This window comes from Salmo salar, chromosome ssa04 (genome assembly GCF_905237065.1).
Source record: "Salmo salar chromosome ssa04, Ssal_v3.1, whole genome shotgun sequence".
Taxonomy (NCBI): Eukaryota; Metazoa; Chordata; class Actinopteri; order Salmoniformes; family Salmonidae; genus Salmo; species Salmo salar.
The window spans coordinates 23,937,357-24,009,445 of record NC_059445.1 but is presented as its reverse complement, the minus strand read 5'-3'; the positions used below and the strand labels follow the sequence as shown (position 1 = coordinate 24,009,445).

General features: G+C 45.2%; 4 protein-coding genes and 1 non-coding gene across 5 annotated transcripts; all 5 read left to right on the top strand.

Annotated features, from left to right (window-relative positions):
- The first annotated feature begins 16,642 nt into the window (after positions 1 to 16,642).
- trnaa-cgc (transfer RNA alanine (anticodon CGC)) lies at positions 16,643 to 16,716 on the top strand. The gene has a single exon. It is a non-coding gene; the product is annotated as a tRNA-Ala (tRNA).
- Positions 16,717 to 30,648: 13,932 nt separating this feature from the next.
- On the top strand, positions 30,649 to 40,016 carry LOC123742559 (GATA zinc finger domain-containing protein 14-like). Its single transcript, XM_045717627.1, has 7 exons — positions 30,649 to 30,785; positions 30,934 to 31,236; positions 32,115 to 32,297; positions 38,110 to 39,116; positions 39,246 to 39,310; positions 39,488 to 39,633; positions 39,810 to 40,016. The coding sequence occupies exons 1-4, from the start codon at positions 30,649 to 30,651 to the stop codon at positions 38,990 to 38,992; spliced, it is 1,506 nt and encodes a 501-aa protein (XP_045573583.1). The 3' UTR covers positions 38,993 to 39,116; positions 39,246 to 39,310; positions 39,488 to 39,633; positions 39,810 to 40,016.
- A 65-nt stretch (positions 40,017 to 40,081) lies between these two features.
- On the top strand, positions 40,082 to 44,442 carry LOC123742558 (mucin-5AC-like; the record flags this gene model as incomplete). Its single annotated transcript, XM_045717626.1, has 3 exons — positions 40,082 to 40,695; positions 42,262 to 42,520; positions 43,669 to 44,442. Coding segments are annotated over 3 exons (1,647 nt in total), but the record flags the coding sequence as incomplete, so codon positions are not given.
- Positions 44,443 to 46,866: 2,424 nt separating this feature from the next.
- On the top strand, positions 46,867 to 51,805 carry LOC123742557 (mucin-5AC-like; the record flags this gene model as incomplete). The annotated part of the gene is made up of 4 exons (XM_045717625.1): positions 46,867 to 47,509; positions 48,608 to 49,951; positions 50,123 to 51,111; positions 51,782 to 51,805. Coding segments are annotated over 4 exons (3,000 nt in total), but the record flags the coding sequence as incomplete, so codon positions are not given.
- Positions 51,806 to 52,825: 1,020 nt separating this feature from the next.
- On the top strand, positions 52,826 to 63,776 carry LOC123742556 (mucin-2-like). Its single transcript, XM_045717624.1, has 4 exons — positions 52,826 to 52,889; positions 53,336 to 54,243; positions 62,838 to 63,097; positions 63,599 to 63,776. The coding sequence occupies exons 1-4, from the start codon at positions 52,826 to 52,828 to the stop codon at positions 63,774 to 63,776; spliced, it is 1,410 nt and encodes a 469-aa protein (XP_045573580.1).
- The last annotated feature ends 8,313 nt before the right edge of the window (positions 63,777 to 72,089 follow it).

Genomic DNA, 72,089 nt, shown 5'->3' with positions numbered 1-72,089 from the left:
GTTATGGTGTGCGGTGCATTTCCCTGGCATAGTTTAGGTCCACTCAACCCCTTAGAGGGCCAGGTATATGCCAATAACTACACATCCAATCTGAGTCATCCCCTTCAACCTATGCTGACTATCCTGATGGGAGGGGTCTCTTCCAGGATGAAAATGCCCCCATAGTCAGGTCAAGTGGTCACTGTATGGTTTTATGAATATTAAAGCAAGGTAAACCATTTGCCATTGCCATCTCAGTCACCAGATCTCAACACAATTTACATACTTTGTATCCCTCGTTTATTAAAGTTTCCTTTATTTTACCAGCTGTATCGCCTTCTAGAAACTGGGCTAGATTACCCCATAATAGGTTACGTGACTGAGTAGTTTGAAGACGAAAGCCAAGTGGAAACATGGAATTATTTGATTTCAATGGATGGTTGACATGACAGAAAGGTGTGCACTCTCAAAAAATTCGAAGGAAGTTATTTGTATACAACGCTTCTATGACGTGGTATTATTAGGGCTTTTGGGGGGAAGATTCAATAGTGGTACACAGTAATCAAAGCTTAGTGTAAAAATGTGTAAAAGTTACCAAGATGATAGAAACCTTCACAGGAGGTTGAATTTATGACCAGAATATCACAGAACACCATGTAATAGCTAATTGTTTACCACAGTTTATATAATATGTTGGGTGATATCATTCCCTATATAATATAATGAATTTGTGTGGTTTTATAATATGTAATTACCCAAATTGTACTATACTGTAGGTTTCACAGTTGTAATCTAACACTGAAATTACATTGTACCTGCCTTTGTAACACCCATCCAAAATCTACAACTACAGGTGCCAGTGCTCAGTCCTTAGACCCATCCTAAAATAACCACGCTTGATGAGTCAGGTGAGAGAGTAGACAAGGTGACACATTCTGCTGCCATAATAGAGAAGCATTTAATGACTCAAAAACCCTTAGATCTCTGACTGCACCCTCTCTATTCATCTCTCCGTATACCAACAGGTATCTACCAATGCATCAATCAGCATGGCAGTCTGTCCATAAATATATCCACGAAGGGGGTTACAAAATGTATTTTCCATTTCCAATCTCAATCTCACCAACTCAATATCCCCAAAATGAATTCCCAGTATCTGAGCCATATACAGACATCCATCATAACATCCTGTCAATAACTATCAAATTATCAAATTAATTATCCATCAATCCACGATTTAAAGGCCTAGTTCCTAGTTCTTAATTCGAACAACAACAAAACAGCAGCTCAGTCACATGGTTCTTTGTATTCTTCAAGAGTCAACAAGTATAAAACATTAATTAAAAAAATAAAAAATATTCATTTAAATGATCAGTTAATTCGTTTTAGGGTTATATATTTAAAAAATGTATATATTTTCCTTTATTATTTTCCCCTAACCTTACCACCCCTCCTCTAATTGAAGTAAACTAATGGACAACAGCGTTTAGGCTTCTACTTCCATCTTATACACACTACATACATTTTACACAGTATACAGTAGTTATCTTTTGTTTGTTTTTAATCCCATCCTTCAGCTACCCTCAACCACTCCCATCTATTGCTGAAGACCATACAGTTTTGATTTCTATTTGCCATATATTTTTCAACTGTGCTGTGATAATTCCCACCTGCCACAGCCAACACTGCCAGTACTCAATGACAGAAGGTACTGTGGGTCTCTACTCTGGAACACTCTCAACTCTCTACTCTAGAACACATACATCTACAGTGTATTGCCAAAAATCTCCATACCAATCAACAAAGTCAAGCTCTGACCACCCCAATGAGCCAAACTATTTAAAGAATCCCACAGTACCCAAACACACACGCTCTCTCTCCCTCTCTCTCTCAAACTCACAGACATACTGTGCAGTAATTACAATCCATAGAGCAGCTTTAAGTGATACAGTCTATTGTGCTCACCCCTCCTCAGACTCTCCATTGATTTCCCAGTGTCATCTGTTGCTGTCCCTCCTGTCTGCCCTCTTCTGTTACCTCTTTCGTCTACCCTCCTCTCTCGTCTTGTTCTAGTTGTTAAAGTAAACAACTGTTTTAAAAGTAATTTCACTGGATTTTTCAGCTCAACTGCAAATTCTTTGTAAACCATGTTTTACTTTTTCACTGTCTGTATTTCACCTGTTATAATTTGTGCAAATAAAATACATTATAGTCTATAGAGCAGTGTGAAGTCTACTGTGTGCTCAACCTACCTGTTTTCTCTCCATCTGACTTCTGTGACTTTCTCTGTGTCTTGTCCGTTGCTGTCTTGTCTGCTGCTGTGTCTTGTCTGTTGCTGTCTGTATCTTGTCCGTTGTTGTCTCAGGGTCTTGTTTGTTGCTGTCTGTGTCTTGTATGTTGCTGTGTCTTGTCTGTTGCCGTCTCAGGTTCTTGTTTGTTACTGTCTCCTTTGTCTATTTTTGTGGCCTGTTCCGTTCTTCTGGTGTCTCGCTCCATCATATCCTGTTATTCTGTTGCTGTTTCTGTGTCTTGTCTGGCGTGTCTCTATCCATCGCCTATTCTTCTGTTGCTGTCTCTGTCTTGGCTGGTGTCTTTCTCCATCATCTACTCTTCAGTTGCTGTTTCTGAGTCTTTTCTAGTGTGTCTTTTGTTAAGCAATCCAAAACGGTCAAGGGCATACTGGGGTAGCTTAACTTGTTTTGAGCCTGTGTCTGGTACACCTAATCATCCTCTTCCTTACCAGTTGCCCCAGGCTGCTGTTCTAAGTGCTCCACTGGCCTGCTGTTCTCATCTGTTCTCCTCTTTGGCTCCTCTGCAATGTAACAAGGTAGAGTTGCAACATGTCAATAGTTGGTTTAAAATGACTGTATACTGACATGACCAGGGCAACTCAGCTGTAAAGAATAAGTGTCTGCACAACACAACTCCATTACACAGAAGAAGCTATATAGCCCCTAGTCGACATGAATAAAAAAAAAAACACCTGTAGAATGGAATAAGTTATAAGATTCATTTAAATTAGTCAGTCCTACAAGCTAATGTGAGATTTTTAGATTACATAACATTTGAGGACACATACCTTAAGGGGCTATGTATTTTAAATGTTTTGTTCACCTTAGTGCTGAGCGATTCATCAAAATGTTGGTTTTAAACAATGACTTGACCGACGTCGGTTCAACTTTTTGAATTCCACCTGTTTTTTTTTTCTTCTGTGAACTCAATGTGTAGTTTCTCTAGAGAGAAATCAGATCAAACCAGAACTGTGCGATGTTGTAAGGATTTGTAGTTTCCATTAGACCAATATTCTACATAGTTTAGTGCAGAAAACGTGGTAAACTACAAAGGCCATAATGGGCAGAGATCTGTGTATAATTACGTGATGCTCATGACTCCACCATTAAAATAGGTGTCGTCCGAAAGGCGGGAATGCAGACAGCAAGCTTATGGACAGATTTTGTTGAGTCAAACGTCTCACTTCGCCTCTTCCTCTCTGGTGTGGGGTAGACATGGAGAGGGAGAGAGAGAGAGAAGAGATGGAAGAGAGCACATCGAAAGGGAAGGGCAGCAGTTGCTTCGTGTAGTATCTCTACCTGAAAATAAATTATCTAATCTAAGTGATTGATAGTTGGTATTCAGTAGTCATAAAAGTATGCCTTATTTACTTAAGACCTACTAAAATAGTGATTAATGTCAGACAGCATAGTCAGCAGCTCTATAGACATGAGATGATGACTTGGAATAAAATAATAAAGTCAAATAAAATAAATGTAATATACACAACTGAAATATTTTATTAAAGTAAAGTAATGTGAATAAATCAGTAATGGGCAGTCACTACCATGATGGAACTTTAATTTATTGTTTTATTCTATAAAACTATGTTGTTACAGCATTCAATCCACATAATTCAAATTATATACAAAAAATACATATATTATCCAAACCAAAATTAAAAACTGATTATTTTTTTAAATAATCTAACCGAAACTGAACTGACCTCAAAAAACACTAATCGCTCAGCACTACTTCCACAACAATCTAACCACAAAGCTGACCATCTTTTCCCCTCTCTATCTGCTTGCCACCCACTTCCCTTCTAAGTTTAAGCTGAAGTTTGTTTCTTGGTCATATACAGTGCCTTCGGAAAGTATTCAGACCCCTTGACTTTTTCCACATTTTGTTACGTTACAGCCTTATCCTAAAATGGATAAAAAACAGATCCTCAGCATTCCCATTATGACAAAGTGAAAATAGTTCTTTTTTTTTCTTCACATTTAGTGAAAATAAAATACAGAAATACCTTGTTTACATAAGTATTCAGACCCTTTGCTATGAGACTCAACATTGAGCTCTGGAGCATCCTGTTTCTATTGATCATCCTTGAGATGTTTCTACAACTTGTGGTAAATTCAAATTGATTGAACATGAATTGGAAAGGCACACACCTATATAAGTTCAAATCATTCTTAAGCGGGAGAAGTTTAGAACTACCAAGAATCTTCCTAGAGCTGGCCACCCGGCGAAACTGAGCAATCGGGGGAGAAGGGCCTTGGTCTTGGAGGTGACCAAGAACCCAATGGTCACTCTGACAGAGCTCTAGAGTTCCTCTGTAGAGTTGGGAGAACCTTCCAGAAGGACAACCATCTATGCAGCACACAACCAATCAGGTCTTTATGGTAAAGTGGCCAGATGAAAGCCACAACTCAGCAAAAAGCACATGACAGCCCGCTTGGAATTTGCCAAAAGGCAACTAAAGACTCTCAGATCATGAGAAACAAGATTCTCTGGTCTGATGAAACCAAGATTCAACTCTTTGGCCTGAATGCCAAGCGTCACGTCTGGAGGAAACCTGGCACCATCCCTACAGTGAAGCATGGTGGTGACAGCATCATGCTGTGGTGGTGTTTTTCAGCGGCAGGGACTGGGAGACTAGTAAGGATTGAGGAAAAGATGAACAGAGCAAAGTACAGAAAGATCCTGGATGAAAACCTGATCCAGAGCGCATAGGACCTCAGACTGGGGTTAAGGTTCACCTTCCAACAGGACAATGCTCCTAAGCACACAGCCAAGACAATGCAGGACCGGCTTCTGGAAAAGTCTCTGAATGTCTTTGAGTGGCCCAGCCAGAGACCGGACTTGAACCAGATCTTAAATCTCTGGAGAGACCTGAAAATAGCTGTGCAGAGACTCTCCCCATCCAACCTGACAGAGCATACAAGGATCTGTAGAGAAGAATGGGAGAAACTCCCCAATTACAGGTGTGCCAAACTTGAAGCGTCATACTCAAGAAGACTTAAAGCTGTAATTGCTGCTAAATGTGCTTCAACAAAGTATTGACTCAAGGGACTGAATACTTCTGTAAATTAAGGTTTTTTTCTTTTTTCTTTATTTTTGATTTTGCAAACCTGTTTTTGCTTTGTCATTATGGTGTATTGTGTGTAGATTAGGCTGTAACCTAACAAAATGTGGAAAAAGTCAAGGGGGTCTTAATACTACAAAGGCACAGTACACATGATCTTCAACATGGAGTACACAGTGCAAGGACATACTTACTTGCAGGTTCACCTCTGAACAATGCAACAACAATAGAAAAGGTAAGTAGCTAAGTGATTAAACAGTAACAAAAATAAAAAAAGGAATGAAATCATTTCACCATTTTTTTTCTATGTAAATATTTACATAGTCTATATGGAAATAACAGACATGAGCCAAGCATGTTAACCTGTAGAATGAAATAGGTTGTGTTAGGTTCTAGGTTCTAGTTTACAGGGTAAAAACTGACGGACAACTATAAAAGCTCTAACCAAGTTTATTCACCCAATGACAGTTGAACAGACAAAGACCTATTCACACAAGTACTGGTATTTAACCTTTTTCCTTTTCTGAGTTTCCTCCTTACATATCTGAACAGCCAATATACCTCTGTTGCTAGACTGAACTTTAGTGATATCTGTTCTTCCTTACTTCACCTGACCTCGTCCCTTGTCCCTCGTTCCTCACTCCTCCCCAACTCACGTCTGTCCTGTTAACTTGTACCAGACTGTGGACCTGATGTGTAACAATAACCTATTCTGTCAGAATGTAAATGTTCTACATTCCCCTCTCTCCGTCAGTACCATGAATAAGGATATTTCATATTTTAGAAGTCAGAACCCATCAGTCCCCCCATTAGAAGATTTACCCATACTGTCCAACATGATATAAACTTGGAAACTACTTATAAATTAACACAAAATAAAACATGAACAAAAAAGACCACATGATTAACATTCACAGTTGATTATTATGTTTATAACTCCAAGCCTTATGACCTCTATTCTATAATCACACTATGCACACTTCTTTCCATTTCTCGTCGGACAACAGAATGACATTTCAGCTGGAGCATTTGACTTCCTCCATTGCAGCTGGTGCTTTTGGTTTCTAAGAGAATGATAGCACAAGACTTGAAAATATATATAAAAAACATAACAGTATTAATAATGTGTTAAACTATGCATAATTATATATGCAAAGACAAAACCAAAGTTTGATAACATAACATTGCCCACTCTCTCTTCACCTGACTATGCCTTCAGGATACTTTTCTGCTAGGTTCCACAAAAATGAAGGCCCTAAAAAACCTTGTCATGCTTTCATCCGGTCTTCCCCCTCCGGCCACAAAAGGTGTTCACAAGCCCTTTTATTTTCACGTCGCTCCCCATCTCCTTCCTTATCCATAGGCACCCGATATAACAACTTTATCTCATCTTGAGGTAACTCAGCACTGTATATACATTTCAACATCAATGCCCTGAGAAGATGATATCCCAACAAAGTAACAAGCCTTGCTACTACTAACACTGCCCATGACGAATACTTCACAATCCCTCATTTGCGCCGTAGTCCAATTCCATGCTGTTACTATAGCATCCTTCAGTTACTGTCCCTACAGCGACTGCCGTGAGAAAAACTATTGCAGGGAATCTGTCTCCTGCTCTCCTATTATCTTCATTGTTCACTGATAGATCTAGGACTGAACCTTTCAGATGCTCCCTACATGTCTCCCAACTCAAACCCGGTTCCCTAGCCACCAACATCACCAATAACCTGTGTTCTGCTACAGTCGGTACCTGTGGATAATACTTTCCTGTGCTCAAGTTAGGTACACATCCCTCATCCCAAGGCCGATCTACACCCCACCCGTTTGTGAACACCCTCATTACAGTGTAAACTTTGGGTCCCAATGGTTGATAAGCAGCCACCTTCTGACACTTTACCATCACCTGGTCTCCTGGGAGATATGTCAAGTGTTTGCTGGCTTTTAGAAATTGTTTGTGGTCTACTGGTGTTTAAAACCTTCCCTGACCACTTCACTCCCTTAGTTGTTGTACTAAATGGCATCACTTGTGAATAAAACCACATTTTACGAGATAGCATTTCCCCCACTCTATCCTTTGCTTCTCCATCGTCAGCCTACGTTCAATGTACTAATCTATCCAAGATCACCATACCTTTGTGATTAGTGATCTGTCTAGTATCCATAGCATTAGTACTGACTCTACCCCAATGCATTCTCGTGTCTTCATATTTGGCAACCCATTCTATCTTTAATAATAGTCAATCTATCCTTTTTACATGGTTCAGTAACCATTAAGGCAACAGACACAAAAACTATGGCTGTTAAAACAGCTCCCAGACCCAAACCAACTCCTTGTCCACAGTGGAATCTACACTTCCTCTCTCTCTTTAGCTACTCTTCCTCTATCATGGTGGCTTCCAGCTCACCCATTATGCAGCTGGATCTCGGTTCACGTGAGAAGTGTGAACCCACAGAGGAGAGGCTGTAGTCTTTACCGCTGCAGGTGCAGTAAGGAGTACTGTGTGGCAGGGACTGCAGGTAGCCCCTGGAGTGATGCGGTGCCGGCTGTGATTGGTCGAGATTTCACAATGCACTGGACCCTTCACGTCCCTTGACCCCGTCCCCAACCCTACAGCATGGGTTAGATGTCAATGTCATCACTCAGCAAATGCTTGTCTCTCAGTCAGAGCCTGGAGCATAACACATAGCAACTATGGATTTTAGAACTTCATCCAAAAGAGACAACAGGTAGAGCATGAACAGGTAGCCGTGAATCAGGTGGAGAGGACAGAACAGACAGAAAGTCCAAGTGCAGCAGAAGTATGCTGCGTTTACGTGATACAAGGTAGTAAATGCCGTCAGGTACCATGGTAGACGGGTCTTGCCGCCAGAGTTAAAATATTTCAACTTTTGCCGTCTGCCATAGGGTTGATTTGTACAGGATGTTGATTTGCACAGATCATTTTTCTGAAAACCCATAGTGATGCATACCGTCGTGCTGGCTTGCTTTTGCCGTCACCGTCGTTCTTGGTTTCTTGTCCCGCTATTCTGACTGACTAAACGCATCATTAGCCACAGGTTTTAACAGGGTTGGTGGTAGTTAACTACACTGAAAAAAATATACATGCAACATGTGAAGGGATAGTCCCATGTTTCATGAGCTGAAATAAAATATCCAAGAAATGTTCCATAAAAACAAAAAGCTTATTTATCTTATTGTGTGCTCAAATTTGTTTACATCCCTGTTATTGAGCATTTATCCTTTGCAAGTATAATCCATTCACCTGACAAGTGTGGTATATCAAGAAACAGATTAAACAGCATGATCATTACACAGGTGCACCTTCTGGTGGGGAAAATAAAAGGCCACTCTATAATATGCAGTTTTGGCAAACAACACAATGCCACAGATGTCTCAAGTTTTGAGGGAGCGTTCAATTGGCATGTTGACTGTAGGAATATCCACCGGAGCTGTTCCCTGAGAATGTAATGTTAATTTCTCTACCATAACTCTACCATAAGCCGCATTCAATGTCATTTTAGAGATTTTGGCAATACATCTAACCGGCCTTAAAACTGTAGACCATGTTTATGGCATCATGGGGCTAGCGGTTTGCTAATGTCAACATTATGAACAGAGTGCCCCATGGTGGCAGTGGGGTTATGGTACGGGCAGGCATAAGCTACGGATAATGAACACATTTGCATTTTATCAATGGCAATTTGAATGCAGAGTGATACCGCAACAAAATCTTGAGGCCCATTGTTGTACCATTTATTCGCCGACATCACCTCATGTTTCAGCATGATGATGCACGGCCCCATGTCACAAGGATCTGTACACAATTCTTGGATACTGAAAATGTCTCAGTGTTCTGCCATGCATACTTACCAGACATGCCACCCATTGAGCCTGTTTGGAATGCTCTGCATCGACAAAACAAAGGTAAAACCAGACACTGTGTCATAGGCGTCGTAAGGATTGGACCAAAGCGCAGCGGGTATAGTGCTCATCTTCTTAATCTATTTAAAGATAACACTTAAACAAAATAAACAAAACGACGAACCAGTTCCGTAAGGCAACACAGGCTATACAGGAAACAACCACCCACAAAACACAAGTGAAACAAACCCCAACAAAATATGGCCTCCAATTAGAGGCAACGACAACCAGCTCCCTCTAATTGGAGGTCCTACCAAAACCCCAACATAGAAATAGAAAAATAGATTTAATCATAGAAATAGAAAACATAGAACCTAGACCAAAAACACTGAAACACACTAAACAAACACCCCCTGCAATGCCCTGACCAAACTACAATGACAAATAACCCCTTTTACTGGTCAGGACGTGACACACTGACTGGTTTTCTGATCCACGCCCTTAACTTTTCTTACTCCAAGATATCTGTGAGTAACAGATACATATCTGTATTGCCAGTCCTGTGTGCAATTATCTGTGACTTGTGGTATAACCGGTATGGAAAATAATTTTCATACCTCTTTTGCAATCAGAAAATTAACAAAAACAACAGATAGGCGGATGGCATTGATGTCGTTCCACAGTGGGGTTTGGGTGGATGGATTTGCCGGGGGGGAGGAATGTTTAGGAATGTTGTCACCTATAAAGAGGGCCTAACAACACAAGACGCCACCCAACCAGCTGATCAGCAATTGCCACATTAAGGGTTTAAATACAGTCTGAGATTCACATTGAGCATACCTGCATCCTCCTGTCGTACTGGCATTACTAATTGTGAGATGATAGAGAGAGAAGACGCTGTACTTTTCAACCTGTATACCTGGTTGACCATAACCCTGTGACCCTTTCGGAGTACAATTTCAAGTGGACTTCATTTATTTATTTCAAGAAGTTCAGGTGAGTGGAATCTGGCATGAAAGATACTGAATTTAGTGTTAGAATGCTACTATTGTTCTTCCTTTAAAAGGTTTGAGCTTATGCCACAACTGTTTGTGGTGGATGGTGGCATATTGTGGTAAATTGTGTCATTCTGGCAACAATGGCTGACACTTAAATAACGTGCCATAGAATTCTGCGGCACCCCGCAAGCTGTGCTGCAGTACGCCACAACTTTTAAAGGAATAACCACTGTGCCAATTATTTTCAAATGATTTTGGTTTGATAGCATTACTTTATAAAGTTATCTATCATTATCCAACTAATTTAATTGTCATGACAGTATTTGTGTATTTCATCATTTTAATCAATCGTGTTTTATGTGCAAACTTTATACACACATATATCTGAACTTAAGAAATTCCGGTTCCACATTTAAAATCCATAAAAACAAATGACTGAAAAATAATAAAAATTCTTAATATCAACATATGTCATCAAAATAGGTATTTGACAGAATTTCATTTGAAATTACACACTAGTAATGAAGACTAAAACTTTGAAATGCCTCTCAAAATCAGTGAGTGATATTTCACCAATCCAATAATATCACATGAAATGATCTTGCCACCAAGTAGACCTGTGGCCCCAAACATCATTAATTTATATCTGCCAAAACAATCAAGGTTATCAAGTCAGTTCAAGAAAGGACATCAGACATAATAGGATTTCATTATACAGTGCCTTCCAGAAAGTAGTCATACCCCTTGACTGTTTCCACATTTCGTTGTGTTACACCCATCGACACACAATACCTCATAATGACAAAATGAAAACATGTTTTTATTTATGTATTTACGTAAGTCTTACCATAGAGTTTCAAGACGATTTAAGTCAAAACTGTAACTAGGCCAATCAGGAACATTTAATGTCGTCTTGGTAAGCAACGCCAGCATATATTTCGCCTTGTGTTTTTGGTAATTGTCCTGCTGAAAGGTGCATTTTTTGCTCTCCAGTCATTTAGGTTAGTATTGTGGAGAACTACAATGTTGTTGATCCATCCTCAGTTTTCGCCTATCACAGCCATTAAAACTTTGTAACTGTTTTAAAGTCTCCTTTGGCCTCATGGTGAAATCCTTGAGCAGTTTCCTTCCTCTCCGGCAATTGAGTTAGAAAGGGCGCCTGTATCTTTGTAGTGACTCGGTGTAAACACATTTTTTAAGTATTTGGTAAAAATTTGAATTTGGCCTTAGCCAAATTAGCCCATAGAAATGCATTGAATAACACATTCATAATTGGTTAAAAAATACATTCATTATGTGAGGCATTGAAAAACCTTCCTGGTCACTGTGGTTGCATCTGTGTTTGAAATTCACTGCTTGACTACATATAAGTGTGTATGGGGTACATGTAAACCCTATTATTGCACTCAGAGTAAGTCCATGCAACTTATGTGACTTGATAAGCAAAAGTTTACTCCTGAACTTATTTAGGCTTGCCATAACAAAGAGGTTGAACTCATATTGACTCAAGACATTTCAGCTTTTCAATTTTTATCAATGTGTGAACATTTCTAAAAACGTAATTCCACTTTTACATTATGGGGCAGTGTCTAAGCCAGTGGAACAAAATCTAAATTTGACGAATAGTAAATTCAGGCTGTAACACAATACTTTTGGGAAAAAGTCAAGATGTGTGAACAGTTTCTGAAGGCACTGTATGTCTGATAGCAAATGATATAAGAAAGAAACAACAACTTCCATCACCTTGAATCTTGATACATGTTTTGAATGTTCTTTGAAGGGCGAGGAAGTTATTTAGATTAGAAGTGATAGGGGCAGACTTAGTGATTTGGAGGCCCCAGGCAGAGCTAGGGCTGTGGCAGTCATGACATTTTGTCAGACGGTTATTGTCATGCAAAATGATGCCGGTCTCATGGTAATTGCCCTTTAATTAACATCAACTTGTTTAGCATCTCTAGGCCTCAACGCATACAAGCCACATAGCCTTTTTAACGTGCAGTATTTTAAACCTACATATTTTACATAATGAGTACATTGTGCATATTCATTTATACAGTAATTATTATTCAACTTGTCTTCACCAGGGATCTGAACTCACTACCTCTTGGTTCACAGTACTCTGCTCTTCCTGCTATACCACCATGTCCCTGTTAGCTAATCTGACTATTCTTTCATCATTGATTTTATGTACTTATGTCAGCAATATTAAACTACTTTCTGTATAGCTGTCTACGGTTAGTTGGGTATATTGACCCGTTTTAATGATACTCCGAAATCACCATGATGAATACAAGATTTTCTTGAGAGTACATTTAATAGAGCTGAGATTTACTTCAAAGTGTAATTACCCTATTGCTTATGCCTATCAAGTTGTTTCAGATCTACACAAGTGCCTAGGGAGGAGTTAGGGTTTATTCTGGACAGTGTCTAACGATACTGGCCCAATAAGCACATGCCCTAGAGATATCCCTTATTGGGACAGTAGTTGGGTGATTTGTCATTGGTGCTGGTGGCCTGGGTACTAATACATCTTAATGTCATTATTGCTGTTTTGAATAGCATTTATCAAACATTTACATTTTTATATGAACATTTCGTTACAACAGGAAATATTTATGCACCTTTGTTTATCATAATGAGTATAAATGTAGCATCTTTCCACGCATTTCTGGAACTCTGTGGCTCCAGATGTGTTTCTGGAGAAAGAGATCAATGGTGCGTTTGCAGAGTTTGCATTTGACTAAAATGCTATATAGTGGTTAATTGAAAAAGTAACTAATTAAACAATATTTGAAGACAGTAACTAGGTATATTACTTAGTCATTCAAGTAATATATTACAGTATGTAATTATTACCCCAACACTGGTCCCAAGTGATTCTGTTGCAATGGGTCAATTTTTCCACAGTAAACATGGAGATGGAACTCTGTTGTGTACTGTTTTGGGATAACTTCCATCAATATTGCTTGAATGGCAAATGTGAGACGGTATGGATATGCTACTGTAAATATACACATTTCAGATATTGAGAATACGGCCACCATGGTCTGGGTGTGTTACTTTCAGAAGCAACTTAACTACCCAGGCCATGTTTTGTCAAAAAATGAGGAATGTCAGAAATAGAAATGCAATGATGAGAACTGATGTGATTCCTTAGAGACACATGTTTGATCTACATGGTATATGTGATGTGGATTTCAGAAATACAGAGTTCTCTTTGAGATGCTCAGTTGTCTGGAATTCTACCGATTCCCATCGTTCAATGAGAAACACATTTAAATTTGATCAGATAGGGGTGTTGTACATTTTGCCAAATAATGACATTAAAATATATCGCTAAGAATGGGAGAGAACGTTTCCCCTAGAGGGGATCAAACCCAGGCCACAAGCACCAATGACATACACCCTAACTACTGTTCCAATAAGGAATATCTCTAGAGAATGTGCTCATTGGGCCAGTATAGGCCCTGTCCAGAATAATTCCTTACCCCTCCTCCCTATCCACTTGTGTCGATCTGAAAAACTTGATAGGTGTAAGCAATTGGGTGAATGCACTTTGAATTAAATCTCAGCTCTGTTAAAAGTACACTCAAGAAAATAGTGTATTGAGCATAGTGATTCAGAAGTATTATAACAGTTTAATATGCCCTACCGACATTAGACACCTGTAATGATGGGGCTGTGAGTCAGAAGCAGGTGAAACGTTTTAATAAAACAAAACCAAGAACATGACACTAACATCAGGCAGTACGCCGGCCGATACACAAGAACTATATCAACTGGTGAGTGACATATAAAGGGGAGGAAAGGATGAAGGTAATAGAGTCCAGGTGTGAATCAATGATTCACAGGGGCGCGTAATGATGAGTGCCAGGTGTGCGTAATGATGAATCCCAGGACCGGTGGTTAGTACTCTGGCGACTTCATACGCCGGAGGGGAGGAGCAGACATGACAGTACACCCCCCACCCCCGATGTGCAGCTCCAGCCGCAGGACGACCCCAAGGAGAAGGTTGGTGCCGTTGGCGAAGGTGGGAATCTCAGATGTTGGGGTCCAGAATGTCCTCCACCGGAACACAACACCTATCCTCTGGGCCATACCCCTCCCAGTCCACCAGCTACTGGAGCCAACCTCCACGACGTCGGGAGTCCAGTAGGAATCTGACAGTGTACGCCGGGCTCCCCTCGATGTCCAGGGGGGGTGGAGGTGTATCATAGGGGACAGCATCAGCTAGGGGACCAGGAACCACCGCCTGAGAAGGGGGACATGAAAAGGTGAGATACAGGTTACAATTACCCAGTCACTACCATATATCACCTCCTTGACCCTCCGGAGAACTTTGAACGGCCCCACAAACCGGGGTCTCAGTTTATAGCAGGGCAGGTGGGGTGGGAAGTTCCTGGTAGAGAGGCAGACACCAATCCCAGATGGAACACAGGAGTCTCACTGCGGTGACGGTCTGCCTACTCCTTCTGACGATGGACGGCGTGCTGGAGTCTCATGTGCGCATTGTTCCACACCTCCTCCGTGCACAAGAACCACTCATCTACCGCAGGAGAACCACTCATCTACCGTAAACACTTGGCATGAGGGACAGTCAGCCAGAGTGACGTGTACCAAAAAGAGCCTAACAGGAAGAGCAGTAGATGGAATACGCACTACTGGTCCTGGGGATGTAACCTCACGTGACCGTCCCTCTGCTCTAGTGGATCCCGGATTCCGAAGTAACAGACACTGCTGACGCTTGTGCCCTCCCTGGCCACAGTACAGACAGAGCCACAGCTGTATCCGTCTGCATCGTTCCGCTGCAGGAAGGCGTGTGACCCCTACTTCCATGGGTTCAGGCTCTGATCCCGAAAACTTGCCAAAGGAGGGAGAGCAGCAATGGAGATGGCGATGCTCCCAGAGGAGGTTATCCAGGCGGAAGGCCATCGCAATGAGTGCGTCCGGGGTGAGGTTGTCATCTCAGCAGGCTAGTTTCGTCTGGACCTCCTCGCGTTGACCTCTTCTAAATAACGTGCTGAGCACCGTCTCATTCCAGCCACTGGAAACTGCTACTGTCCGGAAGGTAAGCGCATACTCAGCAGCCATCTGATTCCCCTGCTGGAGCTGAAGCAGATGCTCACCTCCCTCGCTGCGGGATGATCGAAAATACATTTAAACAGAGCCATGAACCCCTCATAAGACTCGAGCTCCTCCTCGCCTCTCTCCCAGATGTCTGTAGCCCATTCCAATACCCGCCCAGTTAGCAGAGAAATAACCATGGCAACCTTAGACCTCTCAGTGGTGGGAGCTCCCATCTGATGTAGAGGGAGCACCAAAGGAAGAAGCCACGGCATTTGGGTGGTGTCCCGTCATATTTCTCTTGGAGGGACAGACGGGCATCGCTGACCTGACGGGCATTGCTGACCGGATTGCTGAATGGGCTGGTGTGCTGACTCGTTGGGTAGACTGGCTCTAGAATATCCTCCACTGTTGACACGTTGTAGACTGCGGAGAACATCTTCCATGCCCGTCCCCAGTTGAGCCAGCTGAGCAAGGTGTTGACGAGGAAGGTCACCTTGTTCATTGACTGTCTGGGAGATGTCCGGTTGTCCTGCTGCTTCCATATTTGGAGTTGGTATTCTGTAATGATGGGGTGGTGAGTCAGAAGCAGGTGAAACGTTTTAATAAAACAACAAAACCAAGAACACCAAGAACACGACACTAACATCAGGCAGTACGCCAATACAATAACAATATCAACTGGTGAGTGAACATGGGAGAGTGACATATAAATGGGTGGAAATGATGAAGGTAATGGAGTCCAGGTGATTCACAGGTGTGTGTAATGATGAGTGCCAGTTGTGCGTAATGATGAATCCCAGGACCGGTGGTTATTAGTCTGGCGACCTCATACGCCGGAGTGGAGGAGCAGTAGCAGACGTGACAACAACTATACAGAAAGCCCTCATTGTTGAAAAAAAGTCAATCAAATCAATGATGAGAGAATAGTCAAATGACCTGAAGACTGAAAGAAATGGTGGCGTAGCAGGTAGATCTGAATACTGTGAACCATGATGTTGTGAGTTCCGAAACCAGGTAAAGACATGTTGAACAATAATTACTTTATAAATGAACATACACAATGTTATAATGTTTGTCAAATATGTAAATAAAAACCCTGTATGTTAAAAGCACTGTGTGTGTGTGTGTGTCCCTAACCTTGCAGACAGACAAAAAGAGCTGTGAATGGATCAGTCGTTCACCAATCAGAGCCTTGATTGGTTTGACTGCAGTAAAAACGCCTGATGTGTACTGAAACATTCTTTTTGGGGGAGCGAACGTTTCTTTTGGACCATCAGGCGACGTCCTGACAACTGATACACGGAAATGTTCTTGAAACGTCCCATGAAACATGTCTTGAAAATTAATATATTATATATTATATATTAATTAATGGTCCCGTCTGGCTCAGTTGGTAGAGCATGGTGTTCGCAACGCTAGGGTTGTGGGTTCCATTCCCACGGGGGACCAGTACGGAGAAAAAATGTATGAAATGTATGCATTCACTACTGTAAGTCGCTCTGGATAAGAGCCTCTGCTAAATTACTAAAATGTAAAATGTAATATTCTGAGAACATGGCAACCATGTTCTGTGTATGTTTGAACAATAACAAAGTTTCCCACCTCTGTTCAGGTGAAAAGCTGAGGGATGGGGCTGGAGAAATGTAACCTTGCTCAAATTTGTAGACAGAGCTATGCACTAAACATCCATGATATTCTAGTTTTAACCATGTTTTGAGGCTATATAGTGTTTGTTTACATTTATTTTGTTTACAAACAGTAAAACAAACTTACATGTTGAATTCTGATGGGGTATGACAGTTGAACTAAACTCATGAGGCATTAATTAGTTAATTTAAGTTAACATATCATTAATTTATAGCAACTGAATGCCCTTTTACATCTCAGTTATATGAAAATAACACATACACACAAATCATAACACAATATGCCAGCATAGTTTCTAAATAATGTCACAAACAATTATTGGCACCTATGATAAAGATTAGCAAAAAGACTGTATGAAATAAATAGTAAAAATACTGAGCTATATTGTATGCCCAAAACATTATATTATTTTAGACTAAAACAATTGCTCAGAGAAAGAGATTTTGTTTAAGAAGTAATTTTTTTTCTTCTACAAAATGAATGAATAACAATTATTGGCCCTGTTTTCAATACTTTGTCACCCTCCCCTTGCGAGAATAACAGCATTGAGTCTTTTTCTAAAATGTTTTATGAGTTTGGAAATCACAATGGGAGGGATCTTTTACCATTCCTCCATGCATAATCTTTCCAGATCCTTGAACTCCTTCGTCTGCTCTTATGGACTACCCTCTTCAATTCAAACCACAGGTTTTAAATGGGGTTCCAATCTGGAGACTGAGATGGCCATTGCAAATGTTGTAATTTTGTGGTCAATTAACCATTTCTTTGGGGATTTTAATGTGTACTTTGGGTAATTGTCTTGGAAGATCCACTTGCAGCCAAGTTTCAACTTCCTGGCAGAGGACACCGTGTTTTTGGCTAAAATGTCCTGGTACTGGGTAAAGTTCATGTTTCCATTGACCTTAATAACCTGTTGGGGCTAGGGGGCAGTATTTTCACGGCCGGATAAAAAACGTACCCGATTTAAACTGGTTACTACTCTTGCCCAGAAACGAGAATATGCATATAATTAGTAGCTTTGGATAGAAAACACTCTAAAGTTTCAAAAACTTTTTGAATGGTGTCTGTGAGTATAACAGAACTCATATGGCAGGCCAGAACCTGAGAATATTCCATGCAGGAAGTGCCCTGTCTGACAATTTGTTGTCCTTCTGTTGCATCTCTATCAACATTACAGCATCTGTGCTGTTATGTGACACTTTCTAAGGCTTCCATTGGCTCTCTAAAGCATTCAGAAAGCGGAATGACGTATCTCCTGTCTCTGGGCAAAGTACAGGAGCAGAGTTTGTAAGTGGCCTGCCTGGGGACAGTAAGACTGAGATGCGCGTTCATGAGACTTCTCCATTTTTTTCTTTCAGTCTTTGAATGAATACAACGTTGTCCGGTTGGAATATTATCGCTATTTTACGAGAAAAATGGCATAAAAAATGATTTTAAACAGCGTTTGACATGCTTCTAAGTATGGTAATGGAATATTTTGAATTTTTTTGTCACGAAATGCGCTCGTGCGTTACCCTTCAGATAGTGACCTGAACGCACAAACAAAATGGAGGTATTTGGATATAACTATGGATTATTTCGAACCAAAACAACATTTGTTGTTGAAGTAGAAGTCCTGGGAGTGCCTTCTGACGAAGAACAGCAAAGGTAATCAAATTGTTCGAATAGTAATTCTGAGTTTAGGTTGCCCCAAACTTGGTGATGTCAAATTAGCTAGCCTGTGATGGCCGAGCTATGTACTCAGAATATTGCAAAATGTGCTTTCGCCGAAAAGCTATTTTAAAATCTGACATAGCGTTTGCGTAAAGGAGTTCTGTATCTATAATTCTTAAAATAATTGTTGTGTATTTTGTCAATGTTTATCATGAGTAATTTAGTAAATTCACCGGAAGTTTTCGGTGGGTATGCTAGTTCTGAACATCACATGCTAATGTAAAAAGCTGTTTTTTGATATAAATATGAACTTGATTGAACAAAACATGCATGTATTGTATAACATAATGTCCTAGGAGTGTCATCTGATGAAGATCATCAAAGGTTAGTGCTGCATTTAGCTGTGGTTTTGGTTTTTGTGACATATGTGCTTGCTTTGAAAATGGCTGTGTGATTATTTTTGGCAGGGTACTCTCCTCACAAAATCTAATGTTTTGCTTTCGCTGTAAAGCCTTTTTGAAATCAGACAACGTGGTTAGATTAACGAGAGTCTTATCTTTCAAATAGTGTAAAATAGTCATATGTTTGAAAAATTGAAGTTATAGCATTTTTGAGGTATTTGTATTTCGCGCCACGCGATTCCATTGGCTGTTGACTAGGGTGGGGCGCAAACGTCCCACTGGCCCAGAGAGGTTAACAAGGACCCCAGGACTAGCGGAAGCAAAATAGCTTCAGAACATCAAAGATCTGCCTCTATATTGTACAGTAGGTATGTGGTTCTTTGCATTTTTCTTTTGACACAAAACCCACCCACCACTGTTCCAAAAACACGTTTTCATGTGATCACGTGATCTGTGGTGGCTAATTTCTGCATTACCAAATGAGGAGAGTTACGAACTTCACACACCAGTCTGAGTTATACTTAAACTACATCTTTAATAATTAAGAGCTTTTGCAAAAGCACTTTGACTTTCAATGATGCGTTATCTCTGATGAACCATTTGAAAAAGTGACTACACAAAAGTACAAAGAGCTTTTATAGCCAAGATGCAACCCTTCAACATAAATGACGAACCACAGATCTTAGGAACAGTTCACAAAGGTTAACCTGTTAGGGCTAGGGGGCAGTATTGACACAGCCGGATAAAAAACGTACCCGATTTAATCTGGTTACTACTCCTGCCCAGTAACTAGAATATGCATATAATTATTGGCTTTGGATAGAAAACACCCTAAAGTTTCTAAAACTGTTTGAATGGTGTCTGTGAGTATAACAGAACTCATATGGCCGGCCAAAACCTGAGAAGATTCCATGCAGGAAGTGGCCTGTCTGACAAGATGTGTTTCATCTAGGCTGTTTTCATTGAAGATTTAGGATCTTTGCTCTAACGTGACACTTCCTACGGCTCCCATAGGCTCTCAGAGCCCGGGAAAAAGCTGAACGATATCGAGGCAGGCTCTGGCTGAAACACTTTATCGCGTTTGGCAAGTGGCCGCTCAGAGTACTGTGGGCTTAGGCGCGTGCCCGAGTCGACCGAATGCTTTATTTTTTTTCGTCTGTTTACCTAAATGCAGATTCCCGGTCGGAATATTATCGCTTTTTTACGAGAAAAATTGCATAAAAATGGATTTTAAACAGCGGTTGACATGCTTCGAAGTACGGTAATGGAATATTTAGAATTTTTTTGTCACGAATTGCGCCATGCTCGTAACCCTTATTTACCCTTTCGGATAGTGTCTTGAACGCACAAACAAAACGCAGCTGTTTGGATATAACGATGGATTATTTAGGACCAAACCAACATTTGTTATTGAAGTAGAAGTCCTGGGAGTGCATTCTGACGAAGACAGCAAAGGTAATAACATTTTTCTTATAGTAAATCTGATGAGTGCTAAACTTGCTGGGTGTCTAAATAGCTAGCCCTGTGATGCCGGGCTATCTACTGAGAATATTGCAAAATGTGCTTTCACCGAAAAGCTATTTTAAAATCGGACATATCGAGTGCATAGAGGAGTTCTGTATCTATAATTCTTAAAATAATTGTTATGCTTTTTGTGAACGTTTATCGTGAGTAATTTAGTAAATTTAGTAACGTTTTTTATCCGGCCGTGAAAATACTGCCCCCTAGCCCCAACAGGTTAATTATCTATGTTACCCAACTAATTCTGATTTATCCGCCACAGATCTTAAGTGAAGATAATGTGATAACATATGACAACATGTAAATTAACATAAAACTACCCACTGGAGAAAAAAATTGTTGAATCAACGTTGTTTCCACGCCATTTCAACTCCCCAAATCTATGTGATGACGTTGAATCAACATGCAAAACTGATTGGATTTGCAAAAAGTTATAAAATTAAGGGTATTTCTTCTTTTAACTTTTAACCTAAATCCAATGATATGTTGATATTTTTGTTGATGTTATATTGATGTTACGTTAGTTGACAACTCAACCAAATGTAAATCAAAACTAGACGTTGAACTGATGTCTGTGACCAGTGTGTACACGTGAAAACGTGACTACATGAATGTGAAATCACGTGGTTTTTCTGTAAGGGTAAATATTTTGCAATGGCCTTCTGAGTCTCCGGACTTGAACCACATTGAAAACCTTTGGTTTCAACTGAAGAGGGCAGTCCATCATTTGTTTATATTTTTTTTATTTAACCTTTATTTAACTAGGCAAGTCAAAGCGCAGACGAAGGACATCAATGATCTGGAAATATTCTGTATGGAGGAATGGTCTAAGATTCCTCCCAATGTGTTCTCCAATGTTAAAAACCATTTTTGATAAAGTCTCAGTGCCATTATCCTCCCAAGGGGAGGGTGCCGGAGAATTGAAAAATGTTGTGCCAATCATTTCTAACCCTTATCTATTTGAGAGAAAAATTATTACTTCTTTAACCAAAAAAATTCTCTAAGCAATTATATTTGTATTATTATTATATAATCTTTAAAAAAAATGTAGTCTTTATCAAGGGTGCAAATGATTGCAGTCATGACTGTATGTGAGATATGGAAGGAAAATGTGACTCAGATTATCGAAAACCATTCGGGTAAGAGTGTAAACAAATCTACATGCCAAAATGTACATATATTGTATGAGGCAGAATATCAAAATATAGTTCCAACAGTTATGTGTACAGTAGAAAACCTGATATCATCCTTCTCTCTTAGGTGGTGGAAATATAGCCAAAATCAAGATGAGCACTACACTGCTATGTCTAACAGGTAAGAAATGAGAGCAGAACATGCTCGAAAACTTTGGGGTTTAGCTCCATAGTTTCAAGAGTGGTGCATTAAACTTCTGTATGATTACTTAGTTCCTGAGGTTCATATGAGAATATGTCTTAAACAATGTGTAAAACAATTATATGGAGATTGTGAAATTGTTAAAATCCCAGTGCAGTCCACAATGTGATTTTCCTGTGTTTTATATACACTGCTCAAAAAAATAAAGGGAACACTTAAACAACACAATGTAACTCCAAGTCAATCACACTTCTGTGAAATCAAACTGTCCACTTAGGAAGCAACACCGATTGACAATACATTTCACATGCTGTTGTGCAAATGGAATAGACAACAGGTGGAAATTATAGGCAATTAGCAAGACACCCCCAATAAAGGAGTGGTTCTGCAGGTGGGGACCACAGACCACTTCTCAGTTCCTATGCTTCCTGGCTGATGTTTTGGTCACTTTTGAATGCTGGCGGTGCTTTCACTCTAGTGGTAGCATGAGACGGAGTCTACAACCCACACAAGTGGCTCAGGTAGTGCAGCTCATGGTAGTGCAGCTCAGCTGTGGCAAGAAGGTTTGCTGTGTTTGTCACCATAGTGTCCAGAGCATGGAGGCGCTACCAGGAGACAGGCCAGTACATCAGGAGACATGGAGGAGGCTGTAGGAGGGCAACAACCCAGCAGCAGGACCGCTACCTCCGCCTTTGTGCAAGGAGGAGCAGGAGAAGCACTGCCAGAGCCCTGCAAAATGACCTCCAGCAGGCCACAAATGAGGGTGGTATGAGGGCCCGACGTCCACAGGTGGGGGTTGTGCTTACAGCCCAACACCGTGCAGGACGTTTGGCATTTGCCAGAGAACACCAAGATTGGCAAATTCGCCGCTGGCGCCCTGTGCTCTTCACAGATGAAAGCAGGTTCACACTGAGCACATGTGACAGACGTGACAGAGTCTGGAGACGCCGTGGAGAACGTTCTGCTGCCTGCAACATCCTCCAGCATGACCGGTTTGGCGGTGGGTCAGTCATGGTGTGGGGTGGCATTTCTTTGGGGGGCCGCACAGCCCTCCATGTGCTCGCCAGAGGTAGCCTGACTGCCATTAGGTACCGAGATGAGATCCTCAGACCCCTTGTGAGACCATATGCTGGTGCGGTTGTGTGTCAGCAGTTCCTGCAAGAGGAAGGCATTGATGCTATGGACTGGCCCGCCCGTTCCCCAGACCTGAATCCAATTGAGCACATCTGGGACATCATGTCTCGCTCCATCCACCAACGCCACATTGCACCACAGACTGTCCAGGAGTTGGCGGATGCTTTAGTCCAGGTCTGGGAGGAGATCCCTTAGGAGACCATCTGCCACCTCATCAGGAGCATGCCCAGGCGTTGTAGGGAGATCATACAGGCACGTGGAGGCCACACACACTACTGAGCCTCATTTTGACTTGTTTTAAGGACATTACATCAAAGTTGGATCAGCCTGTAGTGTGGTTTTCCACTTTAATTTTGAGTGTGACTCCAAATCCAGACCTCCATGGGTTGATAAATTGGATTTCCATTGATTATTTTTGTGTGATTTTGTTGTCAGCACATTCAACTATGTAAAGAAAAAAGTATTTTTAATAAGATTATTTCTTTCATTCAGATCTAGGATGTGTTGTTTAAGTGTTCCCTTTATCTTTTTGAGCAGTATATATTTCCACACTATGAGGTTGGAACAATACTGTGAAACTGTGAAAATTATGACAACGCCTTTTTGGTGTAAGAGCGGTTTGAAAAGCCACTTGAAATTTGAGAATGTTCCGGTGGGATGTAGTTTTGGCCATCCATGGTGATGTCACCATGTGGTTAATTAGATAATGGAACAATACGAATATATCCAAACCTCTCCAATAACAGCTAATTTTCCGTTTTCCCACCCCACTCAAACCACTTAATGACAGTCCGGGCAAAAAATGTTGCTTGAGAAATTGCTCTTTGCTAAAAAGCTCTTTTTCTTTTTGACCATTTTAATTTAATACAATCACAGTAAGATACTTAATGGTTACCCAGACATGATTTTGGTAGTGAGATAAAAACAGCTGCATTGAATCTTAAAAAAATGGGCGTAGGAGTTAGTTGACAATGAATGGGTTGATTTTGGGTTGATGAGTCCAAGACCTGGCTACTGCGGCTTCAGCACCGAGATAAAAAACTGAGCTAAAATGTGTCCGCTCCACATAGTCAAACCTAGGATTGAAAATTCTGGTAATATAAACCAAATTCCAAGGTTTAACAGATATCCCGGTTGGAAGATTCCCGGAATTAGGAGGAAATAACCAAGAAATGTGGAATTCTCTGACCAAGATTTCTGGAAAACTTGGACATTTTTGGGAAGTTACCATAATTTTCCAAACCTAGTCATGCCAAAGATGATCTGATAATCAGTGGCACAAAAAAGCTATATATTGTGTGCCACAAATGATTGCATTGCCAAAGACTCAAACTGCAGAGAGTGCACATGAACTGGGATGAATAGCAAGTAACATGGTTAACGCTAAATGGCAATGGCTCCTGGCTCAAGCCCCATCATTGTTGCACATGCATCCACTGAAACGTAAACCACTGTAGCCAGCTGACTAATCATCAGTGTACATGTGTAACGGCTGTCTTCGTCGTCAGATGAAACAGAGAAGTCATCGTCAGAAAAGGTGGACCAATACGCAGCGGAGGATGTGTTCATCATTAGTGTTTTAATAGAACAACGTGAACACTATACAAAAACAAGAAAACTGACAGCCAACAGTCCTGTCAGGTGCAAACACTAACAGAAACAATTACCCACAAAACCCAAAGGAAAAACATGCTCCTTATGTGTGACTCCCAATCAACAACAATGAACTACAGCTGTGCCTGATTGGGAGCCACACATGGCCCAAAACAAAGAAATACAAAAAACCTAGAAAAATAACATAGAACGCCCACCCAATGTAACACCCTGGCCTAACCAAAATAAAGAACAAAAACCCCTCTCTATGGCCAGGGCGTTACAACATGATAGTAGTGAAATAGAATGCATCGCCTATCATGGAATTATACCATGTATACTTTGAAAGGACCAATTTCTAAGGTAAGATGTAAAACAAACTTTATCAAGGATGTGTTAAAGTGTAATGTTTGTTCTCCAAGTTAGCCTAGCTGGTTCAGCTTCTTTGACTGCCTGCCCACTCAAGTTTATGAAATGTCATGTGTCCGTTTTTGGGAGCAGATTCAAAATAAGCTAAGGCAGTGTGTGACACTGTGGTTCTATGCCAGACTTTATTCTGGATCACATGGGCAAAAAGGAAAAGGAGCCTAAAGGTAGGGAGACATACAAATTGTACAGCTCTTTATTTTAGTATTGGTTGCATTGAAGACAAGGCCACTTTTATTTATCTCTGGATGTCAGTATTTGCATAGCCCAGTCATTTCGGTCATTTTTGTGGTTTTAAAACAATTCTGCTAATGTCTCAAAGAATGTAAAACTACATAGAGTTACATGAAATATGGTTGTAAAAGTATTGATTGGAAGTTAGTTTATTTTCACTGACTCTGGTTTTTTAACTCTTTCAGTCAAAAGAACACATCTTTCTACTAATTTCATTCATTTTATTTAGTAATGCCCAGAGCACGCAGGAAAACCATGAACTAAAAAGTAAAATGAATCAATATTCAACAAGGCTCTTGTTCACCATGGAGGAAGACAAGCTTGTGTAATAAATGACATTTGGTCCATTGTTACCCTTAGAAATGACCACAAAAGGTATAGATTGCTTCAGAATGCTGGCAAAACCGTATCATATTTTTTTTATTAACATTATGATGCTACAGTTTTAGGTTTAAAACATATTCATGCAGTCTTAACTGGCAGGATAATTCATCCTTTGCTACAGCACTACTAATATACAATGTTGACTTCAAGAATGTCACTTCTGTACTAGAAAGATGTAGCTAGCTAGTTGCACATTGCTAGCTGGTTGGGTGGGCAGCCAGGCAGGTTGGAACTGGATAGCTAGCTAGCATTAGGCATTGACAAACATGGCAAAAAGTATTGCAGGCTAGATATCTAGCTGGTTTGCTAGATTCCTTATATGGGTTGTCAAATGAATACCTGTACTTGGAAATAGTTAGCTAGCTAACTTCTGGCTTTAGGTTGCTTGAATGTTGGCATGTTAAAAATTCTCAACAGCTCGCGCTTGAGTCACTCACTCACTTTGGTGTGAAGTCCGTCCCAACCGTAAAACACATGTTTAGGTTATTCAAACCTGATCGGTTATCGATGACATCTAGCTGGCTCAGGTTTTTTAATTGCACACAAAGTGGTGATGTCATTTTCTCAACAGTATTTGTGATTTATGATGAAAAGTGCCTCTGCTTCTGCCTTGCCTCAAGCGAGCTATATCTAGCTAGCTATACATGACATGCAAGACAGTTGACAAAAGTCCTCTTCTTAGTTAATCTCAAATAAAATAGAGATGCTAATTATGTTTGCCTCGTCGTTATCGGCTACTACTAGCCAATAATTAGCAGAACATTTCAACAACGCATGGGTGGCTGTCTAACTAGCTAACGTGTGCACGAAATCTTTCCAGTCCTATAATCCAGAAATACATTGCAGTGGAGAAGAAGCAAGCAGAAACAGTGATAATGTTCCCACCCACACTAGATACGGACCAACCAAACTTGCCTGTGGCATGGGGCACACAAACTTGCCTGTGGCATGGGGCATGCAATTATTGCATTGAATCATCATTTCACCACCTTGGCTACATTCCTTTAAACAAGTGGTAAAAGTTATTTATTTTGAAATTTGACTTTCTGGTTCAGCACATCACACATCAGGCATCAAATCGGTTATATATAGAGAACATGGTTATATTACAATATTATATTTATGCCATTTAACACAGAACTAAAATAAGTGGATTGATAGAGATTCCCTTTTCTATACCCTTTGCGGGCAGAGCCAAAGTTATTGCCTGGGACACAAGACCCGAACGCATACAAATGTTACAACTTGGGAGAATCTCAATTGCATTTCCTTTATTCTTTGCATCCTCTCTTCTCACCTCCATCTCCAAAGACATTGGATGAGAAGGTCCCAGGGGAGGGACCTCTGCTGACCTTCTCATCAAATAGGTTTTTGATAAGGAGGCGAGGAGAGATTTTCCCCTCGTCTTTCTTCATAGTGGGCTTATTGGGTCTGTCAATTGTGACTGAGAATTATAAAAATGTTCTTCAAACAGTGTACATTTTTGACTGATAGGCATAAAAATAATTGCTAGGAATAAACATTTTGTGATTTGGTACAGAGCATATGCCAATTTGTGGATTAGAAGCCAATAAGTCTGCTTATAGGAGCAGCTGTGGTTGTTCTGCCTAACACAATATCGTTCGCAAACAGCAGCAACTCCCCAAATGATTCGCTCTCGAGTTTGAGTTAATTTATTTGAGTTTGAGTTAATAGCCCTGTCCGCCTCAGCCGACCACTGCAAACGCACCGGGCCCCCCTTCAGCAGTGAGGTAATGGGAGCCGCTACCTGACCAAAACCCCGGATAAACCTACAGTAGTAGTTGGCAAACCCTAAGAACTGCTGCACCTCCTTTACCGTGGTGGGAGTTGGCCAATTACGCACGGCTCCATCTCCACCCCTGAGGTGGAAATGCGGTACCCTAGGAAGGAGACGGACTGCTGGAAGAACAGGCACTTCTCAGCCTTGACGTACAGGTCATGCTCCAACAGGCGACCAAGCACCCTGCGCCCCAGGGACACATGCTCGGCGCGTGCGGCGGAGTATATCAGAATGTCATCAATATACACCACTACACCCTGCCCGTGCAGGTCCCTGAAAATCTCGTATACAATGGCCTAGAAGACTGATGGCGCATTCATCAACCCGTACGGCATGAAGAGGTACTCATAGTGCCTTGAGGTGGTACTGAAAGCCGTCTTCCACTCGTCTCCCTCCCGGATACGCACCAGGTTGTAAGCGCTCCTGAGATCTAGTTTGGTGAAGAAGAGCGCCCCGTGCATTGACTCAATCGCTGTGGCTATGAGCTGTAGCGGGTAACTATACCTCACAGTGATCTGGTTCAGACCCCAATAGTCAATACATGGGCGCAGATCTTCTTTCTTCTTCTTCACAAAAAAGAAGCTCAAGGAGGCAGGTGAAGTGGATGACCGAATGTACCCCTGACGCAGGGATTCGGAGACACATATGTTTCCATATCCTCCCTCTCCGCCTGTGAGAGGGGATACACGTGAGTCCTGGGAAGTGCAGCGTCTACCAGGAGATTTATCGCGCAATCGCCCCATCAATGGGATGGTAATTGAGTCGCTTTCTTTTTGGAGAAAGCGAGAGCCAAATCGGCATATTCAGGGGGAATGCGCATGGTGGAGACCTGGTCTGGACTCTCCACTGTAGTAGCACCAACGGAAACCCCTAAACACCTCCCCGAGCACTCTCGCGAGCACCCCGTGAGAGCCATCTGTGGCCAAGAAACAGTGGGGTCATGACAAACTAACCAGGGTAGGCCTAGCACCACGGGAAATGCAGGAGAGTCAATAAGGAAGAGACTAATTCTCTCCTTGTGACCCCCCTGCGTCACCATGCCCAGAGGAGCGGTGGCCTCCCTGATCAACCCTCACCCTAATGGTCGACCATCTAAGGCGTGAACGGGGAAAGGCACAGCCACGGGAACAATGGGGATCCCTAAACTATGGGTAAACGATCTATCTATAAAATTCCAAGCTGCGCCTGAATCGACGAGCGCCTTATGCTGGGAATGTGGGGTAAACTCAGAAAAAGTGACATACACAAACATATGTGCGACAGAGGGCTCTGGGTGAGAATGGTGCTGGCTCACCTGGGGTGACGCCAGAGTGCCCTGCCTGCTGCCTCGATACCCAGAGGAACCAACCCGGCACCGACCGGCAGTGTGACCTCTGCGGCCACAGATGGTGCACGAGCTGGAACTCCCTCCGGTCTCCCTGCGCACCACCCGTCCCAGCTCCATGGGTTCGGAGAGGGGGTGCGGGGGGATGGAACCAACAGACCCCGATCTGAACATCCGCGGGCAGCCAGCAGGTTATCCAGCCGGATGGTCGAACGTGAGGGTGGTGTCTCTGCAGGCCAACTCCTGACGGATGTCCTCACGCAGACTGCAGCGATAATGGTCGATCAGGGCCCTGTCGTTCCATCCCGCGCCGGCAGCCAGGGTCCGAAACTCCAGGGCGAACTCCTGGGTGCTCCTCGTCCCCTGCGTAAGATGGAATAGGCGTTCACCCGCCGCTCTACCCTCGGGCGGGTGGTCGAACACTTCCTGGAAGCGGCGGGTGAACTCCTCAAACTAGTCCAACGCCATATCTCCCTCTCTCCACACAGCGTTAGCCCACTCCAGGGCTTTCCCGGTAGGCACGAGACGAGAGTGGACACCCTCTCATGGCCCGAAGGAGCCGGGTGGACGGTTGCCAGGTACAAGTCCAGCTGCAAGAGGAACCCCTGGCAGTTCGCAGCCGTCCCATTGTATTCCCGGGGAAGGGAGAGACGAATCCCACTGGGACCAGGAGAACGAGGGGCGCGTAGTGGAGACCCCGGCTGTGCTGGTAGAGGTGCTGGGAGAACTCCCTGTCTCTCCCAGCGGTCCATTATCTGGACAACGCGGTCCATGGCGGTGCCAAGATGGTGGAGCATTGCTGCGTGCTCCCGGACGCGCTCCTCCGCCCCTATACCTGGGGTACCTGCTCCTGCTGACTCCATAAGTTTGGTACGATATTCTGTAAGGGGTGCATACTGGCGGCAGAGAGGTCAGACACAGGAGAGCAAAAACTGTGTTTCCAACTGCGCAGTTTAATAATAAAAACCCACTGGAAAACAGAACAATCAATAAATGGGCACATAACCCGACGCACACCAGACATAACGTGCACAAGCACTTACAATACCGGACAAGGACATGGGGGGAACAAAGGGTTAAATACACAACATGTAATTGATGGAATTGAAACCAGGTGTGTGGGAAGACAAGACAAAAACTATGGAAAATGAAAGGTGGATTGGCGATGACTAGAAGACCGGTGACGTCGAACAAGGAGAGGGACCGACTTCGGAGGAAGTCGTGACAATGCCAGATGTAAGAAATACAGCAGGCAGAAATTATAAAAATAACTTGACATACCAGCTGTATTTCTACCTGCTTGAATGGCAATAGCTCAGATACGTATTAAAACCCACTTGGGTTAATTTTCGGAAATGTAACTCGCATAATAAAATAAATCCCTGTACAAATCAGTCTGTTTAAGCTAGAGATGTATTTTTGGATGGTCTGCGTCTCAATCGACCACATTCCGCCCATATCTGCCTTCCGCATCTGCGGTGAAAAGTGGCAGAGCTAAAGACAATGATACATAAAAATAAAAGAATACTCTGTAGTGTTCGAATGGTTTGGCCTACAAACTATTGACCCCTCGATGTAAAGGTGAGTCTCTCACGAACACGTACGTCAGTTGTTTTGAAGGCAGCCCGGTACAAGTTTAAACAAATTATGAAAATATGTAAGGAAGTAGTTTAGTGCCAAAAAAAGGGGTTAAATATGTGTAAAAACGTAATATTTTGCTTACTGATCATTGGTATGTCTCTCAGATATAGGAATGCCACTTCAAATTTCCCCTTAAATGTGCTTGGCATGATGAAATGTGAAACAACAATAATAATTTCCATTCCATCAACAGTACTTACGGCAACAGCAATCGTGGCAACTGAGTCAGCACAATCAACAACAACCACAGCTGTTCCCACAACAACCACGCAGCAGACACAACAAAATGAGTTGTGGGTACAAAACCCACAGCTGCAACCACAACAACCACAGCTGCACAAACAACAACATCATCTGCAAGAACATCAACAACAGCACAGGCAACAACACCCGACACCATGCCAAAAACAAACAACAACAGTCGTCCACACAAAAACAACAGCTGCTCCCACAACAACCACAGCTGCTTCTGCTACGACAACTAAAACTGTGGCTACAAAAACATCCAAAGTCCTAACAACAACAACAACAGCTGTTCCTACAACAACCAATGCCATCCCCACAACCACAGATGTTCCTGTAACAACCACATCTACAACGACAACCACAGCCGCAGCTCTGACAACCACAGCCAGCCCCACAACAACCACAGCTTCCCCCAAATCAACTACAGATGCTGTAACGACAACAACAGTTGTCCCCACATCATCCACAGCTGTTCATACAACTACCATAGCTACCCCCAAAACAACCACAGCTTTTTACACAACAACCTCAGCTTCACCAATGATAACTACAGCTGTACCAACAATAACTACAGCCTCTGCTACAACAACAACACCTGTTGCTCCAACAACTACTGTTGCCCCAACCAGTGTTTTCACTGACCCTCCTACAGCAAATGAAGGTGTACTTATTCTGCATTTCCGGCTGAATAGTACATTTTTGGAAGCCTACAATAATCCACAGTCCAATGAGTACCTTAATTTGGCATCAAATCTCATAACTGAGGTAAATGTTGATAATTGACATCAGCACGAATATTTAATGTACATTTAAAACAAAACTTGATTGTGAGTTATATTTATAATTTTTCTTGTCCTTTTAATGCTTATTGTGTGCACTGATATTTTTCTACAGTTAAATCGAGGATACAAAAGTATATATCCTGTAATCTTCCTCAGATGCATCATCATCAGTTTCTGGTATGTTCAGTTTTCTTTTTGGTCCACATTTCTACAACTGACTTATTTTGCAGGTAGACAAAGTTTATTAGTCACATGTAAACCATTCTTTAACAATAGTAATGGTACTAATACTACTACTAACAACAATAATAACTTTTATTGCATTTCACATCAATTCTGTTCTTTGATATTTAGGTCTGGTTCTGTGGGTGTGACAACCAACTTGATCTTCACAAGCCAGTCTGTGGTCCCTAACGTTACAAATGTAGAGGACTCCCTCAAGACGTCCATCAACACGCTCACAGTCTTCTTAGATGTTATCACTGGCAGTATCAAAGCTGGTAAGGACTTATCTAAACACAACACATAATACAATTCAAACACTTTATGGGGCGTAGAGTAGTTGTCTGAGTTGTCCAGGACTTTGGTATTGGGTTGCCAAACAAATTTAGTACAGCACGTTTTTCAGATATTGTAAAGCATTTTAATGGTCGTAATCAAATATTCTTTTACACAGAACTCCAGAATAACACGACTGCTACTACGACTACCAACACAACGACAGCTGCTCCAACAACAACCACAGCCTCCCCCACAACAACTACCCCTGCTGCTACGACAACAACGGCTGCTGCAACAACAAACACAGCCATGCCAACAACAACCACAGCTGCTCTCGAAACAACAGCAGATGTTCCAACAACAACCACAGCCACACCAATGACATCTACAGCTGTGGCTCCGAAAAGTACAACTACAACAATCACAGCTGCAATCAAAACAACCACGTCGGCATCAACGACAACCACAGCCGTAGCTCCGACAACCACAGCCACAAAACCAACAACCACCGCTGTCCCCACAACAACCACAGTTGTCCCCACAACAACCACAGTTGTCCCCACAACAACCACAGATAAAACCACAACAACCACATATTTTCTAACAACAACTACAGCTGCTCCAACAACCACAACAGCTTCCTCTTCAACAACCACAGCTGCTCCAACAACAACCACAGCTTTCCCCACAACAACAACAGTTGCTGCTACTACAACAACAGCTGCTCCCACAACAACCACAGATGCACCCACAACAACCACAGATTCACCCACAACAACCACAGATGCACCCACAACAACCACATATTTACTCACAACAACTACAGCTGCTCCAACAACCACAACAGCTTCCTCTTCAACAACCACAGCTGCTCCAACAACAACCACAGCTTTCCCCACAACAACTACAGTTGCTGCTACGACAACAACGGCTGCTGCTACAACAAATACAGCCATGCCAACAACAACCACAGATGCTCCAGAAACAACAACAGATGTTCCCACAACAACCACAGCTACTCCCACAACAACCACAGCTGCTCCCACAACAACCACAGATGTTCCCACAACAACCACAGCTTCTCCCACAACTACAGCTTCTTCGACAACAACCACAGAATCTCCCACAACAACCACAGATGCACCCACAACAACCACAGCTGCTCCAACAACAACCACAGCTGGTCCAACAACAACCACAATTGCACCCACAACAATCACAGCTGCTCCCACAACAACTACGGTTGCTCCCACAACAACCACAGCTTCTCCCACAACAACCACAGCTGCTCCAACAACAACCACAGATCCACCCACAACAACCACAGCTACTCCCACAACAACCGACGATGCTCCCACATCCACCACAGTGGCTCCAACAACAACCACATCTGAAGCAACAACAACAACAGTGGCTCCAACAACAAACACAGTGGCTCCAACAACAACCACAGATGCACCCACAACAACCACAGCTGCTCCCACAACAACCACAGATGTTCCCGCAACAACCACAGCTTCTCCCACAACAACCACAGCTGCTCCGACAGCAACCACAGAATCTCCCACAACAACCACAGATGCACCCACAACAACCACAGCTGCTCCCACAATAACCACAGATGTGCCAACAACAACCACAGCTGCTCAAACAACAACCACAGCTGCTCCAACAACAACCACAATTGCACCCACAACAACCAAAGCTGCTCCCACAACAACCACGGTTGCTCCCACAACAACCACATCTGCTCCAACAACAACCACAGCTGCTCCCACAACAACCACAGCTGCTCCCACAACAACCACAGATGCACCCTTAACAACCACAGCTGCTACCACAACAACCACAGATGTTCCAACAACAACCACAGCTGCTCCAACAACAACCACAGCTGCTCCAACAACAACCACAGCTGCTCCAACAACAACCACAGCTGCTCCCACAACAACCACAGATGTTCCCACAACAACCACAGCTTCTCCCACAACAACTACAGCTTCTTCGACAACAACCACAGAATCTCCCACAACAACCACAGATGCACCCACAACAACCACAGCTGCTCCAACAACAACCACAGCTGGTCCAACAACAACCACAATTGCACCCACAACAACCACAGCTGCTCCCACAACAACTACAGTCTGCTTCCACAACAACCACAGCTTCTCCCACAACAACCACAGCTGCTCCAACAACAACCACAGATCCACCCACAACAACCACAGCTACTCCCACAACAACCGACGATGCTCCCACATCCACCACAGTGGCTCCAACAACAACCACATCTGAAGCAACAACAACAACATTGGCTCCAACAACAAACACAGTGGCTCCAACAACAACCACAGATGCACCCACAACAACAACAGCTGCTCCCACAACAACCACAGATGCACCCACAACAACCACAGATGCACCCACAACAACCACAGATGCACCCACAACAACCACAGACTTTCTAACAACCACAACATCTTCCTCTTCAACAACCACAGCTGCTCCAAAAACAACCACAGCTTTCCCCACAACAACCACAGTTCCTGCTACTACATCAACAGCTGCTCCCACAACAACCAATGATGCACCCACAACAACCACAGATGAACCCACAACAACCACAGATGCATCCACAACAACCACATATTTTCTAACAACAACTTCAGCTGCTCCAACAACCACAACAGCTTCCTCATTAACAACTACAGCTGCTCCAACAACCACAACAGCTTCCTCTTCAACAACCACAGCTGCTCCAACAACAACCACAGCTTTCCCCAGAACAACCACAGTTGCTGCTACTACAACCACAGCTGCTCCCACAACAACCACAGATGCTCCCACAACAACCACAGATAAAACCACATCAACCACAGATAAAACCACATCAACCACAGATGCACCCACAACAACCACATATTTTCTAACAACAACTACAGCTGCTCCAACAACCACAACAGCTTCCTCTTCAACAACCACAGCTGCTCCAACAACAACCACAGCTTTCCCCACAACAACAACAGTTGCTGCTACTACAACAACAGCTGCTCCCACAACAACCACAGATGCACCCACAACAACCACATATTTTCTAACAACAACTACAGCTGCTCCAACAACCACAACAGCTTCCTCTTCAACAACCACAGCTGCTCCAACAACAACCACAGCTTTCCCCACAACAACAACAGTTGCTGCTACTACAACAACAGCTGCTCCGACAACAACCACAGATGCACCCACAACAACCACATATTTTCTAACAACAACTACAGCTGCTCCAACAACCACAACAGCTTCCTCTTCAACAACAACAGCTGCTCCAACAACAACCACAGCTTTCCCCACAACAACCACAGTTGCTGCTACTACAACAACAGCTGCTCCCACAACAACCACAGACGCACCCACAACAACCACAGATGAACCCACAACAACCACAAATGAACCCAAAAAACCCACATATTTTCTCACAACAACTACAGCTGCTCCAACAACCACAACAGCTTCCTCTTCAACAACCACATCTGCTCCAACAACAACCACAGCTTTCCCCACAACAACCAGAATTGCTGCTACTACTACAACAGCTGCTCCCACAACAACCACAGATGCACCCACAACAACCAAATATTTTCTAACAGCAAATACAGCTGCTCCAACAACCACAACAGCTTCCTCTTCAACAACTACAGCTGCTCCAACAACCACAACAGCTTTCCCCACAACAACCACAGTTGCTGCTACTACAACAGCTGCTCCCACAACAACCACAGATGCTCCCACAACAACCACAGATGAACCCACAACAACCACAGATGCACCCACAACAACCAAATATTTTCTAACAGCAAATACAGCTGCTCCAACAACCACAACAGCTTCCTCTTCAACAACCACATATGCTCCAACAACAACCACAGCTTTCCCCACAACAACCACAGTTGCTGCTACTACAACAACAGCTGCTCCCACAACAACCACAGATGAACCCACAACAACCACAGATGCACCCAAAACAACCACATATTTTCTAACAACAACTACAGCTGCTCCAACAACCACAACAGCTTCCTCTTCAACAACTACAGCTGCTCCAACAACCACAACAGCTTCCTCTTCAACAACCACATCTGCTCCAACAACAACCACAGCTTTCCCCACAACAACCACAGTTGCTGCTACTACAACAACAGCTGCTCCCACAACAACCAAAGATGAACCCACAACAACCACAGATGCACCCACAACAACCACATATTTTCTAACAACAACTAGAGCTGCTCCAACAACCACAACAGCTTCCTCTTCAACAACTACAGCTGCTCCAACAACCACAACAGCTTCCTCTTCAACAACCACAGCTGCTCCAACAACAACCACAGCTTTCCCCACAAAAACCACAGTTGCTGCTACTACAACAACAGCTGCTCCCACAACAACCACAGATGCACCCTTAACAACCACAGCTGCTACCACAACAACCACAGATGTTCCAACAACAACCACAGCTGCTCCAACAACAACCACAGCTGCTCCAACAACAACCACAGCTGCTCCAACAACAACCACAGCTGCTCCCACAACAACCACAGATGTTCCCACAACAACCACAGCTTCTCCCACAACAACTACAGCTTCTTCGACAACAACCACAGAATCTCCCACAACAACCACCGATGCACCCACAACAACCACAGCTGCTCCAACAACAACCACAGCTGGTCCAACAACAACCACAATTGCACCCACAACAACCACAGCTGCTCCCACAACAACTACGGTTGCTCCCACAACAACCACAGCTTCTCCCACAACAACCACAGCTGCTCCAACAACAACCACAGATCCACCCACAACAACCACAGCTACTCCCACAACAACCGACGATGCTCCCACATCCACCACAGTGGCTCCAACAACAACCACATCTGAAGCAACAACAACAACATTGGCTCCAACAACAAACACAGTGGCTCCAACAACAACCTCAGATGCACCCACAACAACCACAGCTGCTCCCACAACAACCACAGATGTTCCCGCAACAACCACAGCTTCTCCCACAACAACCACAGCTGCTCCGACAGCAACCACAGAATCTCCCACAACAACCACAGATGCACCCACAACAACTGAAGATGCTCCCTCAACCACCACAGCTGCTCCCACAATAACCACAGATGTGCCAACAACAACCACAGCTGCTCAAACAACAACCACAGCTGCTCCAACAACAACCACAATTGCACCCACAACAACCACAGCTGCTCCCACAACAATCACGGTTGCTCCCACAACAACCATAGCTTCTCCCACAACAACCACATCTGCTCCAACAACAACCACAGCTGCTCCCACAACAACCACAGCTGCTCCCACAACAACCACAGATGCACCCTTAACAACCACAGCTGCTACCACAACAACCACAGATGTTCCAACAACAACCACAGCTGCTCCAACAACAACCACAGCTGCTCCAACAACAACCACAGCTGCTCCAACAACAACCACAATTGCACACACAACAACCACTGTTGTTCCCACAACAACCACAGCTTCTCCCACAACAACCACAGCTGCTCCAACAACAACCACAGCTGCACCCACAACAACCACAGATGCACCCACAACAACCACAGATGCACCCACAACAACCACAGATGCTCCCACAACAACTGAAGATGCTCCCTCAACCACCACAGTGGCTCCAACAACAACCCATTCTGCAGCCACAACAACAGCATTGGCTCCAACAACAACCAATGCTTCTCCCACAACAACCACAGCTGATACCACAACAATCACATCTGCTCTCACAACATCCCCAGCTGCTCCCACAACAACCCCAGCTGCTCTCACAACAACCACAGCTGCTCTCACAACAACCACAGCTGCTCTCACAACAACCACATCTGCTCCCACAACAACCACAGCTAATCCCACAACAGCCACAGCTGTTCCCACAACAACCACAGATGCACCCACAACAACCACAGATGAACCCAGAACAACCACAGATGCACCCACAACAACCACATATTTTCTCACAACAACTACAGCTGCTCCAACAACCACAACAGTTTCCTCTTCAACAACCACATCTGCTCCAACAACAACCACAGCTTTCCCCACAACAACCACAGTTGCTGCTACTACAACAACAGCTGCTCCCACAACAACCAAAGATGAACCCACAACAACCACAGATGCACCCACAACAACCACATATTTTCTAACAACAACTGCAGCTGCTCCAACAACCACAACAGCTTCCTCTTCAACAACTACAGCTGCTCCAACAACCACAACAGCTTCCTCTTCAACAACCACAGCTGCTCCAACAACAACCACAGCTTTCCCCACAAAAACCACAGTTGCTGCTACTACAACAACAGCTGCTCCCACAACAACCACAGATGCACCCACAACAACCACAGATGCACCCACAACAACCACATATTTTCTCACAACAACTACAGCTGCTCCAACAACCACAACAGCTTCCTCTTCAACAACCACATCTGCTCCAACAACAACCACAGCTTTCCCCACAACAACCACAGTTGCTGCTACTACAACAACAGCTGCGGATACAACAACCAGAGATGCACCCACAACAATCCAAAAAATGTTGACAACTACAGCAGCTCCCAGAACCACAACAGCTTCCCCTACAACAACCACAGCTGTACTCACAACAACCACAGCTGCTACTACAACAACAGCTGCAGCTACAACAACCAAAGCCATCCCCACAACCACAGATGTTCCTGTAACAACCACATCTACAACGACAACCACAGCCGCAGCTCCAACAACCACAGCCAGCCCCACAACAACCACAGCTTCCCCCAAATCAACCACAGATGCTGTAACGACAACAGCAGTTGTCCCCACATCATCCACAGCTGTTCATACAACTACTACAACAACCACAGCTGCCGCCACAACAACCACAGCTTTTTACACAACAACCTCAGCTTCACCAATGATAACTACAGCTGTACCAACAATAACCACAGCCTCTGCTACAACAACAACACCTGTTGCTCCAACAACTACTGTTGCCCCAACCAGTGTTTCCACTGACCCTCCTACAGCAAATGAAGGTGTACTTATTCTGCATTTCCGGCTGAATAGTACATTTTTGGAAGCCTACAATAATCAACAGTCCAATGAGTACCTTAATTTGGCATCAAATCTCACAACTGAGGTAAATGTTGATAATTGACATCAGCACGAATATTTAATGTACATTTAAAACAAAACTTGATTGTGAGTTATATTTACATTTTTTCTTGTCCTTTTAATGCTTATTGTGTGCACTGATATTTTTCTACAGTTGAATCGAGGATACAAAAGTATATATCCTGTAATCTTCCTCAGATGCATCATCATCAGTTTCTGGTATGTTCAGTTTTCTTTTTGGTCCACATTTCTACAACTGACTTATTTTGCAGGTAGACAAAGTTTATTAGTCACATGTAAACCATTCTTTAACAATAGTAATGATACTAATACTACTACTAACAACAATAATAACTTTTATTGCATTTCACATCAATTCTGTTCTTTGATATTTAGGTCTGGTTCTGTGGGTGTGACAACCAACTTGATCTTCACAAGCCAGTCTGTGGTCCCTAACGTTACAAATGTAGAGGACTCCCTCAAGACGTCCATCAACACGCTCACAGTCTTCTTAGATGTTATCACTGGCAGTATCAAAGCTGGTAAGGACTTATCTAAACACAACACATAATACAATTCAAACACTTTATGGGGTGTAGTGTAGTTGTCTGAGTTGTCCAGGACTTTGGTATTGGGTTGCCAAACAAATTTAGTACAGCACGTTTTTCAGATATTGTAAAGCATTTTAATGGTCGTAATCAAATATTTTTTTACACAGAACTCCAGAATAACATGACTGCTACTACGACTACCAACACAACGACAGCTGCTCCAACAACAACCACAGCCTCCCCCACAACAACTACCCCTGCTGCTACGACAACAACGGCTGCTGCTACAACAAATACAGCCATGCCAACAACAACCACAGATGCTCCCGAAACAACAACAGATGTTCCCACAACAACCACAGCTTCTCCCACAACAACCACAGCTGCTCCCACAACAACCACAGATGTTCCCACAACAACCACAGCTTCTCCCACAACAACTACAGCTTCTTCGACAACAACCACAGAATCTCACACAACAACCACAGATGCACCCACAACAACCATAGCTGCTCCAACAACAACCACAGCTGCTCCAACAACAACCACAATTGCACCCACAACAACCACAGCTGCTCCCACAACAAACACAGCTGCTCCGACAACAACCACAGAATCTCCCACAACAACCACAGATGCACCCACAACAACCACAGCTGCTCCAACAACAACCACAGCTGCTCCAACAACAACCACAATTGCACCCACAACAACCACAGCTACTCCCACAACAAACGCAGCTGCTCCGACAACAACCACAGAATCTCCCACAACAACCACAGCTGCTCCCACAATAACCACAGATGTGCCAACAACAACCACAGCTGCTCAAACAACAACCACAGCTGCTCCAACAACAACCACAATTGCACCCACAACAACCACAGCTGCTCCCACAACAACCACGGCTGCTCCCACAACAACCACAGCTTTTCCCACAACAACCACAGCTGCTCCAACAACAACCACAGATCCACCCACAACAACCACAGCTGCTCCCACAACAACCGACGATGCTCCCACATCCACCACAGTGGCTCCAACAACAACCACATCTGCAGCAACAACAACAACATTGGCTCCAACAACAAACACAGTGGCTCCAACAACAACCACAGATGCACCCACAACAACCACAGCTGCTCTCACAACAACCACAGATGTTCCCACAACAACCACAGCTTCTCCCACAACAACCACGGTTGTTCCCACAACAACCACAGCTTCTCCCACAACAACCACAGCTGCTCCAACAACAACCACAGCTGCACCCACAACAACCACAGATGCAACCACAACAACCACAGATGCACCCACAACAACCACAGCTGCTCCCACAACAACCGAAGATGCTCCCTCAACCACCACAGTGGCTCCAACAACAACCCATTCTGCAGCCACAACAACAGCATTGGCTCCAACAACAACCAATGCTTCTCCCACAACAACCACAGCTGTTACCACAACAATCACATCTGCTCTCACAACATCCCCAGCTGCTCCCACAACAACCCCAGCTGCTCTCACAACAACCACAGCTGCTCTCACAACAACCACATCTGCTCCCACAACAACCACAGCTGCTCTGACAACAACCTCAGACGTTCCATCAACAACCACAGTGGCTCCAACAACAACCACATCTGCAACCACAACAACCACAGTGGCTCCAACAACAACCACTGCTTCTCCCACAACAACCACAGCTTCTCCCACAACCACAGCTGCTCCGACAACAACCACAGAATCTCCAACAACAACCACAGATGCACCCACAACAACCACAGCTACTCCCACAACAACCACAGATGTTCCAACAACAACCACAGCTGCTCCAACAACAACCACAGATGTTCCAACAACAACCACAGCTGCTCCGACAACAACCTCAGAAGTTCCATCAACAACCACAGTGGCTGCAACAACAACCACATCTGCAACCACAACAACTACAGTGGCTCCAACAACAACCACTGCTTCTCCCACAACAAACACAGCTTCTCCCACAACAACCACAGCTTCTCCCACAACAACCACAGTTTCTCCCACAACAACCACAGACGTTCCGACAACAACCACAGCTGCTCCGACAACAACCTCAGACGTTCCATCAACAACCACAGTGGCTCAAACAACAACCACATCTGCAACCACAACAACTACAGTGGCTCCAATAACAACAACTGCTTCTCCCTCAACAAACACAGCTTCTCCCACAACAACCACAGCTTCTCCCACAACAATCACAGCTGCTCCCACAACAACCAAAGATTCACCCACAACAACCACAGCTGCTCCCACAACAACCACAGATGTTCCAACAACAACCACAGCTGCTCCAACAACAACCACAGCTGCTCCAACAACAACCACAATTGCACCCACAACAAACGCAGCTGCTCCGACAACAACCACAGAATCTCCCACAACAACCACAGCTGCTCCCACAATAACCACAGATGTGCCAACAACAACCACAGCTGCTCAAACAACAACCACAGCTGCTCCAACAACAACCACAATTGCACCCACAACAACCACAGCTGCTCCCACAACAACCACGGCTGCTCCCACAACAACCACAGCTTTTCCCACAACAACCACAGCTGCTCCAACAACAACCACAGATCCACCCACAACAACCACAGCTGCTCCCACAACAACCGACGATGCTCCCACATCCACCACAGTGGCTCCAACAACAACCACATCTGCAGCAACAACAACAACATTGGCTCCAACAACAAACACAGTGGCTCCAACAACAACCACAGATGCACCCACAACAACCACAGCTGCTCTCACAACAACCACAGATGTTCCCACAACAACCACAGCTTCTCCCACAACAACCACGGTTGTTCCCACAACAACCACAGCTTCTCCCACAACAACCACAGCTGCTCCAACAACAACCACAGCTGCACCCACAACAACCACAGATGCAACCACAACAACCACAGATGCACCCACAACAACCACAGCTGCTCCCACAACAACCGAAGATGCTCCTCAACCACCACAGTGGCTCCAACAACAACCCATTCTGCAGCCACAACAACAGCATTGGCTCCAACAACAACCAATGCTTCTCCCACAACAACCACAGCTGTTACCACAACAATCACATCTGCTCTCACAACATCCCCAGCTGCTCCCACAACAACCCCAGCTGCTCTCACAACAACCACAGCTGCTCTCACAACAACCACATCTGCTCCCACAACAACCACAGCTGCTCTGACAACAACCTCAGACGTTCCATCAACAACCACAGTGGCTCCAACAACAACCACATCTGCAACCACAACAACCACAGTGGCTCCAACAACAACCACTGCTTCTCCCACAACAACCACAGCTTCTCCCACAACCACAGCTGCTCCGACAACAACCACAGAATCTCCAACAACAACCACAGATGCACCCACAACAACCACAGCTACTCCCACAACAACCACAGATGTTCCAACAACAACCACAGCTGCTCCAACAACAACCACAGATGTTCCAACAACAACCACAGCTGCTCCGACAACAACCTCAGAAGTTCCATCACCAACCACAGTGGCTGCAACAACAACCACATCTGCAACCACAACAACTACAGTGGCTCCAACAACAACCACTGCTTCTCCCACAACAAACACAGCTTCTCCCACAACAACCACAGCTTCTCCCACAACAACCACAGTTTCTCCCACAACAACCACAGACGTTCCGACAACAACCACAGCTGCTCCGACAACAACCTCAGACGTTCCATCAACAACCACAGTGGCTCAAACAACAACCACATCTGCAACCACAACAACTACAGTGGCTCCAATAACAACAACTGCTTCTCCCTCAACAAACACAGCTTCTCCCACAACAACCACAGCTTCTCCCACAACAATCACAGCTGCTCCCACAACAACCAAAGATTCACCCACAACAACCACAGCTGCTCCCACAACAACCACAGATGTTCCAACAACAACCACAGCTGCTCCAACAACAACCACAGCTGCTCCAACAACAACCACAATTGCACCCACAACAACCACAGATGCTCCCACAACAACCACGGTTGCTCCCACAACAACCACAGGTTCTCCCACAACAACCACAGCTGGTCCAACAACAACCACAGATCCACCCACAACAACCACAGCTGCTCCCACAACAACCGACGATGCTCCCACATCCACCACAGTGGCTCCAACAACAACCACATCTGCAGCAACAACAACAACATTGGCTCCAACAACAACCACAGTGGCTCCAACAACAACCACAGATGCACCCACAACAACCACAGCTGCTCCCACAACAACCACAGATGTTCCATCAACAACCACAGCTTCTCCCACAACAACCACAGCTGCTCCGACAACAACCACAGAATCTCCCACAACAACCACAGATGCACCCACAACAACCACAGCTGCTCCCACAACAACCACAGCTGCTCCAACAACAACCACAGAATCTCCCACAACAACCACAGATGCACCCACAACAACCACAGATGTTCCAACAACAACCACAGCTGCTCCAACAACAACCACAATTGCACCCACAACAACCACAGCTGCTACCACAACAACCACTGTTGTTCCCACAACAACCACAGCTTCTCCCACAACAACCACAGCTGCTCCAACAACAACCACAGCTGCTCCCACAACAACCACAGATGGTCCAACAACACCCACAGAATCTCCCACAACAACCACAGCTGCTCCGACAACAACCACAGAATCTCCCACAACAACCACAGATGCACCCACAACAACCACAGCTGCACCCACAACAACCACAGATGCACCCACAACAACCACAGATGCACCCACAACAACCACAGCTGCACCCACAACAACCACAGCTAATCCCACAACAGCCACAGCTGTTCCCACAACAACCACAGCTGCTCTGACAACAACCTCAGACGTTCCATCAACAACAACAGTGGCTCCAACAACAACCACATCTGCAACCACAACAACCACAGTGGCTGCAACAACAACCAATGCTTCTCCCACAACAATCACAGCCCTTCCCACAACCACAGCTGCTCTGACAACAACCACAGAATCTCCCACAACAACCACAGATGCACCCACAACAACCACAGCTACTCCCACAACAACCACAGATGTTCCAACAACAACCACAGATGTTCCAACAACAACCACAGCTGCTCCGACAACAACCTCAGAAGTTCCATCAACAACCACAGTGGCTGCAACAACAACCACATCTGCAACCACAACAATTACAGTGGCTCCAACAACAACCACTGCTTCTCCCACAACAAACACAGCTTCTCCCACAACCACAGCTGCTCCGACAACAACCACAGTTTCTCCCACAACAACCACAGCTGCTCCGACAACAACCACAGCTGCTCCCACAACAACCACTGTTGTTCCCACAACAACCACAGCTTCTCCCACAACAACCACAGCTGCTCCCACAACAACCACAGCTGCTCCCACAATAACCACAGATGTTCCAACAACACCCACAGAATCTCCCACAACAACCACAGATGCACCCACAACAACCACAGCTGCTCCAACAACAACCACAGACGTTCCGACAACAACCACAGCTGCTCCGACAACAACCTCAGACGTTCCATCAACAACCACAGTGGCTCCAACAACAACCACATCTGCAACCACAACAACTACAGTGGCTCCAATAACAACCACTGCTTCTCCCACAACAAACACAGCTTCTCCCACAACAACCACAGCTTCTCCCACAACAATCACAGCTGCTCCCACAACAACCAAAGATTCACCCACAACAACCACAGCTGCTCCCACAACAACCACAGATGTTCCAACAACAACCACAGCTGCTCCAACAACAACCACAGCTGCTCCAACAACAACCACAATTGCACCCACAACCACCACAGATGCTCCCACAACAACCACGGTTGCTCCCACAACAACCACAGGTTCTCCCACAACAACCACAGCTGGTCCAACAACAACCACAGATCCACCCACAACAACCACAGCTGCTCCCACAACAACCGACGATGCTCCCACATCCACCACAGTGGCTCCAACAACAACCACATCTGCAGCAACAACAACAACATTGGCTCCAACAACAACCACAGTGGCTCCAACAACAACCACAGATGCACCCACAACAACCACAGCTGCTCCCACAACAACCACAGATGTTCCATCAACAACCACAGCTTCTCCCACAACAACCACAGCTGCTCCGACAACAACCACAGAATCTCCCACAACAACCACAGATGCACCCACAACAACCACAGCTGCTCCCACAACAACCACAGCTGCTCCAACAACAACCACAGAATCTCCCACAACAACCACAGATGCACCCACAACAACCACAGATGTTCCAACAACAACCACAGCTGCTCCAACAACAACCACAATTGCACCCACAACAACCACAGCTGCTACCACAACAACCACTGTTGTTCCCACAACAACCACAGCTTCTCCCACAACAACCACAGCTGCTCCAACAACAACCACAGCTGCTCCCACAACAACCACAGATGGTCCAACAACACCCACAGAATCTCCCACAACAACCACAGCTGCTCCGACAACAACCACAGAATCTCCCACAACAACCACAGATGCACCCACAACAACCACAGCTGCACCCACAACAACCACAGATGCACCCACAACAACCACAGATGCACCCACAACAACCACAGCTGCACCCACAACAACCACAGCTAATCCCACAACAGCCACAGCTGTTCCCACAACAACCACAGCTGCTCTGACAACAACCTCAGACGTTCCATCAACAACAACAGTGGCTCCAACAACAACCACATCTGCAACCACAACAACCACAGTGGCTGCAACAACAACCAATGCTTCTCCCACAACAACCACAGCCCTTCCCACAACCACAGCTGCTCTGACAACAACCACAGAATCTCCCACAACAACCACAGATGCACCCACAACAACCACAGCTACTCCCACAACAACCACAGATGTTCCAACAACAACCACAGATGTTCCAACAACAACCACAGCTGCTCCGACAACAACCTCAGAAGTTCCATCAACAACCACAGTGGCTGCAACAACAACCACATCTGCAACCACAACAATTACAGTGGCTCCAACAACAACCACTGCTTCTCCCACAACAAACACAGCTTCTCCCACAACCACAGCTGCTCCGACAACAACCACAGTTTCTCCCACAACAACCACAGCTGCTCCGACAACAACCACAGCTGCTCCCACAACAACCACTGTTGTTCCCACAACAACCACAGCTTCTCCCACAACAACCACAGCTGCTCCCACAACAACCACAGCTGCTCCGACAACAACCTCAGACGTTCCATCAACAACCACAGTGGCTCCAACAACAACCACATCTGCAACCACAACAACTACAGTGGCTCCAATAACAACCACTGCTTCTCCCACAACAAACACAGCTTCTCCCACAACAACCACAGCTTCTCCCACAACAATCACAGCTGCTCCCACAACAACCAAAGATTCACCCACAACAACCACAGCTGCTCCCACAACAACCACAGATGTTCCAACAACAACCACAGCTGCTCCAACAACAACCACAGCTGCTCCAACAACAACCACAATTGCACCCACAACAACCACAGCTGCTCCCACAACAACCACGGTTGCTCCCACAACAACCACAGCTTCTCCCACAACAACCACAGCTGGTCCAACAACAACCACAGATCCACCCACAACAACCACAGCTGCTCCCACAACAACCGACGATGCTCCCACATCCACCACAGTGGCTCCAACAACAACCACATCTGCAGCAACAACAACAAAATTGGCTCCAACAACAACCACAGTGGCTCCAACAACAACCACAGATGCACCCACAACAACCACAGCTGCTCCCACAACAACCACAGATGTTCCATCAACAACCACAGCTTCTCCCACAACAACCACAGCTGCTCCGACAACAACCACAGAATCTCCCACAACAACCACAGATGCACCCACAACAACCACAGCTGCTCCCACAACAACCACAGCTGCTCCAACAACAACCACAGAATCTCCCACAACAACCACAGATGCACCCACAACAACCACAGATGTTCCAACAACAACCACAGCTGCTCCAACAACAACCACAATTGCAAACACAACAACCACAGCTGCTACCACAACAACCACTGTTGTTCCCACAACAACCACAGCTTCTCCCACAACAACCACAGCTGCTCCAACAACAACCACAGCTGCTCCCACAACAACCACAGATGGTCCAACAACACCCACAGAATCTCCCACAACAACCACAGCTGCTCCGACAACAACCACAGAATCTCAAACAACAACAACAGATGCACCCACAACAACCACAGCTGCACCCACAACAACCACAGATGCACCCACAACAACCACAGATGCACCCACAACAACCACAGCTGCACCCACAACAACCGAAGATGCTCCCTCAACCACCAAAGTGGCTCCAACAACAACCACATCTGCAGCCACAACAACAGCATTGGCTCCAACAACAACCAATGCTTCTCCCACAACAACCACAGCTGATACCACGACAATCACATCTGCTCTCACAACATCAACAGCTGCTCCCACAACAACCCCAGCTACTCTCACAACAACCACAGCTGCTCTCACAACAACCACAGCTGCTCTCACAACAACCACATCTGCTCCCACAACAACCACAGCTAATCCCACAACAGCCACAGCTGTTCCCACAACAACCACAGCTGCTCCGACAACAACCTCAGACGTTCCATCAACAACCACAGTGGCTCCAACAACAACCGCATCTGCAACCACAACAACCACAGTGGCTCCAACAACAACCACTGCTTCTCCCACAACAACCACAGCTTCTCTCACAACCACAGCTGCTCCGACAACAACCACAGAATCTCCCACAACAACCACAGATGCACCCACAACAACCACAGCTACTCCCACAACAACCACAGATGTTCCAACAACAACCACAGCTGCTCCAACAACAACCACAGATGTTCCAACAACAACCACAGCTGCTCCGACAACAACCTCAGAAGTTCCATCAACAATCACAGTGGCTGCAACAACAACCACATCTGCAACCACAACAACTACAGTGGCTCCAACAACAACCACTGCTTCTCCCACAACAACCACAGCTTCTCCCACAACAACCACAGCTTCTCCCACAACAACCACAGTTTCTCCCACAACAACCACAGCTGCTCCGACAACAACCACAGCTGCTCCGACAACAACCACAGAATCTCCCACAACAACCACAGATGCACCCACAACAACCACAGCTGCTCCAACAACAACCACAGATGTTCCAACAACAACCACAGCTGCTCCAACAACAACCACAGACGTTCCGACAACAACCACAGCTGCTCCGACAACAACCTCAGACGTTCCATCAACAACCACAGTGGCTCCAACAACAACCACATCTGCAACCACAACAACTACAGTGGCTCCAATAACAACCACTGCTTCTCCCACAAAAAACACAGTTTCTCCCACAACAACCACATCTTCTCCCACAACAACCACAGCTGCTCCCACAACAACCACAGATGCAGCCACAACAACCACAGATGCACCCACAACAACCACAGCTGCTCCAACAACAACCATAGACGTTCCGACATCAACCACAGCTGCTCCGACAACAACCTCAGACGTTCCATCAACAACCACAGTGGCTCCAACAACAACCACATCTGCAACCACAACAACTACAGTGGCTCCAATAACAACCACTGCTTCTCCCACAACAAACACAGTTTCTCCCACAACAACCACAGCTGCTCCCACAACAACCACAGCTGCTCCCACAACAACCACAGATGCAGCCACAACAACCACAGCTGCTCCCACAACAACCACAGATGTTCCAACAACAACCACAGCTGCTCCAACAACAACCACAGCTGCTCCAACAACAACCACAGAATCTCCCACAACAACCACAGATGCACCCACAACAACCACAGCTGCTCCAACAACAACCACAGATGTTCCAACAACAACCACAGCTGCTCCAACAACAACCACAGATGTTCCGACAACAACCACAGCTGCTCCGACAACAACCTCAGACGTTCCATCAACAACCACAGTTGCTCCAACAACAACCACATCTGCAACCACAACAACTACAGTGGCTCCAATAACAACCACTGCATCTCCCACAACAAACAAAGCTTCTCCAACAACAACCACAGCTGCTCCGACAACAACCACAGAATCTCCCACAACAACCACAGATGCACCCACAACAACTACAGCTGCTCCCACAACAACCACAGATGTTCCAACAACAACCACAGCTGCTCCAGCAACAACCACAGCTGTTCCAACAACAACCACAATTGCACCCACAACAACCACAGCTGCTCCCACAACAACCACGGTTGCTCCCACAACAACCACGATTGCTCCCACAACAACCACAGCTTCTCCCACAACAACCACAGCTGGTCCAACAACAACCACAGCTGCTCCCACAACAACCACAGCTTCTCCCACATCTACCACAGTGGCTCCAACAACCACATCTGTAGCAACAACAACAACATTGGCTCCAACAACAACCACAGTGGCTCCAACAACAACCACAGATGCACCCACAACAACCACAGCTGCTCCCACAACAACCACAGATGTTCCAACAACAACCACAGCTTCTCCCACAACAACCACAGCTGCTCCGACAACAACCACAGAATCTCCCACAACAACCACAGATGCACCCACAACAACCACAGCTGATCCCACAACAACCACAGCTGCTCCAACAACAACCACAGATGCACCCACAACAACCACAGCTGCTCCCACAACAACCGAAGATGCTTCCACATCCACCACAGTGGCTCCAACAACAACCACATCTGCAGCCACAACATCAACAGTGTCTCCAACAACAACCACAGATCCACCCACAACAACCACAGATCCACCCACAACAACCACAGATGCACCCACAACAACCACAGATGTTCCAACAACAACTACAGCTTCTCCCAAAACAACCACAGCTGCTCCAACAACAACCACAGAATCTCCCACAACAACCACAGATGCACCCACAACAACCACAGATGTTCCAACAACAACCACAGCTGCTCCAACAACAACCACATTTGCACCCACAACAACCACAGATGCACCCACAACAACCACAGCTGCTCCAACAACAACCATAGACGTTCCGACATCAACCACAGCTGCTCCGACAACAACCTCAGACGTTCCATCAACAACCACAGTGGCTCCAACAACAACCACATCTGCAACCACAACAACTACAGTGGCTCCAATAACAACCACTGCTTCTCCCACAACAAACACAGTTTCTCCCACAACAACCACAGCTGCTCCCACAACAACCACAGCTGCTCCCACAACAACCACAGATGCAGCCACAACAACCACAGCTGCTCCCACAACAACCACAGATGTTCCAACAACAACCACAGCTGCTCCAACAACAACCACAGCTGCTCCAACAACAACCACAGAATCTCCCACAACAACCACAGATGCACCCACAACAACCACAGCTGCTCCAACAACAACCACAGATGTTCCAACAACAACCACAGCTGCTCCAACAACAACCACAGATGTTCCGACAACAACCACAGCTGCTCCGACAACAACCTCAGACGTTCCATCAACAACCACAGTTGCTCCAACAACAACCACATCTGCAACCACAACAACTACAGTGGCTCCAATAACAACCACTGCATCTCCCACAACAAACAAAGCTTCTCCAACAACAACCACAGCTGCTCCGACAACAACCACAGAATCTCCCACAACAACCACAGATGCACCCACAACAACTACAGCTGCTCCCACAACAACCACAGATGTTCCAACAACAACCACAGCTGCTCCAGCAACAACCACAGCTGTTCCAACAACAACCACAATTGCACCCACAACAACCACAGCTGCTCCCACAACAACCACGGTTGCTCCCACAACAACCACGATTGCTCCCACAACAACCACAGCTTCTCCCACAACAACCACAGCTGGTCCAACAACAACCACAGCTGCTCCCACAACAACCACAGCTTCTCCCACATCTACCACAGTGGCTCCAACAACCACATCTGTAGCAACAACAACAACATTGGCTCCAACAACAACCACAGTGGCTCCAACAACAACCACAGATGCACCCACAACAACCACAGCTGCTCCCACAACAACCACAGATGTTCCAACAACAACCACAGCTTCTCCCACAACAACCACAGCTGCTCCGACAACAACCACAGAATCTCCCACAACAACCACAGATGCACCCACAACAACCACAGCTGATCCCACAACAACCACAGCTGCTCCAACAACAACCACAGATGCACCCACAACAACCACAGCTGCTCCCACAACAACCGAAGATGCTTCCACATCCACCACAGTGGCTCCAACAACAACCACATCTGCAGCCACAACATCAACAGTGTCTCCAACAACAACCACAGATCCACCCACAACAACCACAGATGCACCCACAACAACCACAGATGTTCCAACAACAACTACAGCTTCTCCCAAAACAACCACAGCTGCTCCAACAACAACCACAGAATCTCCCACAACAACCACAGATGCACCCACAACAACCACAGATGTTCCAACAACAACCACAGCTGCTCCAACAACAACCACATTTGCACCCACAACAACCACAGCTGCTACCACAACAACCACTGTTGTTCCCACAACAACCACAGCTTCTCCCACAACAACCACAGCTGGTCCAACAACAACCACAGCTGCTCCCACAACAACCACAGCTTCTCCCACATCTACCACAGTGGCTCCAACAACCACATCTGTAGCAACAACAACAACATTGGCTCCAACAACAACCACAGTGGCTCCAACAACAACCACAGATGCACCCACAACAACCACAGCTGCTCCCACAACAACCACAGATGTTCCAACAACAACCACAGCTTCTCCCACAACAACCACAGCTGCTCCGACAACAACCACAGAATCTCCCACAACAACCACAGATGCACCCACAACAACCACAGCTGATCCCACAACAACCACAGCTGCTCCAACAACAACCACAGATGCACCCACAACAACCACAGCTGCTCCCACAACAACCGAAGATGCTTCCACATCCACCACAGTGGCTCCAACAACAACTACATCTGCAGCCACAACATCAACAGTGTCTCCAACAACAACCACAGATCCACCCACAACAACCACAGATGCACCCACAACAACCACAGATGTTCCAACAACAACTACAGCTTCTCCCAAAACAACCACAGCTGCTCCAACAACAACCACAGAATCTCCCACAACAACCACAGATGCACCCACAACAACCACAGATGTTCCAACAACAACCACAGCTGCTCCAACAACAACCACATTTGCACCCACAACAACCACAGCTGCTACCAAAACAACCACTGTTGTTCCCACAACAACCACAGCTTCTCCCACAACAACCACAGCTGCTCCAACAACAACCACAGCTGCTCCCACAACAACCACAGATGGTCCAACAACACCCACAGAATCTCCCACAACAACCACAGCTGCTCCGACAACAACCACAGAATCTCCCACAACAACCACAGATGCACCCACAACAACCACAGCTGCACCCACAACAACCACAGATGCACCCACAACAACCACAGATGCACCCACAACAACCACAGCTGCACCCACAACAACCGAAGATGCTCCCTCAACCACCAAAGTGGCTCCAACAACAACCACATCTGCAGCCACAACAACAGCATTGGCTCCAACAACAACCAATGCTTCTCCCACAACAACCACAGCTGATACCACGACAATCACATCTGCTCTCACAACATCAACAGCTGCTCCCACAACAACCCCAGCTGCTCTCACAACAACCACAGCTGCTCTCACAACAACCACAGCTGCTCTCACAACAACCACATCTTTTCCCACAACAACCACAGCTAATCCCACAACAGCCACAGCTGTTCCCACAACAACCACAGCTGCTAAGACAACAACCTCAGACGTTCCATCAACAACCACAGTGGCTCCAACAACAACCACATCTGCAACCACAACAACCACAGTGGCTCCAACAACAACCACTGCTTCTCCCAAAACAACCACAGCTTCTCTCACAACCACAGCTGCTCCGACAACAACCACAGAATCTCACACAACAACCACAGATGCACCCACAACAACCACAGCTACTCCCACAACAACCACAGATGTTCCAACAACAACCACAGCTGCGCCAACAACAACCACAGATGTTCCAACAACAACCACAGCTGCTCCGACAACAACCTCAGAAGTTCCATCAACAATCACAGTGGCTGCAACAACAACCACATCTGCAACCACAACAACTACAGTGGCTCCAACAACAACCACTGCTTCTCCCACAACAACCACAGCTTCTCCCACAACAACCACAGCTTCTCCCACAACAACCACAGTTTCTCCCACAACAACCACAGCTGCTCCGACAACAACCACAGCTGCTCCGACAACAACCACAGAATCTCCCACAACAACCACAGATGCACCCTCAACAACCACAGCTGCTCCAACAACAACCACAGATGTTCCAACAACAACCACAGCTGCTCCAACAACAACCACAGACGTTCCGACAACAACCACAGCTGCTCCGACAACAACCTCAGACGTTCCATCAACAACCACAGTGGCTCCAACAACAACCACATCTGCAACCACAACAACTACAGTGGCTCCAATAACAACCACTGCTTCTCCCACAAAAAACACAGTTTCTCCCACAACAACCACAGCTTCTCCCACAACAACCACAGCTGCTCCCACAACAACCACAGATGCAGCCACAACAACCACAGATGCACCCACAACAACCACAGCTGCTCCAACAACAACCACAGATGTTCCAACAACAACCACAGCTGCTCCAACAACAACCACAGATGTTCCGACATCAACCACAGCTGCTCCGACAACAACCTCAGACGTTCCATCAACAACCACAGTGGCTCCAACAACAACCACAGATGCACCCACAACAACCACAGCTGCTCCCACAACAACCACAGATGTTCCAACAACAACCACAGCTGCTCCAGCAACAACCACAGCTGTTCCAACAACAACCACAATTGCACCCACAACAACCACAGCTGCTCCCACAACAACCACGGTTGCTCCCACAACAACCACGATTGCTCCCACAACAACCACAGCTTCTCCCACAACAACCACAGCTGGTCCAACAACAACCACAGCTGCTCCCACAACGACCACAGCTTCTCCCACATCTACCACAGTGGCTCCAACAACAACCACATCTGTAGCAACAACAACAACATTGGCTCCAACAACAACCACAGTGGCTCCAACAACAACCACAGATGCACCCACAACAACCACATCTGCAACCACAACAACTACAGTGGCTCCAACAACAACCACTGCTTCTCCCACAACAACCACAGCTTCTCCCACAACCACAGCTGCTCCAACAACAACCACAGAATCTCCCACAACAACCACAGATGCACCCACAACAACCACAGCTGCTCCCACAACAACCACGGTTGCTCCCACAACAACCACAGCTTCTCCCACATCAACCAAGGTTGCTCCCACAACAACCACAGCTTCTCCCACAACAACCACAGCTGCTCCAACAACAACCACAGATGCACCCACAACAACCACAGCTGCTCCCACAACAACCGAAGATGCTCCCACATCCACCACAGTGGTTCCAACAACAACCACATCTGCAGCCACAACAACAACAGTGTCTCCAACAACAACCACAGATCCACCCACAACAACCACAGATGCACCCGCAACAACCACAGATGTTCCAACAACAACTACAGCTTCTCCCACAACAACCACAGCTGCTCCGACAACAACCACAGAATCCCCCACAACAACCCCAGATGCACCCACAACAACCCCAGCTGCTCCAACAACAACCACAGCTGCTCCCACAACAACCACAGCTTCTCCCACATCTACCACAGTGGTTCCAACAACAACCACATCTGTAGCAACAACAACAACATTGGCTCCAACAACAACCACAGTGGCTCCAACAACAACCACAGATGCACCCACAACAACCACATCTGCAACCACAACAACTACAGTGGCTCCAACAACAACCACTGCTTCTCCCACAACAACCACAGCTTCTCCCACAACCACAGCTGCTCCAACAACAACCACAGAATCTCCCACAACAACCACAGATGCACCCACAACAACCACAGCTGCTCCCACAACAACCACGGTTGCTCCCACAACAACCACAGCTTCTCCCACATCAACCACGGTTGCTCCCACAACAACCACAGCTTCTCCCACAACAACCACAGCTGCTCCAACAACAACCACAGATGCACCCACAACAACCACAGTTGCTCCCACAAGAACCGAAGATGCTCCCACATCCACCACAGTGGCTCCAACAACAACCACATCTGCAGCCACAACAACAACAGTGTCTCCAACAACAACCACAGATCCACCCACAACAACCACAGATGCACCCACAACAACCACAGATGTTCCAACAACAACTACAGCTTCTCCCACAACAACCACAGCTGCTCCGACAACAACCACAGAATCTCCCACAACAACCCCAGATGCACCCACAACAACCCCAGCTGCTCCAACAACAACCTCAGACGTTCCATCAACAACCACAATGGCTCCAACAACAACCACATCTGCAACCACAACAACTACAGTGGCTCCAACAACAACCACTGCTTCTCCCACAACAAACACAGCTTCTCCCACAACAACCACAGCTGCTCCGACAACAACCACAGAATCTCCCACAACAACCACAGATGCACCCTCAACAACCACAGCTGCACCCACAACAACCACAGATGTTACAACAACAAACACAGCTTCTCCCACAACAACCACAGTTGGTCCAACAACAACCACAGATCCACCCACAACAACCACAGCTGGTCCCACAACAAGCAACGATGCTCCCACATCCACCACAGTGGCTCCAACAACAACCACATCTGTAGCAACAACAACAACATTGGCTCCAACAACAACCACAGTGGCTCCAACAACAACCACAGATGCACCCACAACAACCACAGCTGCTCCCACAAAAACCACAGATGTTCCAACAACAACCACAGCTTCTCCCACAACAACCACAGCTGCTCCGACAACAACCACAGAATCTCCCACAACAACAACAGATGCACCCACAACAACCACAGCTGCTCCCACAACAACCACAGCTGCTCCAACAACAACCACAGATGCACCCACAACAACCACAGCTGCTCCCACAACAACCGAAGATGCTCCCACATCCACCACAGTGGCTCCAACAACAACCACAGATGTGCCCACAACAACCACAGATGCACCCACAACAACCACAGATGTTCCAACAACAACCACAACTTCTCCCACAACAACCACAGCTGCTCCGACAACAAAAACAGAACCTCCCACAACAACCCCAGATGCACCCACAACAACCCCAGCTGCTCCGACAACAACCTCAGACGTTCCATCAACAACCACAGTGGCTCCAACAACAACCACATCTGCAACCACAACAACTACAGTGGCTCCAACAACAACCACTGCTTCTCCCACAACAACCACAGCTTCTCCCACAACAACCACAGATGTTCCAACAACAACCACAGCTGCTCCAACAACAACCACAGATGAACCCACAACAACCACAGCTACTCCCACAACAACCACAGATGTTCCAACAACAACCACAGCTGCTCCAACAACAACCACAGATGTTCCAACAACAACCACAGCTACTCTGACAACAACCTCAGAAGTTCCATCAACAACCACAGTGGCTACAACAACAACCACATCTGCAACCACAACAACTACAGTGGCTCCAACAACAACCACTGCTTCTCCCACAACAAACACAGCTTCTCCCACAACAACCACAGCTTCTCCCACTACATCCACTGCTTCTCCCACAACAACCACAGCTGCTCCGACAACAACCACAGCTGCTCCGACAACAACCACAGAATCTCCCACAACAACCACAGCTGCTCCAACAACAACCACAGATGTTCCAACAACAACCACAGCTGGTCCAACAACAACCACAGATGTTCCGACAACAACCACAGCTGCTCCGACAACAACCTCAGACGTTCCATCAACAACCACAGTGGCGCCAACAACAACCACATCTGCAACCACAACAACTACAGTGGCTCCAATAACAACCACTGCTTCTCCCACAACAAACAAAGCTTCTCCCACAACAACCACAGCTGCTCCGACAACAACCACAGAATCTCCCACAACAACCACAGATGCACCCACAACAACCACAGCTGCTCCCACAACAACCACAGATGTTCCAACAACAACCACAGCTGCTCCAACAACAACCACAGCTGTTCCAACAACAACCACAATCGCACACACAACAACCACAGCTGCTCCCACAACAAACACGGTTGCTCCCACAACAACCACAGCTTCTCCCACATCAACCACGGTTGCTCCCACAACAACCACAGCTTCTCCCACAACAACCACAGCTGGTCCAACAACAACCACAGATCCACCCACAACAACCACAGCTGCTCCCACAACAACCGACGATGCTCCCACATCCACCACAGTGGCTCCAACAACAACCACATCTGCAGCAACGACAACAACATTGGCTCCAACAACAACAACAGCTGCTCCAACAACAACCACAGATGCACCCACAACAACCACAGCTGCTCCCACAACAACCACAGCTGCTCCCGCAACAACCACAGCTGCTCCAACAACAACCACATCTGCAGCCACAACAACAACAGTGGCTCCAACAACAACCACAGATGCACCCACAACAACCACAGATGTTCCAACAACAACGACAGCTTCTCCCACAACAACCCCAGCTGCTCCGACAACAACCACAGAATCTCCCACAACAACCACAGATGCACCCTCAACAACCACAGCTGCTCCCACAACAACCACAGCTTCTCCCACAACAACCACAGTTGGTCCAACAACAACCACAGATCCACCCACAACAACCACAGATGCACCCACAACAACCACAGCTGCTCCCACAACAACCACAGATGTTCCAACAACAACCACAGCTGCTCCAACAACAACAACAGCTGCTCCAACAACAACCACAGCTGCTCCAACAACAACCACAATTGCACCCACAACAACCACAGCTGCTCCCACAACAACCACGGTTGCTCCCACAACAACCACAGCTTCTCCCACAACAACCACAGCTGGTCCAACAACAACCACAGATCCACCCACAACAACCACAGCTGCGCCCACAACAACCGACGATGCTCCCACATCCACCACAGTGGCTCCAACAACAACCACATCTGCAGCAACAACAACAACATTGGCTCCAACAATAACCACAGATGCACCCACAACAACCACAGCTGCTCCCACAACAACCACAGATGTTCCAACAACAACCACAGCTTCTCCCACAACAACCACAGCTGCTCTGACAACAACCACAGAATCTCCGACAACAACCACAGATGCACCCACAACAACCACAGCTGCTCCCACAACAACCACAGCTGCTCCAACAACAACCACAGATGCACCCACAACAACCACAGCTGCTCCCACAAAAACCACAGCTGCTCCCACAACAACCGAAGATGCTCCCACATCCACCACAGTGGCTCCAACAACAACCCCAGATGCACCCACAACAACCCCAGATGCACCCACAACAACCCCAGCTGCTCCAACAACAACCACAGATGTACCGACATCAACCACAGCTGCTCCGACAACAACCTCAGACGTGCCATCAACAACCACAATGGCTCCAACAACAACCACATCTGCAACCACAACAACTACAGTGGCTCCAACAACAACCACTGCTTCTCCCACAACAAACACAGCTTCCCCCACAACAACCACAGCTGCTTCTACAACAACCACAGAATCTCCCACAACAACCACAGATGCACCCACAACAACCACAGCTGCTCCCACAACAACCACAGATGTTCCAACAACAACCACAGCTGCTCCAACAACAACCACAATTGCACCCACAACAACCACAGCTGCTCCCACAACAACCACGGTTGCTCCCACAACAACCACAGCTTCTCCCACAACAACCACAGCTGGTCCAGCAACAACCGCAGATCCACCCACAACAACCACAGCTGCTCCCACAACAACCGACGATGCTCCCCCATCCACCACAGTGGCTCCAACAACAACCACATCTGCAGCAACAACAACAACATTGGCTCCAACAACAACCACAGTGGCTCCAACAACAACGACAGATGCACCCACAACAACCACAGCTGCTCCCACAACAACCACAGATGTTCCAACAACAACCACAGCTTCTCCCACAACAACCACAGCTGCTCCGACAACAACCACAGAATCCCCCACAACAACCACAGATTCACCCACAACAACCACAGCTGCTCCGACAACAACCACAGCTGCTCCAACAACAACCACAGATGCACCCACAACACCCACAGCTGCTCCCACAACAACCGAAGATGCTCCCACATCCACCACAGTGGCTCCAACAACAACCACAGATGCACCCACAACAACCACAGATGCACCCACAACAACCACAGATGTTCCAACAACAACCACAGCTTCTCCCACAACAACCACAGCTGCTCCAACAACAACCACAGAATCTCCCACAACAACCCCAGATGCACCCACAACAACCCCAGCTGCTCCAACAACAACCTCAGACGTTCCATCAACAACCACAGTGGCTCCAACAACAACCACTGCTTCTCCCACAACAACCACCGTTTCTCCCACAACCACAGCTGCTCCAACAACAACCACAGAATCTCCCACAACAACCACAGATGCACCCACAACAACCACAGCTACTCCCACAACAACCACAGATGTTCCAACAACAACCACAGAATCTCCCACAACAAACCCAGATGCACCCACAACAACCCCAGCTGCTCCAACAACAACCACAGATGTTCCGACATCAACCACAGCTGCTCCGACAACAACCTCAGACGTTCCATCAACAACCACAATGGCTCCAACAACAACCACATCTGTAACCACAACAACTACAGTGGCTCCAACAACAACCACTGCTTCTCCCACAACAAACACAGCTTCTCCCACAACAACCACAGCTGCTCCGACAACAACCACAGAATCTCCCAAAACAACCACAGATGCACCCACAACAACCCCAGCTGCTCCAACAACAACCTCAGACGTTCCATCAACAACCACAGTGGCTCCAACAACAACCACATCTGCAACCACAACAACTACAGTGGCTCCAACAACAACCACTGCTTCTCCCACAACAACCACAGTTTCTCCCACAACCACAGCTGCTCCAACAACAACCACAGAATCTCCCACAACAACCACAGATGCACCCACAACAACCACAGCTACTCCCACAACAACCACAGATGTTCCAACAACAACCACAGAATCTCCCACAACATTCCCAGATGCACCCACAACAACCCCAGCTGCTCCAACAACAACCACAGATGTTCCGACATCAACCACAGCTGCTCCGACAACAACCTCAGACGTTCCATCAACAACCACAATGGCTCCAACAACAACCACATCTGTAACCACAACAACTACAGTGGCTCCAACAACAACCACTGCTTCTCCCACAACAAACACAGCTTCTCCCACAACAACCACAGCTGCTCCGACAACAACCACAGAATCTCCCAAAACAACCACAGATGCACCCACAACAACCACAGCTGCTCCCACAACAACCACAGATGTTCCAACAACAACCACAGCTTCTCCCACAACAACCACAGCTGGTCCAACAACAACCACAGATCCACCCACAACAACCACAGCTGCTCCCACAACAACCGACGATGCTCCAACATCCACCACAGTGGCTCCAACAACAACCACATCTGCAGCAACAACAACAACATTGGCTCCAACAATAACCACAGTGGCTCCAACAACAACCACAGATGGTCCAACAACAACCACAGCTTCTCCCACAACAACCACAGCTGCTCCGACAACAACCACAGAATCTCCCACAACAACCACAGATGCACCCACAACAACCACAGCTGCTCCCACAACAACCACAGCTGCTCCAACAACAACCACAGATGCACCCACAACAACCATAGCTGCTCCCACAACAACCGAAGATGCTCCCACATCCACCACAGTGGCTCCAACAACAACCACAGATGCACCCACAACAACCACAGATGCACTCACAACAACCACAGATGTTCCAACAACAACCACAGCTTCTCCCACAACAACCACAGCTGCTCCCATAACAACAACTGCTGTTGCTACAACAACAAATACTGAAGCAACAACAACCAATGTCCTGCCCACCACAACCACATCTCCTCCAACAACAATCACAGATTCACCCACAACAACCACAATTGCTCCCACAACAACAGCAGATCCATCAACGGAAGTTTTTCCCACCACAACCACATCTGCTCCAACTACAATCACAGATTCACCCACAACAACCACAATTGCTCCCACAACAACAGCAGATCCATCAACAGAAGTTTTTCCCACAACCACAGCTGCTCCCACAACAACCACATCTACACAAACCACAACCACAGCATCTCCAATAACATCTACAGCAGAGGCTTCAACAAGTACAGCTGAGGCCACAAAAACTACAATTGCACCAACAACAACCACATCGTCTTCCACAACAACCACAGCTGCTCCTACAACAACAACTGCTGTTGCTACAACAACAAATGCTGCAGCAACAACAATCAATGTTCTGCCCACCACAACCACATCTGCTCCAACTACAATCACAGATTCACCCACAACAACCACAATTGCTCCCACAACAACAGCAGATCCATCAACTGAAGTTTTTCCCACAACCACAGCTGCTACCACAACAACCAATGCACCTGCTACAACATCCGAAACCCTTCCCACAACAACTGAACCACTGCCCACAACAACCACAATGGATCCAACAACAATTACAGATTCACCCACAACAACCACATCTGCTCCAACAACTACAGCATCTCCCACAACCATAATAGCTGCCATTACGACAAGCACAGCTTCCCCCAAAACAACCACAGCAACATTAATGACATCTACAACAGCAGCTACGACAAGTACAGCTGTAGATACAACCACTACAGATGCACCCACAACAACCACAACCATAGCTGCTGCTACCACAATAACAACAGCAACAGCAACAACACCCAAAACCTCGCCCACAACAAACACAGCTGCTCCCACAACAACCACATCTGCACCAACGACAACCACAGCATCTCCAATAACATCTACAGCAGAGGCTTCAACAAGTACAGCTGAGCCCACAAAAACCACAATTGCACCAACAACAATCACATCTTCTCCCACAACAACCACAGCTGCTCCCACAACAACTACAGCTTCTCCCACAACAATCACAGCTTCTCCCACAACCACAGCAACTTCCCTTTCAACCACAGCTGTTTCCTCAACAACTACCGCCATCCCCACAATAACAGCTACTCCCAATACAACCACAGCTGCTTTCACAATAACCACAGCTTCCCCCACAACAAATACAGCTGATGCTACAGCAGCAAAAGCGGAGGCTTCAACAACCACAGCCGTCCCCACAACAAACACTGCTACTCCCATAACAACCACAGTTGATCAAACAACAACCACAGCTGCACTAACGACAACCACAGCTGCACCAACAGCATCCACAGCTGCTCCCACAACCACAACATTTGCACTAACATCCCCAGCTGCTGCTATGACTAGAACAGCCACCCCTAAAACAACTACAACTGCTCCCACAACAACCACAGCAGTGCCAATATCAACCACAGCAGCTGCCACTACACTCACAGCTTCACCATCGACAACCACAGTTGCTGCAAAGACCACCAACACCCACCACACAACAACCAACGTTTCAGCCACAACAACCACAGCTGCTGTAACTACCACAGCTACAGCTGCACCAACGTCAACTACAGCTGCTAAGACAACAACAACTGTTTCCCCAACCACCACATCCACAAGCCCTCCAACGTCAAATGAAGGTGTACTTATTCTAAATTTCCGGATGTACCGAACATTTAAGGAAGCCTACAAAGATTCAAGTTCCTTGGATTACATTACTTTGGCTTTAAATGTCACAACTGAGGTAAAAGTTTATCATTAATAGAAATATTGAAATGGACATTTACAAAAATATCTTGCTTGGGAGTTATTAGTAACTAGTACACATTTTCTTTGTCCTTAAAATACTCATTATGCCCTCTGATGTCTTTCTACAGTTGACTCGAGGATACAAAAATGTATATCCTGCAATCTTCCTCAGATGCATCATCATCAGTTTCTGGTATGTTAATTTTTCATTTTGGTCCATATTTCTACAACTTACTTGCAGCTAGAACAAGTGTGTTATATACGTTTACCATCATTTAATAATACTAATACTACTAAAACCAATCCCATTTCACATACATTCTACTTCTTTGATTTTTAGGTCTGGGTCTGTGGGTGTGACAACCAACGTGTTCTTCAGAAATCAGTCAGTGGTCCCTAACGTTACAGATGTAGTGGAATCCCTCAAGACATCCATCAACACGTCCACAGTTTTCTTAGATGTTATTCCTGGCAGTATCAAAGCTGGTAAGGATGAATCTTAACACAATATTTATGAAAATTCATACAGTACAGATGATTGTTTGAAGCAATATTTCCGTCTGGTACACCATGTTGTTGTTGTTTTTTATGCCCAAAGCTTATTTACCAGCTCTGGTTTCATCAGTTGTGACCAAATTACATCATACTTGAAATACTGTACCTCATTTAAAGGTCTATCTTTTCATTTCAAAACCATTTCAATCATGGTAGTCTCTTATAAGACTATCTTTACCCGTAGATGTGAGCAAAAAATGATTCTGGTTCTCTGGTTTGCATCACTGATCATTTGAATCAGGAATGGGCAACTTTGATTGAGTTGGGGGCCACAAAAAAACATGAAGGTTGCAGTGGCTGGTGGGTCTTCATACCCACATCCCACATTTGCCATTAAAGCAAGTTTGCTGCAAATCTACACATTTTGCCATGGGACAGAGATAAAAAATGTGAAGTTTTACACCTTGTATATTCTATTATTCTAACGCTCAACAGTAACAGTAACAGTAAAAAAGTAATCCTTCTAACCCCCCCCCCCCCTTCCCCCCTTAAAAGATTTAGATGCACTATTGTAAAGTGGTTGTTCCACTGGATATCATAAGGTGAATGCACCAATTTGTAAGTCGCTCTGGATAAGAGCGTCTGCTAAATGACTTAAATGTAAAATGTAAATGTAAGTTGAGACCCTGACTGAGTCCCTAAATATACTGTGTATATATCTACAGTGCATTCAGAAAGTATTCAGACCCCTTGACGTTTTCCATATTTTGTTACGCTACAGCCTTATTCTAAAATGACAGCAGTGGGGTCAAACTGTAGAACCCAGTTCCTTCATTTGAATATAAAAAGGGATTTTATCAAACAAAACTATGCTACATTTTATGTCTGGGACCCTCAGGATGACAAATCAGAGCAAGATTAATGAATGTACATTATTTACATTCAGAGGTGAATGTATCAAACCAGTTTCTGTGATAAAAGTGTTTTGTTGTTGTGCACTATCCTCAAAATAATAGCATGGCATTTTTTTTCTGTAATAGATGCTGTGAATGGGACACTGCAGTTCGATTAACAACAATTTTAGATTTCTGCCCATATAAGACATGTCGATGTCCCGGAATTGGCTGTTGTTTACAACATCATTCTAGTCACATTATTGCATATTGAGCAACAACTGTCCCAATTTAGGGACACCGATCCCGTAGAGGTTAAATCGTTTTTCCCCTCATCAATCTTCACACATAATGACAAAGCAAAAACGGGTCAAGAAAGTTTTGCAAATGTTTTAAAAATAAAACACTGAATATCACATTTACATAAGTATTCAGACCCTTTACTCAATAAGTTGTTGAAGCACCTTTGGCAGCAATTATAGCCTCGTGCCTTCTTGGGTATGACTCTACAAGCTTGGCACACCTGTATTTGGAGAGTTTCCGCTGCTGCTGAAAAACATCCCCACAGCATGATGCTGCCACCACCATGCTTCACCATAGGGATGGTGTCAGGTTTCCTCCAGACAAGACGCTTGGCATTTAGGCCAAAGAATACAATCTTGGTTTCATCAGACCAGATAATCTTGTTTATCATGGATTGAGAGTATTTAGGTGCCTTTTGACTAACTCCAAGCGGGCTGTTTTACTGAGAAGTGGCTTCCTTCTGGCCACACTACCAGAAAGGCCTGATTGGTGGAAAGCTGCAGAGATGGTTTTCCTTCTGGAAGGTTCTCCCATCTCCACAGAGGAACTATAGAGCTCTGTCAGAGTGACCATCATGTTCTTGGTCTCCTCCCTGACCAAGGCCTTTTTCCCCTGATTACTCAGTTTGGCCGGGCAGCCAGCTCTAGGAAGAGTCTTGTTGTTCCAAACTTCTTCCATTTAAGACTGATGGAGGCCACTGTGTTCTTAGGGACCTTCAATGCTGCAGAAATGTTTTGGTACCCTTCCCCAGAGTTGTGCCTAGACACATCCCTGTCTCAGAGCTCTACGGACAATTCCATCGACTTCATGGCTTGGTTTTTGCTTTGACATGCCCTGTCAGCTGTGAGACCTTATATAGACAGGTGTGTGTATTTACAAATCATGTCCAATCAATTGAATTTACCACAGGTGGACTAAAATTAAGTTTTAGAAACATCTCAAGGATGATCAATGGAAACAGGATGCACCTGAGCTTCATTTAAAGTCTCATAGCAAAGGGTTTGAATACTTATGTAAATAAGGTATTTCTGTTTTTTATTTTTACATTAAATGTCTAAAAACATCTTTTTGCTTTGTCATCATGCGGTATTGTGAGTAGCTTGATGAGGGAAAAAAACTGTTAAAAATCAATTTTAGAATATGCCTGTAATGTAACAAAATGGGGAAAAGGTCAAGGGGTCTGAATACTTTCCGAATGTACTGTATAAATATACTAAAGGGAGGCTGCTGGCCGCGGGTTGATCATCCCTGATTTGGATGAACCATTATTTTGTTCAGGTGGTCTACAGCTTACATCTTTTATATTTTTTGCAAGAAGATAGATTTTGGGGAAGGCTTTGCAGAGGCTTTTAAATGGTCAAAATCATTTTTTTTTTTTTACAGAAATCACAAACTCCCCGACTAATGCTACAACTAATGCTATGACTACTGCTACGACTACTGCAACCGCCACGACAATGACGCCAGCAGCAGCCACAAAAACTACAATGACGCCAGCAGCAGCCACAAAAACTACAATGACGCCAGCAGCAGCCACAAAAACTACAGAGGGTTCAAATTCCTGCTGCAGCGCTATGGGAAGAAACAGACTTCAAGAAATGGTCACTTTACTATTTGCTTTAATGCTGATCTATTTCTTCTGAACAGAATAACTCTAGGACTCAATTAAACCCATTAAGTATAACATATTCCACAATAAAGGCATATGTAACTTCAGCTATTAAGATTGAGAGGTGAAGAAACGACTAATACTGTCTTGAAGCAATTGCTTTTTATTATGATGATGTATAAAAAATGTTGTCTAATTTATTTAAACAAAATTGGCCTCAATAGAAAATAATTCACAAAAGAATGCTGATAATGTAATGAAGCTGATTCTGCCACAATACCAGAAAATGTATCATCGTGTAAATGTGATGTTTTGCTATTTAATATTTACATTTTGTTTTAGTATATTGCAATAGCTAATGAATAATTTAATATCATATACATGAAATTAACTAATTAAATTATAAAATAAGCATGTAAACCTAATTGTCTATTCTGTCATCTATATTTTTCCTTATTGTAACCCAACTCTAGCCATACGTTGTAATTTTTGGAAATTACTTTGAAAACCCTTGAATAAAAAATGCCATATAAAACCATATACCAATAAACATGTATTAACAAATACCCTTTAGATAGTAGATGTATTGTAATAACACTGAAATAAACAAAAATTGATCTTATCAATGTTGTTGTGGTCTACATACTACATTATACAGACCATACTCATCTGAGAAATTGAGTGCCATGAACTTGAAAATGTTCAACAGGCTGTAAATCACTAAATTGTACATTTCCGAAATGCCTGACAAACAAAATGTTGGCTGGAGGAAGTATCAGCAAGTGAGATCTCATAACAGATATCATACACTGCCTTCAGGAATATTCACACCCCTTGATTTTTTCAGAAAGAAAATGTTACAGCCTATTTAAAATGGATTAAATTAAGATTTTGTGTCAGTGGTTTACACACAATACCCCATAATGTCATAGACAAATTACGTTTTTAGACATTTTATAAATAAATAGAAAAAGAACATCTGAATTGTCTTTAGTTAATAAGTATTGAACCCTGTTGTTAGGGCAAGCCTAAATAAGTCCAAGAGTACAACTCTGCTTCACCCTTATGTTGTATTAAGGGTAAACATTTTTACCCTTAAGCCACTATGTTTAAAAGCAGAGAAAACCCCCCCAAAAATGTCAACTTGAAATGTTATGACTTTTCCTAGAGTGACCCCAACATTAGAAAAAGTGAAACATCGCCACCACCAGGGTAATTTTTGACCCCCAGTTATAAAATCATTTACACACCACCATAACCACAAAGACACACACATGCAGAAACACAATGAGAAACACAATGAGAAATTGAGATTGTGTGCTGCTGATTGAACTCAGACAAAACTAAAACTTTCTTGTGCATGTGCAGCATCCCCCCTCCACAAACCCACACATGACTGAAGTTCACAGACAAAATAAAAACAATTTCAGAAAAAATAAAAATAATTTCAGACAAAATAAACATTTCTTGAAAGCATTGTTTATTAATGGGGAATGCAGTCAGAGGCTATAAAGGTGCTGCAGATAACAGTCCCCCCAGTTTTCAATTTCCTGAAGCCTTGAGTGCACGTCTCAGTGCCTGATTTGTTTTCAGATGTCCAGGAGTAACAAGAGAACAGTGATTTAGAAGAGGATGGGGTATCTGGAGAAGAAGATGGGGAAGAATACAACTCAGATCATGACGCATCATCTTCAGATGAAGAAGAAATCCCCCAAACTGAAAGAGATACATTTTTATCAAAGAACAGCACAATAACATGGTCCTTGTCACCATATGACAACCAGGGCAGGATGGCAACACAAAATGTCATAAGGATGACCCCAGGGCCCACAAGACATGCAGTTGCTCATGCCGAGGACATAGCCTCAACATTCTACATGTTCATTACAAAAGCCATTGAAAAATTCATGCTGGAGTTGACAAATTTGGAGGGTTTCTGTGAATATGGAGACAACCGGAACAGGATGGATGAGATTGAACTGCGTGCCTACATAGGGCTGCTACACTTTGTGGGTGTGTATAGGTCCCGAGGCGAGGCTACATATAGACTCTGGGATGCAGAGAATGGAAGGGTGATTTTCCGTGCCACGATTCCACTGAATGTCTTTCACACTTTCTCAAGAATGCCACGATTTGAGAACAGTGAGACAAGACCCAACGGCAGACTCAACAACCTTGGTTTCTCAATTGACTGCCTCGCTTGGTTCACCAACTACTTCTCAGACAGAGTTCAGTGTGTCAAATCGGAGGGCCTGTTGTCCGGACCTCTGGCAGTCTCTATGGGGGTGCCACAGGGTTCAATTCTCAGGCCGACTCTTTTCTCTGTAAACATTTACATTTACGTCATTTAGCAGACGCTCTTATCCAGAGCGACTTACAAATTGGTGCATTCACCTTATGATATCCAGTGGAACAACCACTTTACAATAGTACATCTATATCTTTTTTGGGGGGGTGGGGGGGTTAGAAGAATTACTTTATCCTATCCCAGGTATTCCTTAACCTGTTAGGGCTCGGGGGCAGTATTTGCACGGCTGGATAAAAAAAATGTACCGATTTAATCTGGTTACTAATCCTACCCAGTAACTAGAATATGCATATACTTATTATATATGGATAGAAAACACTCTAAAGTTTCTAAAACTGTTTGAATGGTGTCTGTGAGTATAACAGAACTCATTTGGCAGGCAAAACCCTGAGACATTTTCTGACAGGAAGTGGATACCTGATGTGTTGTATTACCTTTAAACCTATGCCATTGAAAAACACAGGGGCTGAGGAATATTTTGGCACTTCCTATTGCTTCCACTAGATGTCCCCAGCCTTTACAAAGTGTTTTGAGTCTTCTGGAGGGAGATCTGACCGAACAAGAGCCATGGAACGATGATGGCCCATTAGACACCTGGCGCGCGAGTTCATGTTGGGTACCCTCGTTCCAATACGTTATAAAAGAGTATGCATTCGTCCACCGTGAATATTATTCATGTTCTGGTTAAAAAAGGCCCTAATGATTTATGCTATACAACGTTTGACATGTTTGAACGAACGTAAATATATTTTTTCCCCTCGTTCATGAAGTGAAGTCCGGCGGGCTTAGATCATGTGCTAACAAGACGGAGATTTTTGGACATAAATGATGAGCTTTTTTGAACAAAACTACATTCGTTATGGACCTGTGATACCTGGAAGTGACATCTGATTAAGAGAATGAAAGGTAATGGATTATTTACATAGTATTTTCGATTTTAGATCTCCCCAACATGACGACTAGTCTGTATCGCAACGCGTATTTTTCTGGGCGCAGTGCTCAGATTATTGCAAAGTGTGATTTCCCAGTAAGGTTATTTTTAAATCTGGCAAGTTGATTGCGTTCAAGAGATGTAAATCTATAATTCTTTAAATGACAATATAATATTTTACCAATGTTTTCTAATTTTAATTATTTAATTTGTGATGCTGACTTGACTGCCGGTTATTGGAGGGAAACGATTTCCTCAACATCAATGCCATAGTAAAACGCTGTTTTTGGATATAAATATGAACTTGATAGAACTAAAAATGCATGCATTGTCTAACATAATGTCCTAGGAGTGTCATCTGATGGAGATTGTAAAAGGTTAGTGCATCATTTTAGCTGGTTTTATGGTTTTGGTGACCCTGTCTTTGAATTGACAAAACATTACACACAACTCTTGTAAATGTACTGTCCTAACATACTCTAAATGTATGCTTTCGCCGTAAAACCTTTTTGAAATCGTAAAACGTGGTTAGATTAAGGAGATGTTTATCTTTCAAAGGGTGTAAAATAGTTGTATGTTTGAAAAATTTGAATTTTGACATTTATTTGGATTCAAATTTGCCGCTCTTGAAATGCACCTGCTGTTGATGGAGTGCACCACGGGGGGGACGCCTGCGTCCCACCTAGCCCATAGAGGTTAAAGAGGTGGGGTTTCAGGTGCCTACGGAAGGTGGTGATTGACTCCGCTGTCCTGGCGTCGTGAGGGAGCTTGTTACACCATTGGGGTGCCAGAGCAGTAAACAGTTTTGACTGGGCTGTGCGGGAACTGTGCTTCCGCAGAGGTAGGGGGGCCAGCAGGCCAGAGGTGGATGAACGCAGTGCCCTTGTTTGAGTGTAAGGCCTGATCAGTTCCCCTCACAGCTCCGTAGGCAAGCACCATGGTCTTGTAGCAGATGCGAGCTTCAACTGGAAGCCAGTGGAGTGTGCGGAGGAGCGGGGTGACGTGAGAGAACTTGGGAAGGTTGAACACCAGACAGGCTGCGGCGTTCTGGATGAGTTGTAGGGGTTTAATGGCACAGGCAGGGAGCCCCGCCAACAGGGAGTTGCAGTAATCCAGACGGGAGATGACAAGTGCCTGGATTAGGACCTGCGCCGCTTCCTGTGTGAGGCAGGGTCGTACTCTGCGAATGTTGTATAGCATGAACCTACAGGATCGGGTCACCGCCTTGATGTTAGCGGAGAACGACAGGGTGTTGTCCAGGGTCACGCCGAGGCTCTTAGCACTCTGGGAGGAGGACACAATGGAGCTGTCCACCGTGATGGCGAGATCATGGAAAGGGCAGTCCTTCCCCGGGAGGAAGAGCAGCTCCGTCTTGCCGAGGTTCAGCTTGAGGTGGTGATCCGTCATCCACACTGATATGTCTGCCAGACATGTAGAGATGCGATTCGCCACCTGGTTATCAGAAGGGGGAAAGGAGAAGATTAATTGTGTGTCGTCTGCGTAGCAATGATAGGAGAGACCATGTGAGGATATGACAGAGCCAAGTGACTTGGTGTATAGCGAGAATAGGAGAGGGCCTACAACTGAGCCCTGGGGGACACCAGTG

Excerpts from the sequence above, each read along its gene's own strand:
- LOC123742556 (XM_045717624.1), top strand. The coding sequence starts at position 52,826 with ATGCTTCCACATCCACCACAGTGGCTCCAACAACAACTACATCTGCAG. Across the intron at positions 52,890-53,335 it reads GCAGCCACAACATCAACAGT|CCACAACAACCACAGATGCA; the intron begins GTCTCCAACAAC and ends CCACAGCTGCAC. Across the intron at positions 54,244-62,837 it reads CCACAGAATCTCCCACAACA|CACAGCTTCCCCCAAAACAA; the intron begins ACCACAGATGCA and ends CATTACGACAAG.
- LOC123742559 (XM_045717627.1), top strand. The coding sequence starts at position 30,649 with ATGAGTTGTGGGTACAAAACCCACAGCTGCAACCACAACAACCACAGC. Across the intron at positions 30,786-30,933 it reads AAAAACAAACAACAACAGTC|ATGTTCCTGTAACAACCACA; the intron begins GTCCACACAAAA and ends CCACAACCACAG. Across the intron at positions 32,298-38,109 it reads TACAGCTGTGGCTCCGAAAA|ATGCACCCACAACAACCACA; the intron begins GTACAACTACAA and ends CAACAACCACAG.